The sequence below is a fragment of the Piliocolobus tephrosceles genome, chromosome 20 (genome assembly GCF_002776525.5).
Source record: "Piliocolobus tephrosceles isolate RC106 chromosome 20, ASM277652v3, whole genome shotgun sequence".
Lineage (NCBI taxonomy): Eukaryota > Metazoa > Chordata > Mammalia > Primates > Cercopithecidae > Piliocolobus > Piliocolobus tephrosceles.
Window position 1 is genome coordinate 28,715,419 of NC_045453.1, and position 72,089 is coordinate 28,787,507.

Sequence of the window (72,089 nt, forward strand, 5' to 3'; positions counted from 1 at the left end):
CACTTCTCACAAGATAGATGACAGCTGCTGGCAGGCTTTTTCTTCCCTCCTTTTTGCTTTTTTTTTTTTTCCTCCTCTCTTTTGCTATGACTGCACAACTTCACCCATCACAATTGAATTACCAAACTGAGCCAAAGAAAGATTGTCCCCATGAGAGTGCTATGTAGGTTTCAGGCTTTATTTTCTTTTAAAGACAGCTTTAAAGAATTAGAAATAAATGTTATCAACCGTGGTTTTAAATGATGCTGACTTACTGCTTTTGGGGAGCTGTAACACTGCTCCTCCCAACACACACACACACACACACACACACACACACACACACTCCTCTCTCGCTCAGCGGAACTCACTGGGGACAGGAGGTGGGAAAGGAGCTGGTGGGGAAACTAAGTTCTCCACGCCTTCCCAGCCTAGATTCACCAGGGAAAAACAAAGGCTAAGTCAGTAAATTGCTGTCCCTTGGCTTAAAAGGAGTTAAGGAGCCAGCACTTTAAATAGAGTCGGCCTGTGGAGGAGAGAAAACAGCTGGGAGAGGAAGAAAAGTGGTTTGTTTTCATTTGCTGCCAGCGCGACAGAAGGTGAGGGTTTCTCTCTCGACATCTTCACCCATAAGTTGGGCAGCAAGCCAGCCTGCTGTTTGGCTGAAAAACTCCAATTAAAAATGTATGACTTCGGTCTTCCAGAGAGGAGGGGCGAAAAGTCAACTCCGGGTTGTACAAACACTTGAGGCAGCAGAAGTGAATTGAGGAATCTCATTCCCTCCCTTGCCAACCTGCTGTCTGGGAAATAATGCCCACTGATTCTGGGCAGAGAGTGAGAAAGCTCCAAAGTCACATTCCAGAGCCCTTACCAATGCATGTGGTTTCATCTTGAGCCCCCAAACTGTGATTTCAGAATAGGTTGCTTCAAGTGCATAATAAACCATTTTCCAATTGGAATAACCCCTCTGGTTACTTGTATGCACACTCATGCACAAGCGTGAAAACACACACGTGAACACACACATGCTCACACACACAGCTCGATATTTTTCAGCAGTAGTCCTCTTCTTGCCATTGGTCATGACTTGTCAGAGTAGCTGTAGGGGTTTCCTTCATCTCCTTAGGTCTGCTTGCACTTTAGGTGACTCTGGGCATAGGTGACTGTATCAGTCTTGTTCATCTCTGTATCGTCAGCACTCAGTGGACTGTGATGACTATTACATTTGTTGAATGAAAGGGTAGATGAATGCATGGGGGTAAAACATTCAATTGTCTATTCCTTTTGCTCTGACGAATGTTTAACATTATTCAGAAGCTTCCCTCTCATCCTGAAGTTTCCTTTTCCCATAACATTCCTTTTCCACAAAGCATTAGTGACGAGTGGAGAATTTTCCTAGTGATTTTATAAAGGGAAGAGGTATTTGAAATAGATGTTATTCCCCATCTCCCTTTGCCACAACAGAGCCTCTCTTCAGATATTCTTGCCTCCAGCAAGGGGCCATGCTTCCTACCCTCTACTCCGTTATACTGAGCAATTTCACTCTGCACCCAAAGTTGCATTTTAGCTTCCATCAAAAAAGAAGAAACTGCAGTAGCAAGGACCTTAAAGTAGTTTATGGACCATTGACTACCTTTTGAGTCTAACTCCTCATGCTGGCGGCTTACTCAAACTATTTCTTTCAAACATCCAGAGTTTTGTCCTTAAGTGAGGTTCTTTTAGATGAAATCTTATCAGTTGGTTAGCTCTAAGTTTTAATGTTCCAACTCAGCATCACTCAAGTATGAGTGTCTTTGATTACTTTTGTTGACCTAGAGTCTTGAAACTGACTAACCCTCTTTTTTAAAACATTTAAATTTAATTATTTTTTATTAAGACAGGGTTTCTTCTCTTGCTCAGCCTGGAGTACAGTGGTACAATCATAGCTGACTGTGACCCCGAACTCTTAGGCTCAAGGAATTGTCCCTCCTCAATCTCCTAAGTAGCTGGGACCACAGAAATGCATAACTATACCTGGCTAATATTTTTTTGTAGAAATGGGATCTCACTATGTTGCTCAGGCTGGTCTTGAACTCCTAGTCTCAAGCAATCCTCCCACTTTGGCCTCCCAAAGTGCTGGGATTACAGGTACAAGCCACTGCACCTGGCCTATGACCAACTTTTTATGCCAGTTACCATTAACTTTGAATTAATCAGAATTCTCTTTTGATGGTTTACCTTTGATGTAGACAGTTTTCTAAAATGTCTGCTTTTTAGTTTGTCCTTATTAATCAATAAATCTTTATTAATAGCCCCCAGGGATCTCTACCTACTGGTATTCTCTTGTGTAACCTCATCCTTACAATGAGGGCTGGTACTAGTGACTTGTTTCCAATGGAGAAGTGTGGCAACAATGATGGGCTGTCACTTCTGACACCAGGCTGCAAAGACTGATTTCCATCTTGTGTGACATTCTATTGCTATTTTGGCATGCACATTTTTTACTTCAACAATGCTTAAATTACAGATGGTTTTTGGTTATGTGGATAAGTTCTCTAGTGGCGATTTCTGAGATTTTAGTGCACCTGTCACCTGAGCAGTGTACACTGTACCCAATACAGTCTTTTATCCCTCACCCTCCCCAACCTTCCTGAGTCTCCAAAATTCATTATATCACTCTTATGCCTTTGTGTCCTCATAGCTTAGCTTCCACTAATAAGTGAGATCATATCATATTTGGTTTTCCCTTCCTGGGTTACTTAGCATAATGGCCTCCAGCTCCATCCAAGTTGCTGCAAAAAACATTATTTCAATCCTTTTTATGGCTGACTAGTATTCCATGGTGTTTAGATACCACATTTTCTTTATCTACTCATTGACCAGTGGGCACTTAGTCTGGTTCTACATCTTTGCAGCTTTCAGCACACACATTTCGATGAGGTCAACTGCCCTGTTGAAGAGGTGGTAAAGAAGCATAGGCAGCTCATAGTCAGCCATCAGGAAAGAACTGAGGCTCTCAGTCCATAAACCCTCAAGGCAATGAATCCTGCCAGTCACCACTCAAGTGAGCATGGAGGTTAATTCTTCCCCAGTGGAGCCTTCAGATGAGACCATGGCCTTAGCTGACACCTTAATTACAGCCTTGTGAGAGACCTTGAGCCTGAGATACCCAGCTAAACTATCCTCAGATTGCTGGCTCAGAGAAACTGTCAGATTTGTTTATAAGTGTGTTGTTTTAAGCCCCTAAGTTTTATGGTAATTTGTTTTGTGGCAATAGGTAACTAATTCATCACCCCCATATCTGGCTCACCAGTAGCCTAACTAGAAATGCTTGACTTCTACTCTGTTGATAGCTTTATCACTCATAATTAAAAGTCAAAAGGAAGTATCTTTCTCCTTATATCACTTATTCTGAACAACACACATGTAGAAGTTGAATGCCACAAAATGAATCACTGGTAACTTCCATAAAGCCTACAGTATTTTACTGAAGTTCTGAGAAGCTCAAAACTAAAAAGATTAATGATTTCTGAAATCTTTCTGTGAAGACTTTATGTACACCCTTATTTTTCCAGATTTTATTTAAGCTGCTACTCTTTCCTAAGCAAGTTGCTGAGGTCCTTATGGACCTGCCTCTCCTTCAAGATTATACTCATAGGTGGAGATCCCTTTCTGCAAGTGGTCTGCCGCCTGAATCACTCTTTCACTTCTTACAAATAAATGGAAACCTTCATCCCCCAAGAAATCTGCATGATTAAGGTTTTGAGGAGCCATGCCTTATGGAAAGAACCTACTTTGGGAATCCATTTATCAATTGCTATATTGATCAGCTCCAAAGCAATACAAAGCTGGCCCCTTGATATTTCAGTTTCTAAACTTAGGAAAGGAGTTCTGCCTGAACTGTTCACACAACACCATAGTGGATACTAAAGTGAACCACCAGACCTCCCACCCTCTTCAGGGAAGGGCTTGTTTCTCAACTGCAGAGAACTCATGAACATCAGACTCCAGCTGTCAGCTCCTTCAGGGTCTTCCTCTTCCCAAGGCCATGCTCTTCCTGGGGCAACTTGCATTTGGTAGCTGAACAAGGTGGAGGAGAAAATATAGAAGGCCTGGCCATTTGGCTCAAATGCAAAATATTCTGAGGGGCCATATTTACTCCAGAGTCCACCACTGGAATAAAAGAAGCTTTGCTGACCTGCATCTCAGTTTGGCTTTTCTTTCTGCCCATTCCTGCTTCCTCTCCCTTCCTTTACACATGTTTATCTCTCAAATTTTTTATACCCCCAACTCTGTCTCAGCATCCACTTCCTGAGATCCAAGTTGTGACATCACTGTGAGAGAACCTCTATTTAAAATTTTATTCTTTAGGATAAAATGTGAAAATGCCTAGCAGTGTTTGCTTCTATTTCTGTTTCTACCTATGTGGTTCTGTCTCCAATTTTCTGACCTTACTTTACCTCTTCCTCAAGATGATGACGTCATCAGAGCAGGGACTATTCCTTCTAGCTTCTTGCTATTCAGTTATGGTCTAAGAATTAGCAACATTGGTGTCAGCTGATGGATTTTGTTGATGATGGTGAATCTCAGGCCTCACTACAGAACAACTGAGCCAGAATCTGAATTTTAGCTGGGACACATCTGATATGGTTTGGTTCTGTGTCCCCACTCACATCTCATCTCCTATTGCAAATCTCGTGTGTTGAGGGAGGGATCTGGTGGAAGGTGATTGGATCATGGGGGCATTTTCCCCCATGCTGTTCTTGTGGTAGTGAGGGAGTTCTCAGGAGATCTGATGGTTTGTAAGTGTGGTACTTCCCACTTTGCACTCTCTGTCTCTATCTGTCTGTCTGTCTCTCTCTCTCTCTCTCCTATTGCCTTGTGAAGAAGGTGCCTGCTTCCCCTTCGCCTTCCACCATGATTATAAGTTTCCTGAGGCCTCTCCAGCCATGCAGAACCATGAGCCAATTAAATCTCTTTTGTTTATAAATTACCCAGTCCCAGGTAGTATCTTTATAGCAGTGTGAGAACAGACTAATACAACATCCAAGTTAATAAGCACTGTTCTAGTAATCAGTAGCTCCCCACAACTGTATCACCTAAGCATATGAGAAGGGCTAGACCCATCCCTGTTGACTGAGTGAACATAGCTTATACATGGGATAAGAAAGCTTAAGGAAAAGAACAAAGCCTCCCAGTTCCAATCTTATTGATTAGAAAATGTAAATATTTGATTTTGGAGAAACGGTGTGATACACAAAGAAAGGTGACCAGCACAGCCCAACTAGTGATCGAGGCAGAAGTCCTGGAGCAGTTTCTCATTCAAGCACAACTTCCCTGTCCTACCCACCAGCCTGGGCTTTCCTACTATCAGACAGGTCTTGTCATGTTCATCTAGTTGCCACGGCTCCTTCAAATGTTGGTTGCACAAATAAGTGAATATGTGAAAGAACCCTGAGATGATGAGACTTCAAGCTAAAGAGGTTGGCCAAATAAGCCAGCAGCATGAGGTGTGATTGTTTGACCTTTGAGCCAAGTCACGTTAATGATGATTTTGGCATTTATCACTCAGGCACAGCAAGGAGACGGAGACGTGCAAAGCACCGCAGGTCAGCCTTCAAAGCAAGATTTTAATGAACTGGCAGTACTTCATCATTTTGATAATCACAGAAATTAGAGGAGGAAATGAGAGGCTTGGCAGGTCATCTGGTCCATCATGTGCCTATATTGAACAGGTCTCTAGTGTATCTTTTGTAAGGTTTTATGGCACTCCCCAGTCGAAATTATCTTTGTGCCTCGAGATAAGTGGGTGTCAGTTCACCCTTGTTCCTTTGCTCCTCTCTCCTGCAAAGGTCATAGTTCAAATTCTGCTCTTCTCATCTGTGAAATTTCTTACAGGCAGAAGTCAAGTGTAACACTAAAATAAGATTCCTTATTTGTTTTTGTTTCAAGAAATAGTCATTGGGATTGGATAGGACATGCAGCAGCAGCAACAAAATCTAAATCTCAGCGTTGGACAGATCAGATGTTTCTTTCTTTCTCACACTTCCTGCCCAACACAAGTCAGCAGTGAAGACTGTGTTTACCATCACTCAGATTCCCAGACTGATGAAGGATATTGTAGTATGTCCTATGGTCACAAGAAAGGGACGGGAACAAGGCAAATTGCACACATGTCTTCCTGGAAGCAGCACACCATGCCTCTGCTCTCATTTTATTGGCAGGTCATTTGGTCATAATTTATCATATGACCTATCTGTGTTCCTGGGAGGTAGAGAACCAGAAGTATTTGGTGAATAGCATGAACGATTGCCATGAGAAAGAAATCTACTGCAAATGGCAGATGTCAATCTCATTCTCAAAGGCCACCTAATAAGAACATGACTCTGTGAAAGTGGCCAAATGGCTTCAACATACCATCCCTTCAAATCATAGGTATTTATTGACTTCTGTGATGACTAATTTGATGTGTCAACTTGGATGCCCAGTTATCTGGTTAAACATTATTTCTGCGTGTCTGTGAGGGTGTTTCTAGAAGAGATTAACACCTGGATTGGTGGACAGAGTAGACCAGATGGCCCTTTGCCATGTGGATGAGCCTCATCTAATCCATTCAGTGCCTGAATAGAACAAAAAGGTATAGGAAGGTTGAATTCACTCATTGATCTTCCCCTGCCCTCCATGCTCCTGTTCTCACGTTTTTACACTCAGACTGGAATTGACATCAGCTCTCCAGCTCTCAGGGCCTTCTAACTACACCACCAGCTTCCCAGGTCTCCAGCTTGCAGATGGCTAATCATGAGACTTTTCAGCCTCCATAATCATATGTGCCAGTATCTTACAATAAGTAAATCTCTTGATCTGTTTCTCTGGAGAATCCTGACAGCTATAACTCCCTATTATATCAAGACATGCAGTGACAAGAAAAACAAGGTCACTTGATGGTGGAGGTTATATTTAAAAGGGGGAGACAGATAAAAGAAAGTCAATCAATAGATAAATAAGCCAGATAATAGAAGCATTATGAGGTGTTATGAGACTTAAATCTAAAGAGATTGGTCAAATAAGCCAGCAGCATGAGTTGTGACCATTTGGCCTCTGAACCAAGTCACATGAACGATGATTTAGGCATTTATCCCTCAGACACAGCAAGGAGACTGAGACAAGCAAGGTAGGTGTGGAGGGGTTGTGAGCGTGGGTGTGTGCGATGGGCCACTGTATTGTTGGTGCCCAAGCAGGGTAAGGAAGGCATCCACATGGACAAGAAGCCTAAGAAGACCAAGGGTGGGGAGAGAGTTCACACGGGGGAAGCAACCGCATGCCAGGTGTGGAGTCCGAGTGGGGTAGCAAAGACTTCCACACTGGTATGGGGAGTTGCGGGGACAGCCCAGCATGAGACGTCAAATTCTGAGTGAAGTAAGGAAGCCATCCACACAGGGAAATAGGCAGTAGAAGCAGCAGGAGACTGGTTAGATCCAGGAATAATCAATAAGTAAATTAAGAACCATGATAGCCAGGTTGTTCATTCTCAGTGAAGTGAGATACAGCATGGAAAAGGAGAAAATAAAATAAAACCTTTGTTGTTTGACTGGAATTGAAGGTTATCACAATTAATTCATACTTTTTGATAGATATATCGATATGTTATAAATGTTTATATTCTGCATATGCTTGTCTTCTGAGAATGCTTAGCAACATCAATACCGGTAGCAGTAAGCACACCTAGCTCCCAGATCTTGGCTTCTAAATACCGATACCTACTAAAAAACAAAAACAAAAAACAAACAATAACAAAACAACAACAAAAAAAAAAACAGAGCCTTGGAGATGGCTCTTTCTCATGCTGGGGAAGAAAAGGTACAAGGTGAACCTAGAACATTGTTTCATGCAAAAAAGCAACAAAATGCTCAAAAAGTGATGGAAACATGTTTTAAAAAACATGACCGAACAGGAGACAATTTGAGCATTTCAGTAAATAATGACAGCAATGCATTAAAACCCAATGAATAAAACTCAAAAACCAGAAGTCCATACAGGCATAAAAAAAAAAAAGATCTGTGAGAGTATTTCATGGGATAGTCACATAATCACAAATCATCTTCCCACGAAATACCTCTTAATTCTGAAAGGATCAAGAGTTAAGTATCGTGAACCAGCCTGGTAGGCATCACTTTAATCGAATGATCACAGGGAACATTATCAGTAACGCAGACACATTTAAATTGTGTGCCACCTGCTAGGATGCAAGCCAGCATCACTTCTGCTACATCCCTGGCAAAGACAAATAACCTGAATTCAATCATAAGAAAACATCCAAAGTGAGGGATGTAGTACAAAATAAAACCCTGGCCTGAAGCCCTCAAAAGTGTCAAGGTCACAAGTGTCAGTCGAAGACAGAGAAAATGTCCTGGACTGAAGGAAGCTGAGAGGCATGACAACAGAATGCAGCACATGATTGAACCTGGAGCCTTTGGCTATAAAGGACATTATTAGGACAATCAGTAAAATTGGAAGCAAGTCTGAGGACTAGACGGTAGTAATGCATCAATGTAAATTTCCTGATATTTGTGGTTGCATCGTAGCTCTGTAGATGAACCTTCTTGTTTGTAAGAAATACATACTAAAGTTGGAGAACAAGGGGCCACACCTTTAAATGGTTCAGGGAAAAAATACAGCACGATAAGTGAAATCTTTATAGTTTTTTTTATGGCTTCAAAATAACAAAAGAAATAAAAGTTGTATTGCATTAAAAAAGATACAAAATATATTAATGTATTAACAGAAGAAAAGTTACACAGCTGAAAGTATGACAATTTTGTTTCTGTCTTATTATCTAAAATTCACTATCATGACCAGGTATTCCAATTGTGTTGAGAAAGTGTTGCAAAAGGAGTTAATTGGCTTGTTTGTTTTCAATGAATTTTTGGGTTCTCCCAGCATCTTGATTCTTCAGCCACAGCCTTGAAGAGCTTCACACAGCTAGCAAGATTAGGACAGGGTAATCCATGGGAAAGAGTGTGACTCTGCACATCTTAGGGCATTGGGTTTGCCTAATTTTGCCTGTTACCCAGAAGGCATCTTGAGAATCCCCCAAGAAGAAGCTCTGGCACGCTTAACCTCACAATGAGCAGGCTGCTGCATATATTGCCAGCATTAATCACTGGCAGCCCAGACCGACTTTCCTGGCCATCCTCGGGGCAATTTAAGGCTTGTATGTGTTCAGCAAGAACTTCTAGTGGGTCGGAAGCCAGGAGGTTGGGTACCCTTTCAGGGCCTCCAGTCTGTTCTCCAGGGCTGAGGACTAGGAACTGTTAACAAGCCTCTCTTGTCCCAACACTCATAATCAGACAGGTGGGCTGGGGAAAAACATTTGGCTGAGATTCCAAATGTGCAGCAGGTGCTCTCTGGTGCTCACCCATCAGTAAACCCGTCAGCACCAAAAGGCTTTTATTGACAACACTGTGGCAAGCGTTTCATCATTCCTATGTGGAATTTGAAGCAGATTTTTAAAATGAATTTTAAATGAAAGATAAAGTCAAATTCTTGTTTGGGACTGAATAATGGCAATATTTGAAAATGCACTCTAGAACACTTCTAGCATCTTTCTAGCTGGTCTCTGAAGTTATCTGGATAAACCGAAAACTAGAACAGATTTGAGGGCCCAGACCCCCACCCTACGGACGCAGTAAGTCAGCAAGCCCACAGGAATCAGCAGGAAGAGCGAGAATAACCTTTCTGCTTTTGACCCACACGTGGCAGTATGGTTTGCAATTTTTTAAGCAAACATACATTAATTTGTTAATTCAGAAAACATAAGGAGGAAAAAATAAACGATCAGGAAAATTGTTCCAACAGAAGTGACTTTTTAGGTTAGAAATGTAAAGAGCAACCTCATGCTCAGACTAATCTGTTTGGTTCAAACTTGGTGGCTGTATTAAAAAGACAATGAGCAAGGAAAAGCCAATCATTCCCAATTATAATATTAAAAACAGCCTTCTTCACATAAGGGTGGTGCTTTAGAGTTTGCAAAGCCCCAGTATGCATTTTGACTTAAATAGTAACTCTCAAAGAGTAGTATAGAAACCACTAATGTGAGAATCCTCCATGGTGCTGGGAAAAAAATGCAGATTTCCTGGGACCCATCTTAGGCTTATAGAAGCAGAAATTCTGGAGATAGCAAGAGACAATTCTTATGCACAGTCAAGTTTAAAAACAACTAAAGTACATTGTTTAAAAAATTTATTTTGTAGAGATGGGGTTCTATGTTGCCCAGGCTGGTCTCAAACTCCTGGCCTCAAGCAATCCTCCTTCCTTTGCCTCCCAAAGTATTGAGATTACAGGCTTGGGCCATCACAGTGGCCTAAAGAGCATGCTAATCCTGTTAGATAGACAAAGCAGATACCACCATCCAGCAGTTTACTTGCCAAGGTCACTTAGGAGTGAACTGGAAGAACCTTCACTACTCCTCCCTACTTTCCAAGAACCTGCAAAGCCACAACAGCAGCACGATTCCTTGTGAACATTCTAGAAGCAGGTCCTAGAAAATCTGCCTATCCCTCCCTGCAGCTTCATTCAAGTGATCGAAGACCAGCATGAGTCCAATTCTTCCAGAAGCCGTGTTCCTCCTTGGGATTAGAAGGAAAGTCCTTTCAGTTGCACTGAGCACTGTTTTCTGAAACAAGGGCTCTGCAAGGCAACTTAACCCCTCATCACCTCACTTCAGTGAGCCCAGATGCTAGCAGTAAAGAGATATGGATGTGCACAAAGCAGGAAGCACAACAGCAAGTCCCAAGGCTTGGAAATGGGCTGGGAAGTTGGAAAATGGGTGCACAGGTGTGTGACATATGGCCAGGACTGTCCACACCCACCAAAACAGCCCCATGGGCTGGCAACAAGCCGATGTGATGAGAGAATACTGTAATATGATAAAGTAAACATGCTCCTTCTCCCCTTTTCCTCCCCAATGTTTCAAGCAGGCAGCTTACTTTGTCCTCAGCTCCTCAAGAGAAATGTGTGGCAGAAAGCAAACAGACGATAAGACTTCTGGCCCCCTCAGCCATAATCTACTTAAACCCATAACCAAGTGTGCCTCTCCGCGACTCACAATCCCTACAATCCCAGAACTGTTATCCAAATCTGTGGGGGAATGGACTGGAAGCAATAATAACTGAGGAGAAATTTTCTATCAGCCAGTCTAAATTTGGGTGCAGGGTTTGGGGGGCTTAGAGGCAGAAATAAAATTGAGTTATACATAATTTTTTAAACTTTATTTTCCTTGCAAACCTAAATTTATGAATTAATACTTAACCTGCTGAACTTTTAAGGAAGCTGTGTTTCTTGGCTCACAAGGGGTGGGTTGATTCACAAGGAGAAATATTAAATAGCTCTCTTCACTTTGTAGCCCCTGGTATCAAGGTGGGGCAGGGGGGCTTTCTGTGGATTGGATTGGACCAGAGACCTGAGCCCCAAACTGGCTTAGGTGAACTTTGATGGGAACATAGACCCAGTGGTCTACAGGTCTGATGTCCCAACTTCCCATAAATAAAGGCACTATTTAGAAATCAGACACAACGAACTGGACTAGCAAAGCAGAACTCTACCTTCACACCACACTACCACTAATTCTTGAGGCACTTGTGCAAATGAGGAAAGGGAGCTCCTTACTAAAGATAATTTCATCCGTCAGAAGATGGTCATAATATGCTTACTAGAATATGACAATTTGATGGATTCTTCTAGAAAATTATGATAGCAAATATACAAAGTCTCTAGTGTCTATGAAAGAAATAACACACCCCTGGAATAATGCACTGTACAACACCCACAACTGTACGTGGCAGCTCTGTATCATTCTTCACTGTTTTAGCAAAGCTTGATGCTAAAAGGACACTGGTGAAAGCAGTGAGGAGGTCACTTACAGCAAGCAGGTTGTTGTTTCAAAACGCTGAGATCACTGGGTTCCGTGAACACTAATACCATGCTCTGTTTTCTAAATTTTTCATAACTTCCACCCACAAAGTGAAGAGGCACTTATAAAGAGGTTGGGAATAATGAAAAAGCAGACTCAAACTTCAAACTTTCCAGAGGATGGGGCATATAGTAGGTGCACAGTATGTGTGTAAGTTTCTTTAGTTTAAAAAAAATGCACCCAAATGCCAGGAGACGGTTCTTGACTTATTTCATTCCTAAAAGTCTTGGACTCTAACTCTTAGAAAATCATTGACGACTTTGTGATTCTTGTTCAACTTTAACTCATGGCATTGTGCCAAGTTGTAGTAATAAAAAAGAACTTCTTCCTTTTAATGACCAATTCAATCAAAGAAAAGGAAATCTTGCAAAACAGGACTGTTTTCATGGCTCTTATGGACTCCGTATTTCTGTCTGATCTTCTCCTGAGAAGGAAAAAGGGCAAATGAAGTCCTGTCTCCTCTGAGACCAGCCCCAGGTGCTTCTGATATTGCTCCTAAATCTTGAAGCCTCTAGAGGCTTCCATTCTGAGGATCTCTCCTCGGGCAGAGAGCGCTAGATGTGGCCTCGTTCCAAGCTCAGAAACAGCTTCCTTGAGTTAAAGCAATGTGGGGCGTTCCTCTCCCTGGAGAGAAGTTACCAGACTATTTCAGCAGCATTTTTCCTTCCAGTCAGGCTAGCCACAAAATGGAAAGGCAGAATCTAATACGCTTTCTGATGCCACCCGTGGTTCATAAAGTCACCCTAATGAAGAACAGCTGAAATCTTTGCTTGTGCTACAGCATCCTTTTACCTGCAGAGAACTGACCTTAACACTCAGAGAGAATGAAGGAAAAAAAATCACACAGAACCAGAATCAATTTCACTCCTTTCCATTGAATTTTCATGTCAGATATCAGTGAAGTTTTATCATTACTATTTTTCTGGGTTTTTTTGTGGCATTTCTTTTGTATCTTTGTACGTGACTTTTCTGATTAAATGCTTCTTATGTTAGTATTTACTCCGTTTTTTTTTTTTTTTTTTTTTTTTACATTGGATGAAAAAATCATGAGGTTTTCACTGTGGTGTTAAAAATGCTAACAACACTCAAAGTAAAAGCTGTTTTATAAGAATCACTCGTGACTGTTTCTGTAATTTGAATAGCTAAGGCAAAGGAATGTAGAAGAAAATAGCCTCACATGACACAGAAAAAGGAAGGTGGATCCCACTGTGGAAATACAGAAAATAATCAAAGTCCCCCGACTCCATCCTGAGAGTGGAATCATTCAAACTGGCCCTCATTATTGATTAAACAGGGTAACTATCTAGTCAAAACGGTGGACTACAGAATATAAGAAGAGGTTTTTGTATGACTAAGGGCCTAAAGATTTTTCTGATCTGAAGATACATTTCTTAGACTGCTTGGCCAGTGGTAAGCAATCCTCTTTCCTGTGTGGTGACACTGTGACCAGGACAATACAGCCTTGTTATTGGATGGCCACCTTCACACACACCACAGTCTGTTTCCAAGTTAACCACATTTAGCCCCACTGGGTGCACACCCCTCACCATATTCCCACCCCAAAGGGGGTTCTATATCTGCTTCTTGCTTTTTTTTCTTGAGACAGAGTTTCACTCTTGTTGCCCAGGCTGGAGTGCAATGGCGCCATCTCGGCTCATGGCATCCTCTGCCTCCTGGGTTCAAGTGATTCTCCTGCCTCAGTCTCCCAAGTAGCTGGGATTACGGGCATGTGCCACCATGCCCAGCTAATTCTGTATTTTTACTAGAGACGGGGTTTCTCCATGTTGTCCAGGCTGGTCTCAAACTCCCGAACTCAGGTGATCCACCCGCCTCGGTCTCCCAAAGTGCTGGGATTACAGGCGTGAGCCACCGTGCCCAGCCGCTTCTTGCTTTTTCATTTTCCCTCTCTCTGGAATGCTATGAAAGAAAACCATAAAATGATTGCACTGGGTGGACAGGTCATTTTAAGCCATTTTTTTTTCCACTCGTCCTAAAGATTTTCTTTGAGGGATTGTGAAAAACGTCACCCAATCTGCATTAATTTCCCTACATTTTCCTCTACTTATTGATTACATCTTGACATCAGAGCTGAAACATGACAAAAATAGAAAAACAGCAGAAAGAGAAGAGAGAGACATGAAACTTGCTTCCCTTACTCCGAACTATGAGCGTAAAGCATTTATTGGCAGGAGTCCCTCAACCTCCCTGGGAATGACCAGACCAGTGTCCGCCAGGGTTTCCTCAAAACTCCCAGTTCTTGGAAAGTCAAAGTGAATGTTCTAAAGGTAACCTCATCAGAAATAAAAACCGTCTTAGTTCAGAACCTATGACAATGTATTTTCTTATTGTAAATTATCACCAATTGTCCTAAAAAATATCAAGAAAGGCTTCTGCCCTTGGATGAATTTTAAACATACAGACTGGCTGCCGAGAAATTGCTGGTGTCATCAATCCTTCTAAATATAATCTCTCCCTCTCTCACACACACATACACACAACACACACGCACACACCCTTTTGTCAACTGAGCAATGTCTTCTGAAGCCAAATGCCAAGTGTACTAAGATAAAGGTATTGCAGTCCCTGGAGGAGGGGCATTTTAATTACAAAGAAAAGCAAAATATGCCTGAATCTTTATTTCAGAACAAATGCTGACAAAATGAGGAATGTCACTAAGGATTTTCTTTCTTCACAAGATGGTCACTTTCTGTGAGTGACTTACCTGTGTTTCCATGTGAGGGTTTCCCAAATCTTTTGTGTAGTTAGCGTCTTCCTGCAGTCTGTCCTCTGCACACACTAGCAAGATTCCCTAGAGCCTTTTCTCATCCCAGAACAACAGCAACAAAAAGTCTCATGCTTACCAGCATTAAAGCCTCCAGCTAATTGCCTTTGGCTGGGTGAGTTTAAAATAGGAGAGAAAATAGAAGCACTTGTATTCCTGGGTCACCGCAAAGAAAACAACATGCATCTGCTTAGATTTAGGTTATGAGAATCACCTGGAGACTTTGCTTAGCAGCAGCTGCCTGACTGAAGCCCAGCGTGGGTGATTCTGAGGCAGGTGGTCATCTTCCAGTTTTACTTAAAGACAGAACTTTGTGAACTTCACAATGCCTAAGAATCACAGGGAGAGCAGAGGATCCTGTTAAATGCAGATTCCAACTCAGTAGGTCTCAGTGAGTCTACACTCTACCTGGGGTTTCTAACAGGCCCCCAGGTGATGTGGACGCTACCTTCCACAGATTACACTTTGAGTAACAAGGTTAAAGGAACAGGGACGGAAGTCCTTGCTATTGAACTTGTGTGACCCGGGTCAGCGGCACAGCAGCACCTGAGAACTCGTTAGAAATGCAGGCTGTCAGGTTTCCCCCTAGGCTTACTGCATGGGCGTCCGCATTTTATCAAGATTCTCAGATGATTCTTAAGCATATTCATTTAAGAAGCTGACATAGAACTTCAGGGTAAAATTCACAAAGAAATTGTTTTCTATCAGAAAGGTCAGAGGTGGCAAAATAAATAAATAAATAAATAAATAAAAGATACATTTTTATTCTCAGATATTTGAAATCCCTGTTAAAGGCAGGGCTATATTAGAAGAGAGAGTAACCTATTGAGAAGCCAGCTTCTTAAATCTCAGCCTCCTCTCTACCAAAGGAAACCATTTAGGACAAGAGTTCAATGTTTTTAGTGCCACAACTCTGAATGTGAGCAGCTATTACATGCTTTCATCCTTCTCTGTTTTCATTACTTCTCACGTCATTAGATCAAGCAATTTGGGGACTTTGCTATACCCAAAGGACAGGTGGCTTAAGTAGTAAAGATGAATTGCTAAAGCCTAGTGCCTTCCATCAGACGGGGAGGTGAAACCATACATTTGAACGTCTGTTGCTCCTTGTGAAGATTCAAGCTTTCTTTGACATTTAGGGAGATCTGGAAAGCAGAGATGTCGCCACTTCCGTAAACTCTGTACCTTGCAAAGTGCATGACACATTAATAAGGATAATTTAATTGACGTTAGCTAAGATGTTTATATCAAGATTTAAATAGTAACTTGCTAAAAAGTAGAGGCTAAAAGAAAATATGCATATAATCCCAGCACTTTGGGAGGCCAACATGGGAGGATCACTTGAGCTCAGGACTTCAAGGCTGGCCTGGACAACATACCAAAACCCTGATCTTAAAAAAAAAAAAAATTAGCTGGGTGTAGCGGTGTGCCCCTGTGGTCCCAGCTACATGTGAGGCTGAGGCAAGAGGATCTCTTGAGCCCAGGAGGTCAAGGCAGCAGTGAGCCATATTCACTCCAGCCTAGGCAACACAGAAAGAATCTGCCTCAAAAAAAAAAGTAATAAAAATAAGCAAAGAAGCAAAATGAAGACATGCAGGATCCAACTATCCAGAAAGGAAGCGGAAACAACCTTAAGTCAAAAAAAAAAAAAAAAGATAAAAACTAAAACACAAATCTAATTAGATAATCAGGGTCTAATAGAATCTGGGATCACAGAAAATGTCTGGAAAGCTATTAGAATCAGTGATATCCTTGTACAAGCTCTTTATTCCCTTCAGTTTTGTTTTCATGAGCTTCTGTCACGAAGAAACTGCTTGCTACAGACAATTGCTTGCATTTGTTGATCAATAGATCAAGGAAGAGTCAAAGGAGGTAGGGACCATCTAAGGAAGGGATGGTACTGGCATTGACAAAAGCAGATAGGGCCAATGCAAATACTGTGTTCAATTAGCATTTTTGTGGACCCAGCAATTTCTGAAAACTATTTTCGAGTCATAGAATAGCAGGGAGCATCTGGCTCCATTTCTGGAAATACTTCTGACACCACTGCCTCCTTCTCTTTAATGTATCCTACTCAAATTTAATTTTCTTCCCTTCCTCACGCCAATCTTAATGCCTTCCTGCAGGTCTATTTCTTGCTTGGCCCGTATGAGACCTCTAAATTTTAGTAATCACGGTAGGCCCTTAGTTGAGCTCCTACTGTGTGCCCTTCAGATGTCTTACTTCATGGTAACAACCAACTACCTGCTGTTTACAAATGAAGTAACTAAAGCTCAGAGAGATGAAGGAACCTGCCCAAGGTCACAGAGCTGGCAAATAAATAATGTAGGATTCCATCCTATGTCTGTCCAAAATCCATGCATCCTGACCAAATCCTTCTGTGCCTTGTGGCTTTTTTTTTTTTGAGACGGAGTCTTGCTCCGTCGCCTAGGCTGGAGTGTGGAGTGCAGTGGCGAGATCTCGGCTCACTGCAAGCTCCGCCTCCCGGGTTCACGCCATTCGCCTGCCTCAGCCTCCCAAGTAGCCGGGACTACAGGCGCCCGCCGCCACGCCCGGCTAATTTTTTGTGTCTTTAGTAGAGATGGGGTTGCACTGTGATCTGGATCTCCTGACCTCGTGTTCCGCCCGCCTCGGCCTCCCAAAGTGCTGGGATTACAGGGTGAGCCACCGCGCGCGGCCCTTGTAGCTTTTATTCTCTTCCTCAGTCTTATCTTTTCCAGCCACTATGTTCAGTGGTGGCTCTCACTTTCTAGAACCAGCTTAGAGTGTGTATCTCAGGATCTCATTCTCACTTCATCTCTCCACCTGGGACACACTAAGGCAGGTTTCTTTCCACATTTTATAGCCACGGCCCCAGTGCCTTTTCAAATGGAGTTCTCTTGAAAGTTTCAAATGGATTTTGTGTTTACAAATATGTACACTAAAGCTTAGGAATTAGAGACAAGCCCTTTGCCAGTTTTCTTTTATGTCCAGAAAAAAAATCAATTAAAAAAGGGCAAACCCCAAAGGATGGCCACAATCATGTTTATAAAAAACAATTCTGTATTGATCTGTTTTGATAATCACCAAACTTTATCTCTCTCATCATAGGTTTCTGTTGGTAAATACTTTGGGGCCATTTTGCCAAAACAATGACTGATAGTCTACAGCCATCCTTTGGTACCTGGGGGAATTAGTTCCAGAACCCCCTGAGGTCACCAAAATCTGCAGATGCTCAAATCCCTTATAGAAAATAGCATAGTACTATGTGCACATAGTCTATGTAAATTATACTTTAAATCATCTCTAGATTACTTATAATGCCTAATACAATGTACTGCTGTGTAAATAGTTGTTATACTATGTTGGTTTTTATTTGTACTATTTTTACTGTTACATTGTTTTTATTTTTTTCCCCAAATATTTTTGATATTCAGTTGGTTGAATCTCAGATGCAGAACCTGCGGACCTGGAGGGCCAACTGTATTTATTCAAGCAGGATTCACCCGTTGCGATGCATACATACAAATTCTGCACACAGAGAACCTGGTACAAGTCTACATTAGAGCAGGTCCATTTAAAGAGAATTCCACTCACATTTAGAAAATGCCCCTTTTATTTAGTTTCTCTGCACAATACTTTTTTTTTTTTTTTTTTTTTTTTACATTATAAAATCACACAGGAGGAAAGGTTTTTGACAAGAAGCCAGCAGAAGACAACTTGCCAAGCAAAACATTGAGGATCCATTGCCAGCATCTGCAGATAATTTTTTTCAGAGAAAGAGGAGTCTTCCTGGTGATGAATGAATATTTTGACTTGGCAATTAACACCATTATACTGGAAGACATGCCTGCATGTGTCTCCCTGTAACACCTTGCTTGTTGCCACTAAGTACAAAAGCCTCCTGCCCCACCCCCCAAAATTGTTTTAATGGACTAAAGACCAGGAAATTGAGCCAAATCTCCAAACAAGGCAGGTGTAATAATAATTCCTCCTAAGAAGAGGCCTGTGATCCTCTGTTTGTCTTTTAGTGTTACAAAAAAGGGCAGAACTTTTCCTCAAATCTTCAGTATGAAAATATTGGTCTTTAAACTCATCACTACTCATTCATACCTTGAGCATCCTCCTAGTATTTTAGGGGATCTTTTTCAACGTTTTAACAATCAGCCCTTCTGAAAGAAGAGTTTACTAAGTTCATTGATTCTCTTTTGGCAAGCTTGCAATTCCTACATTTGAACAAATAAAACACAGTAAAGATTTCCTATATCAGCTCAGAGGACATTACCTGAAAATTCAGAAAGCTTTTCTTAAACTTCAGGAAAAAAGAAATGAGAAGATGAAAGGATGAAAGGATGAAAGGAAGGAAGTAAGAAAGAAAAAGGAGCAAAGAAGGAAGGGTTAGGAAGAGACAAAGTAAGAGGAAATAAATCATGTAGAATACATACTTCCAAAACAGAAAGAAAAAAACAATTCAACTAACATATATTAATCTTTATTCTATAACAGACATAAATAATTTTATGAATTCATATGACCTATACAAAAGACAAAATAAGATATTGCACTAAATTTAGATATGGGGTATTTGAATTTAATATTAGCTAAACAGATAAATATATACAATTTAAAGAGTTAAGGCAAAACCAGATGATACTCCAAATACAACAGAAGGCTTGAGAAATAGGTATAATTAGAAACAACAGCATCCCACCACCAGTTAATAAAGTGGTCATGTCTAAGGAAAAAAAACCTTAGGTTTTTAATAAAGTGGTTATTATCAATCATTTTAATTAAAGTTGAGCAATAAAGTATAAGATTTCCCTCGGAGGGGAGCTATTTTGCCGAGGCTCGGGGATTGAGCACTTAGATTTCAGATAAGCAACTTTTTCCTTGTCAGGTTTATGATCTGTTCTTCCTCTTAGAAAATATAATTTGGAAAATATGACTCTTTCACATATACAATTAAAATACAACTATGAAGCATTCTTTTTTTTTTGAGATAAGTCATGTTGATGATATCATTGTCAAGGTAAATTTGTGGGCAAGCCATTCATTACCTTATTTTAAGAGAACACATAATGCCAGTTACTGAAAAAAAAAAATTCCCAGTTTTTTACAAGAACCAAACAAACTAATTCCAAAGGAATAAAAACAAATATAATCAATACACAGTATACAGTTCTTTGGCAGTATCACACTAACCGTTGATTGAAGTCAGAACTTTAGAGTTTTCTAATGCTTAGACCCAGTTGCCAGTCTTTTAAAACTAAACAAATAAAATTCCACATCTGTAACAAATTCAGTAATCCCGGGAAATGAAATTCAGAGTAAATCTTGCAGACAGCTTTTGACTGTTACATTTAAGCATAGGTATTATCTGCTTAAAGTCCCAATCCAAATATACTGAAACAGACACACACAAATAATCTGTGAAATTTTGTATTGGTTCAGACAGGCCTAGAATCCTTAGAATCCATATCCACCCATGAGAAACCAATAAAAGACATCAATCCAATGATGAAAAAATGATCTTCCAGTAACTCAGGAGTGGGTCATCCCTCACCTGGATAAACATCACGGAGAAATTGAATCCTATAGGGGGAACACCAGAAAGCCAGAAAATGTGGAATACTGCCAGCCTCCAACCAAATTACCTTTCTCCAGTTTTAGGTAAACCTTATCCTCTTTATCTAAGTAGAGTAGGACACCATTAGTGGCAGCTTCACGAGTAACATCTTTGTCCCCCGCAAAGGCAGATATTACTGGTTTTCCATTTAACATCAAGTTAACCTAGAAGAAGAAAAATAATAATAATTGAAAAGTTCTCTTTAAAGTCAAAACATCTACTGGGGAGAATAAATAATGTCTAAGATGACAGTCCCAGTAAAATACCTGATGTTCAGGAAATATATTCCCTTCCTTTCAAATTAGCCAATTGTGGGGGCCATACTTTGTATGTCTGCTGAACTGATTTAAAATTTGTTTTTCTCATTGGAATTTCCTTAAGTTCCTACAAAAGAATAACATCTATGGAGAGCAACCTAGTGAAAACTAGCTTCCCTTCAGCACATAAATTAAGCTTACTGCTTTACTTACCTCTTCCACCCAACAACAATCTTTTGGAAATAAAGCAGGCTTGTGGCTTCCCAGTACATTTGTAAAAGAGACCTTGTGCCCACTGACCTAAGAAACCCAGATACAACCCAATCCTACCAACATCCTTGTGAGTTTTTGTGCAGCTGTAACATGCATACTACTGAAAATCATTTGAAATAATGAAGTGTGTGTATATGTGTGTGTGTGTGTGTTGATTTCTTTTTCTGTTTTCCCTGATAGGAAACAAGCATTAAAAATAATCATCAGGCCAGGCATAGTGACTCATGCTTGTAATTACAACACTTTGGGAGACCAAGGCAGGAGGATCACTTGAAGCTAGGAGTTCAAGACCAGTCTGGGCAACATAGCAGGACCCCATCTCTAAAACAAACAAAACAACAAATTTAAAAATTAGCCTGGTTGGTCACATGCACCTGTAGTCCTAGCTTCTCAAAAGGCTGAGGCAGAAGGATCGCTTGAACTCAGGGGTTTGAGGTTGCAGTGAACAATGGTTGTGCCACTGCATTCCAGCCTGGGTGAAAGAATGAGACCCTATCTCAGAGGAAAACCAAAAAATAAAAAATAATAATCACCACTATCACTAGAGATTTTAGTGATAATTAGAATCAACTCAAAACTGTATTAACTATTTTCTATTCTACAATTTTGATTACACTGTGTCAAGCGTTGCATACATTTCTAAATACTGGAGGTTGGGAAAAGCTTTTCCATGGAAGTAAGTTTATTTTCGAGATTTCTTTTAGGTTAAAAGTCATATGGAATAACTTAAATCTGAGGCTGATCCATTCATCCATTTACTAGGACATGTAAAAGTATTAATAGATAAGTGAGTAATCTATCATTCACATTGACATAATGTATAACATAAATACTGAGCATAAGATAAAAGGTTATCCTAGAATTCCATACACATGTATTTGTGTCATTTGGTATTAGCATATTGGAATATTGTCGGAACTAGCTCCACTGTTGCTTTTGAGTGTAAGGTCAAGCCCATTGTCTTAGAAAGCAGAATACAAAATATATTTTTAACTGTGGAACTGCAATTGGTAAGAATTCACTAGCATCAGAGTAACTGAGGATAAACTCAAGCATATGCATAGAACACCCTTTCTTTAAAAAGTATTTTGAATAGTTGCTCCTTCATAGACTTATTCTTACTCATTAGCTGTATCTCATAATTTCATAATTTTAAAACATAGCAAATGTTTTCTTTATTTAGTATGTACTTGAAAAGCTCTACCCGTCTTACAAGTTTTTTTCCTTACAAATTCAAATAATTTTTGTACGTGCATTAAATGAAAGCATGATCTTACAAAGAGATTTGTGTCACTGAATTTTTACTAAACCATGGATTTTCAAAAAATGATTGTTATTAAGGTAATAACTTCAATTGTTTATTTTTCTGTATGCTTTTTGTCACATCTTAATGGATGTTACAACGAAAAAAATTAGAAATTAAGGTTTTAAAATAAATGATAAAGATGGCTGTTTATGTCTATTGTGGAAAGACAACTTTGGATAAATACTTAAATACATAACCCACTAAAGATAAGCACAGCTGGTTGGGAGTATGGATGGAAGGGGTCAAAACACACACCTGGATAGTTTGGCTCTGGTAGACTTTAATCACGTGAAAACTGAAACTGTAAATTCCTTTTCTTGGTGCTACAAAGACAGACTCCAATGTGAAAAAATTACCCACATTCACCAGGATCTACAAATAAAAATAATAAATAACAATAAGTTATTGTATTTTCTTCTGTAACTAAAATGAATTTTCTTCCTCTCGCTCTCTTCCTCTCCTCTTCCTTCTTTCCCTCCTTCCTTCATTCCTTCCTTCCTCTTTCTTTCCTTTTTTTCTTTTGTTCATTCATTCATTCTTGGCAACTAGCTTAAGAAATCATAGAAAATAAAACATCTAGTTCTATTTCTTTCCTCTTAACTGATTTGGAAAATTGACTTGAATATTGGAAGGTTCTTCTGTCTTTTAAATGATATAAGAATAAATAAAGTAACTACTTTCTATTCATGTCTCAATTTTCAGCAAGGCCCAATGGCTCTGGAAACATCGAGCTAACATTTGAGGGCTTATAAATATTAGCTTTACCTTGAGAAATGGATAAAAGGCATCTGCCATGTGTTTACATTCCCACCTTCTACAAGCCTTTGCAATGTCCAGAGGTGACGTTTCCAAGCCAGCCAATCAGCATCTGTGAGCTCTCCGCAGCATCCCTGGACACACCTCAGAGGCATGGGTACCCCCTCCACCATGTAACATAATCCTTGACACTGAATAGCTGGTACAAAAAGTGATCTGAATGCCTGGCCCTTCTCTGAGCCGCTCCTCTCCTAAGATCTGTGGCCATTTTTTTTTCATTCCTATGCCAGCTAGGCCTTAATTACAATAATGTGGCAATGAGTCAGCCCTTGGGGGCTGCCAAAGAGGAGAGCATAAAGAAGGATAAATTATGAAATAGGTGGCTTTCCCTGTTCCTGCCAGGGCTGTCCATTAACCTGCTATCAATCATCTGCTCTTTATTTGAAGTTCAAGATTCAAAAGTGAAAATAGAAACTATTTCCAAGAAAGCAACAATGCATTTTGTATTCCAAAACATTCAGCCTAGTTCTATTGGTTATACAATTAACTGTAAATTTTAATAAGTGACCTCTTAAGCTAAATTTGCAATGTCACATGGGTAAATCTCTTTCTATGAGAAAGAGGGATTGGGATGGAGGATGGATGTTAAAATAACTAGGGTTTCTTCCATTTCTCTCCAAGAAATACTCCTGTAAGTGGCATTCGGAAATAATAAGATGTCCCTAAAAAGATATACTTCTCATATATCAATGGCAATCTGCTACTATCTCTTTTAAACACTGCATTCTTGACAATATTAACACACTTGCAAGCCTCTTGCATAATTCCCTAAAAATGTCCTATTACCTCTGGGCAACATACCAGAAGATAGCGACAGTCAAGCAGATGTATCCGCATCAACACCTAACTTAAAATACATGTACGTGTGTAATTTCATTCTGAGATTTTGCCTTCTTCCAACTAAGCATCAGATTTTTTTGTGACCTGATGATAGATGGTCTTTCAACAAGTCACCAGCTGTGCAATAATCCCTAACAGAGGCTTTGCAAGGAAATTTTTTTCAAGCACAATTAAAATAATTTGAGGTGCTTAGTGGTAACTTCCTGATTCAGATACAAGTAGCATAATTCACTAGCAATAATGGAAATAGCTAATGAGTGTTGGCTACCTGTAAAACTGGATGTTGACTCTATATTTGTAATTGGAGCATCCAGGTACATCAAGATTTATAACCAAATGTGTCTTCTTGTCTCTAAGATGCAGGGCTCACTGAACAGAAGAACAAACCCTTTTCCTCTTCTAATTGATGGAAAGGTCATTGAAAAAAAGACCCTGTACAGAGGATAGTGCAATGCCCATAGTATTCCAACATTTAATTAAAGTGTTGAAATACAAACTAGGGGTGGTGCTAGACTTTATTTCCATCAAGATGGAAAATACTGCACCGAAACCCCACGTGGGGCTACTTAATTCTTTAAAAATTATGGCTATCAAATACTAAGCCCCTAGAGAGGCATTCTCTGTCTTTGGCCAGCTGGAGAGTGCATTAGTTAAGAAAAATTAAGCAAGGAATACAGATGTCACCTCGTGCTTTCCCTGGCACATCCTGCAGCACCACTTAACCTGTGCCCCCTGCACATTGTAGCTTTGCATACAACTGTGAACTGCGAATCTGGAATTTAAAAAGACTCTAGATACTGTTGGGGCTGAAATTAAAACTCCCAGGACAGTTTTTTTTTCCTTAAGACCCCTTGCTAAATGTAAGCTGATATCCTGGGGTTTCTCATCATGCCAAACACAGAGCACTAGGTCGCTAAACAGCAGCTACAGCTTCCGTCAGTTCTTCCCCTACTCTCATCAACCTCAAAGTCCGTCTTTCCCCAGTTATTTGCAATTCTCTGAAAGGACAGGAGCCCGGGAAGGGAGAACCGGCTCCCAAGGGCTTTCCTACGGGAGTTCAGCGCAGTTGCCAAATTCCTTTTTCCTTCCCTCCTCCGCAACTTTTCTCTAAGTACCAGAGAAGGGCTTGCTGCCTACTCCGAGGCAGCGGCAGTGGCAGCGGCGCCTGGCACACGAACAGTGGAACCTGCAAGCGAGATCTGACCCCCGGCCCTGCCCTCCCGGCCTCCGCGGCCACCAGCCCGATCTCTGCATAGTGCAGAAGCCTGGGGCTCTCTTTGCAGAGAAGCTTCTCTACCTGGGAGAAACAAATCAAACATTTATCCTGTCCCGCAAAGGTACCCAGGGAGCAGCCTCAGCGGCACCCGTAGAGGAGTCTGAGCCAGGGGACCAAGATCTGGTCAAGAGATCACGACGTCCAGGGACCAGGTGCCCTTCGGCTCCCGCCGACCTGTTGCTCGAAACTTGCCCTGAGCTCTCGCTGCCCGGCTCTGGGCTCCCAAGCCTCTCCCCTCGGGTCGTAGCAGCCTCTTTTAGGGGCCCGGAAGGAATAGGAGCTGGGGCTGGTGAGAGGGGTAGGAAGAGAGACCGTAGAGTTTCAGACCCAGGCATGTTTGGGAAGGTGAGTGCTTCACATGATTCCCCATTTCCCAACCGGTCCAGCTTAGCCTGGGCAGGCAGCCTCGGGCTGAGGTGCCTGGAGACCGCCCGCCCCCTAGGTGCCCGCGTCCCCCCAGGTCTGACCTGATCGAAGTAAATGATGCGCGTCTTGTTGCTCATCTCGGATGGCTCGTGGTTGGTGCTCCGCACCGCCGAGAAGGCGACCTTGGAGTTGGCCGCCCGGACCGATATCCCCAGCGGGGAGGAAGAGGAGCCTTTGGAGTCCGTGGCCGGGTTCGAGTCGCACACCACCAGACACTTGCCCTCCAGCACGATGGGCTCCGTGTCGTTCTGTGCCCAGACGGGCAGCCCCGGCAGCGTGAGGACCAGCAGCACGGCCGGCACCGCGGACAGCGCCCGGCGCCGGGAGCCCATGGTGAGCCGCGTGGGCAGCCGCAGCCGGCTGGCGCTGGTGCTTGCCCGCGTCGCCTCCTACCCCGGGATCCCGGTGCTCGGGAAGATGCTAGCGGCTAGGTCGACAGCGCTGCAGGAGCGACGGCACCTGCGGCGGCGCGCGCACTTCCACCAATTCTGTGGCTTGAAGTCAAAGTCTCCCCTCGAGCTCTCTCGCTGGCTCTGTTACCTTTGTCCTTTAAGGAGCTCATGCAGAACCCCTTACCCTACCCTCCTCCGCCCAAGAATCAGCCCTGCCTGGGGCCCCTGCACCCAATCTTGTTGCTAGACATCTAAAAGTCATCAAACCCTCACATTCACACCTCAAAGCAAAAATAATAATAATAAATCCTCACCCCAAACTCAAGCACCACCAGGTAAACCACGGAGCAGGAACAAAAAGAGAGGACTCAAAGAGAAGCCACAAGGGTGGCGGTTGCCCAGCGGCGCGGGTGCCAGTCCTGTCTGGCTTGCGGCAGGGACGAGTTACAGAGGCAGAAGGTGTTTCCCAGGCTGAGAAGAACGAGAGGCTGTGTTCATGGCCAGGACGCCAGCGACTCCCACTTTCGCTTGGTCAAAAATTCCCCCAAACCTGGTGTCACCCAGAGGTAGGGAGGGAGGCAGCGGCTAGCCAGGTCCCTCGCACAGAAAGCGCAGATTCACAGGATCAAGTCCAGGGCGCCGGGCGTAGCGTGCAGGGCGGCTGGTCCGGCGAGGTCCTCTCCTGCCTGGCCTCCCGCCCCCAGTCCCTGCGCACAACTTTCTCGTTCCTCGCGCGCAGCTCGGAGAGCGCGAAGCGGGCACACGCGCTCTATTTATAGGAGCACAGCGTCCGGCTGGGGTTGGCTTATCGCGCAACCCTCGGGCTCCGGGAAAAGGGGGAGAAAGCGTCTGGTGACCCCATCTGTGCAGCTCTCTCCTGACGTTTAACGCACCCCAGAGCAAGCGGGGTGCCCAGCACTGCTGATTGGCAAGGTTCGAGGCCACTCAGCCCCTGAGAGCGCGTGGCGTAAAGGATGTGTGCCCAGAGAGGAGCTCACGACCCTGCGCGGACCCCAGCTCGGCGCCCGCTCTCTCCTGCTCGATCTGGGTCCTCGGAGGGGGCGGCGGGTCCCCTCGCCCCTCCCTATCGCGGGACTCTGCCGCCGAGTGCCCTCCGAGCGGAGCGCGACGCTGCCAGGCCGGGTCGCGAAGATGGATGAGCCGCCGCGGACCCGCGCTGCGCGCTGCCCCAAACCTGGGGAACGGCAGGCGTCCCGACCGCGCCTGGCCGGGAGCCCGCCCCACACAGCCCTGGGGCCTGGTGAGCTTAGGGAAGCCTCGGGGCGGACTAGAGTCGGTGGGGGCGGCTGGGAGGAGGTGCCTGATTCCTTCCTTCCGCTCCGGGAAGATGAGCCTGAGAAGCCGCAGGGGCGCGCCTTCCCCCAACACCGCGAATCCTCCCCAGGCATGGCCAAAAAAAGAGTGAGAGAAGGAGTTAACTCAGCAAGAATAAGTCCTCCGAAACCGTGCCAACAACAATTTAAAAAAAAATAAAATAAAGCCAAACCCACTCCTAAGAATACAGCATTTTTCTCCCCTTTGGATGCGCCTCCCGCCCCCGTGCCACTCCACTGCCATCTTGGCCTCTGATTTGCAAGAGTTCCCTTCCTCTTCTGCAGCTACCACGGGGAAGGAAGGTTTGTCTCTGTCTAGACCCGGCTGCGTGAACTTAGCCCAGTCACTAACCCTCTCTGAGAGGGCTGCGCGGCGTTAACTAAGGTCCTCCCTACCCCTACCCCGCCAGCTTTCCACTTCTGTGATGCTTTGGGATCATGGCGCCCCCTCCTCAATTTCTTCTAGACTTCCAGCTGCCAGAGGGCAGGCACTGTATGGTGTCTTTAATCAAAACAGTATCCCCTCCAGGCATTCGGAGCTCCTAAAATTGCATTGGCTAGTTATAAATGGACGGGATGTTTGTTGAGGGAGGTCCTTGGGATGGACGGGACGGCTCCCATTCCTTCCTGAGTGAAGGATGCTCTCCTGAGCGTGGCATTCCAGCCTTCCACAACATAAGGTGAACCTCGTCTCCAGCCTTTTTCCCTTCCTTCAGAAGGGCCCGGCATTGAGGTATAAGCACTAGCTCCAACTGTTAAAATTGAAGACACTACGAGGAATACCCTGACCCTCACCTCCCTATAATCTCTCAACTAAAGTGTTAATACTTGGTGCCACAGGGGCCTTCGGATTCTGCTCCAGTGGGGACAGTATCAGGTGTTTTGACTTTATGATTTTATTTTATTTGTGGTGGGGGGTGGTCTCGCTATATTGCCCAGGCTGGATTCAAAATTACTAGACTCAAGCGATTCTACTACCTCAGCCTCCCCAGTAGCTGAGACTACAGGCCAGTATCAGTTCTGACTGGCAGGTGCTCGTGCCATGCTATTTGTTAAAACGTTGAATGTTACCAATCTAAACTACAACCAAACAAGGTGAACTAGTGCCTTCTGAAGATGGTCACCATTTGCCCAGCTTTGATGCCCCACCCTAAGCCCAGCACAATCTTCACCTGATCCCGCTCTGCACTTTGTAACTCTCTTCTAGCTTTCAGGGATGTCTGCCTGGGTAACAGTGCAATTTCTTCACATTTGATGCAGTCTTTTGAGGGTGGGTGCTGAGTTTAATCTAGTTCCTTTTATTTCCTGTAGGGGTAAGCACCCTGCCTTCCTTGTCTGGGACAGTTGTTGAATAACTAGAACTTTGGTTGTTCAATTTCAGGCTGGGAGAAGTGTGACAAAAAAAAAAAAAAAAGACTAAAAGACTCTGTAGAATTGTTAAATAGAAAATAAGCTATCTTCCTCACCAATTCCAATATATTCTCTCTACATCCTTTTCTTATCCGGGCACTTCCTGCCAGCAAGAACTGAGATTTGAAGAAACTTGTTCCTTCTCTCACCAAAAATACTCATTTTTAGTCCCAAAATCTGCATAGTGACCATAGTAAAGACTCAATAACTGATTGAGAAATGACTGAATGCTTCCTGATAGAAGGTAATTATCATTCATATTATAGTATAAACTGCTTTAAATGAGTCTCTCTCAGTAAAATTTAAAATCAAAACCTCCTCAGTAATTGGGGATAAGGGTCTTGGTTCCTTACTAAAGGATGTTCTGCTATTCAAAGTGTTCTGAAGATGAGGAACACAGAGTTTTCTGTGGGCCCCTGCTAAGAGAAATTATCTGGTGTTCAGAGGGTCCTGACTCTTATTCGCACAACAGTTGATTAAACACGAATAACCCCTGGGTTCTAGGACTGTCAATGCATTTGATACCAGAAGTCCAAGACTTGTATGGCCCAACTTGGCCAGATGACTTGGAGCTGCCAGATTTTCTCTCTACAATCTTAATGAGACATCGAGATAGCTTCCAGTAAGCACTACATGTTGCAGAGAAAAGGTCTGTAGTCTCCCAAACTGATGTGGCCATGTAGGAGTCACCTGCAAGCTGAAGCAGAAGAGGTATTGGAATAAACCAGAGGACTGGCCACACTTGTAGAAAGAAGCCAATTCTGGAGCATGAGCACTTCTGAGAAGTAGAGGGAGTGAATAGCGAATCGCCATTTCTGAACTCTTACTTACAAGAGTTCCAGAAACATTTTCTCCTAACCTTGGGTTCCTTGGTATCCTCCTATGTCTTTGAAATAAAAACCCAATTCCCTTGAGCTAGTTTTAGTAACATGCTGCTCCCTGTCATCCAGAATCCTCGTTAGAACATTGTCCCAGAAACCATACCACAAAAGGCTTACTAAAAGACTAACAAATCCAATCTCCTCCTGTAGGAAATTCTTTTCCAACATTTTGGGAAAGGAGGCATCACCTGCTCCTCACCCCCTACTCCAGCCCCAGCATCCCCAGGAGAAAAGAAACAAGATCGAGTTTAAGTTTCTCTCCAATCACAGCATAGATCTGTTTCTTTTTTCTTTTTCTTTTTCTCATATTTTTCCAGTTGAAAATATGCTATTAGAAGACCTAGCTGTGACCCAAATATTTTCCCTTTCTGAGATTCCCATATTGTATTTGATGCCTAGGATTTATTTATTTTTTTATTTATTTATTTATTTTTTTGCTAGACCTTTAGAAATGAGGCAGAAATGCATTTCAGTTCTCTGCAGCTGGGCTTAACTTTAAAGTAAATTAGAATCTAAACTATCCTTGCATAGGAAAGCAATACTTCTGAGGTCAGTAAATTCAATGACTGCTTGTCCAGTTATCCTTTAGCGAAACCAAGTTTTAAGCAAGCCCAAGACAGTAAGGATCTATGAGCTATTTTCTGATTGTGAAGAAAACGTTTCTAAGAAGGCAAAGACAGACACACACAAGGTATTCAGCTCTAAGGGCCTCACTGTGGTTGAATGAAAGCAGAATCCATGCATCATGTAGCAGAGACAGCCGCAGGTCAGTCGTGCAGAAGATGGAAAATCGAGAGAGAGAGAGAGCAGTGAGGCTTGCATCATACCCAGACAAAGGTCCACTGAGTTGCTTAGTTACCCTTTGCTCTATATAATGATAGTTATCAGCCCAAGCAAATGATCTTTTTTGAGGGAGAGTAAGTAGCTTAAGAAGAAAAAGTCTCCATGAACAACCAATATGTGAGAACTTATGTAATCTGGAAAGTTCCAGAGTCGTGTTGAGTAAATCTTCATAGCTCCTTCTGGAGACAGCCAAATGACAGACTTGCTTCGTATGAGGATGGTATTGTGGGAAAAAATAGACGGATGCTGTAAAAAACACTTTTCAATTGGTTTTAGAATTTCAAAATTGTTTGGGATAGTTTCTCTAGACAGTTTATTCCACTCACCCCATTGGCAAATAAGGTACGTGTCTAAGACATTAGTGAGCAGTGAGACTTCTTGGTCATGGCTGCAGACAGATTTTGATGCCCCTTTTTGGCTTCGCATGATACCCTGAGCATGTTCTAGTCATTATATTTATTATAATGATTTTAGTCGATTTATTTGTTGTGTTTTCCCTGGACTATTAACTCTTTGGGAGCACAGAATTTAGCAGAGAGTAGGTATGCATAAATAAAGTTTACTGAATAAAGTAACATCATTGCTTTTATTTCTCATAAGGGAAACAATATAACATTTAATCACTATGATCTAAGTATGATAGGAAAAGTAAAATTATTTCAGAAATGTTGGGGGCTTAAAACATCAAGTCTACTTTAGTTACTAAGAATAGAAGCCCAGTGAGAAAAGGCTTTGTGGAAAGGGCCACATCTTGAAATGTGTTGAGTTGAACCTTGAGATTGTAGTAAAACCTTAGAAAGAACCTAAAAAATTCCCTCTCTCTCTCTCTCTCTGTGTGTGTGTGTGTCTCTCTCTCCCCGCCCCCCCATCTGTGTGTGTGTGTGTGTGTGTGTGTGTGTGTGTCCCTCTCTCTCTTTCCCTCTCCTGGGCACATCTTCATTATTCTTTGGCTCACTGCAATCTACCATTCTCTGAGGCCCACATGAGGGAAAATGGCAGCTGATACTTCCAGATTTCACACATAACAAAGCCATCCACTCAGAGATGCCCCAAATCCCGGAGAAGAGATGCACTGCGGCCATCTGGGTTCAGATGCCCAATCCCAAACCAATGAACTTGGCTGTAGAAGCAGAATTATGCTGCACACACGAATGATTTCCCAGCAATGAAGTGGGTAGAAAATTGCGGTGGGGCATGGGAAAAGGAAAAATCCTAGAAAGGTTGTATCAGCAATATGTGGCAAAGGGAAGAAGAGCAAGAGGCAGACTAATTTGTGTTGTGCGATTCCAAGTTAGTTCCCTGCAAGTGTGTACAGGTATATGTGTGTTTCAATACACAGAGGAAAAATATGAAAAGTTGGCAATAACTTGTCAAATTCAAAGGAACGGAATCGATGGAAACACTATTAATTGTATTACAGATGTTTCCTTATTATATATGTGCTCACAGCCATTGTATATTACATTGTTATTGATATTTAAAATATTTTTTAAAAAAGAAAGGGATTCTGAGTAGATCATCCAGTAGTGATCTATCACGTTCACATTTTTTCTCCATAATTTACTCGTAATTAAAGTTTAAAAGTGGCATTGATTGAACAGCAATCTGCCTTCTTTTGTTATATTGATCCAACTCTAAAAATCACTTACTCTAAGTTTAGAAAGATGCTCTGATATAGAAAGCCTCACAGTATACGTTTAAGAAAACAAAAATTATATTGCAACGGGTAACACTGATGCATACTATCAAAATCTCTGGCTACATTTTATTCAACTTGACTTTCTCTATATAGTATGTTAGCATCAGGAAAGCCATAGCTCAGTGCTGGGTGCATGATATGTGCCTGGCCACTTGTATTTATGTTGCATAGATAAGAATGGTCTAAATGTGGGGTCCAAACCAATGGCTCCTATTTGTAAGAATCAGTTGGGAGGCTTCTTTCCAACATAGACGCTCTGGCCTTATTCTGAGGTAATGGCTCTGCCCATGAACTGGGAAGGTTTACTTAACCAGCACCCAGGTAAATCTGAAGCAGATAGTGCTTTGACTTTGTAGACGCCGTTGGTGTGATGCCACAAGAGTCCATTTGCATTCGGGTTTTTTAGCTCTATGGTTAAAAACAGGGTGTTTAGAGTCAGCTCTACCTTCTACTAGTTTTATGACCATACAGCAAGTTACAAACCTTCCTTCATCCAATAAAATTGCAATCATGAAAATCGTATTCAGTCCATAGCTTCTTCTGAGAACTGAGTGGGGGAAATGTGGGCAGAGCATTTAGCTCTGCACCTAGCACACAGGAAAGGCTCAATTAAGGGTAGCAATTGTTATCATTAATCTGTAGACTCTACTAATGACTAAAGGTGTCAAACCACCGCATGCTAAGCCAAGGCCTATTAACTATTGGTAAACAACAGCCCCACTTAACCTCACATATATTAGAATAGGGGAAAATGAAGTGTGCCCAAGTGTGAGAGCCGATCCAGGTTCAGATGCCCAGAAAATAATCAAACCTGAGTTTGCAGGGCCAGCCATTGCCGATAGATCAATGCTTCTCATTATGCAGAGCTAAAGCTCTTGAATGAAGCTAAGACACTGGGCATGTTTGTGAGCTCCCTACAGGGGATGGACAACAGGTTTAATTTTATTTTTATTTCTTTCTTCCCATACTCTCAATCATTATGTCTCATCTGAAAGAAGCATTGAGTGGAAATAGATGGATTCTTCAAAGTGGAAATTATACAGAAAGTCAAGAACAGCTGGTCAGAAACAGTCACCACAGAAACAGAAATCCAGAAAGCCAGGTGGATACCAGAGAATAATGCAGCAGTTGTTAAATATCTAGGAGCCAACACGGACATCTTAGGAGCTAGTATGCCAACTGTGGAGAGTCCCAGACAGTTTTAACTTTCCTGACTTTAGCAGCATGTGGTTTGCGGGAAGAGAGAAAAACAGCTTCAGTCCAATAGGCAACTCTGCTCGCCAGGACATTCAGTGAACATCTGTCCTTGGTAAGCGTGAGATGGGAAGTGTGGATCTGCTGTTGCTGCTGTGATAGGCTCCATTCCTGCTGCCTCTCAGATATGAGCATCTTGCACCGTTGAGTGTGATTTTAGTGTTTAAAGGGAAATATTTTCCTACAACATGGCCACTAAAACAAGCCAACCACTTAATCTGGTGTTCAGCTGAAGAAACAGCAATCTGTTTTGACACTGAAAGGAAAACTGGCTGTGGGGACCTCTCTGAGAGCTGGTGTACCAGACACCATGGTAAGAACTTCAAAAGGATTTTCAAGGTAAGTTTGACTCTAGGAAATTTTTTCCTTGTGTATTAATTTTAGAATCTAACCCTGGAATGCAATGCAACTACATTTTGTTTTGTTTGGGGTAACCTCAATTGCTGATAATCTCTCCCACTGAATTCCCACCACTCATGTGAGAGGTAGATCTTGTTGCCACCATTTTACAGATAAGGAAATACAGCATCTGAAAAGCTACTGCCAACAAACAGGGTTAGATTTCATGACTGGACATCTGTCTTATATCCAGAAGTCTTTCCCTAGACCGCATGAGAAAAGTTGAAACAAAAATACAAGGAGCTCCTAGAATGCTCAGAACTCATTATTTTGTAGTGGATGACACCAAATTCACAGGAGAAACTGAGTGTATTCCAAGAATAATTAATGTCAATAATGTGCAACTCACTAAGTTCAGAGGAAGAAGACAGGCTTCATATCACAAAATTTTTAATAAAGGCTACTGAGTATAAACCAAGGTGGAGGAATATATGTTTTTATTACAAACATATGTATACATATTAAAATATTTAATATACTAAATGCAATTCAATTATAATTAGATTTGATATATTAAATGTAATGAGATTATTATTAGATGATAAGTGGTTAAATTCTCCTATGATCTTCTCGTGGTTTTACGTACCTTTCATTCCTAGTGGTTACCAGTGTTGAGATGTTACATTTATTTGTCTTCTTTGACTAAAAGAATCTTCCTAGCCAATAATAAGCTCCATGAGGGCAGAAGTTGCCCAGGCTAGTCCCTGACACATGGTACGGGTATACTAAGTGTTTGTTGAAGTAATGAATAAAATGATGCTGCATAGATTCTAACTTTGGCTACCTTTTTCAAGTGTATTTCCAATTATAACTAGATAGTCTCAAAAATTCGTTTATGTTTTCTCTAATTCTCACCAATTATTTATGATGCATAATAACCCATCCTTCTTCACTTGGAAATTGAATGTGCTTCTGGAAAAAGTGTTGTAAGCAGCCCTTCCTTTCCCTGGATGCCCATTATCACAGCTGTTCCTTGTTTTCACATTCCTCACACTGGATTATGAGTATCCAGCTACCAGCTCAGCCACTTTCTTATCTATCACTGGGGTTAGCGGTGTAGCTCCTATTTGCTAGGTTGTAGGCTCCATGAAGCAAAAGCTGCCCTGCTTTGTCCTTTGCTGCTAATTGGGACTGGGGGGATTCCAGAAGCAAGTCTAATAGGGTGGGCCATGGCTTCGGAATCCACTGGCTTCCAGCTATTTCAGCTGGCCAAGCGCCTCCTGAATGACACACAATGCACCAAGTAACTTGACTTTCTTGGCCATCTGTCTGTTGGCTAAATAACTACCTCTTGGATAGATCAAATCATCACTTACGCAGCTGGTGTTTGGCAACTGACTGAGCTGAAGCCCTTCTGGGCTGGACCCAATATACCCTTACCACACACACACAGAATGAATTTTATGGGGTTTTGTATGGGTTTGTAGTCTTCATAAGGCCAAATAGAGAAATCAAAATAATTGAGGAAAGAGACGGACTATGTTCCAGAGCTAATGGTTTTTAAGACCAGAGAAATTCTGAATTGTTCCCCTTTATTGCTTTTATTTTACTTTATTTTATTCTTTTTCTTTTTCACCTTTCCATGACTCCTCTGCTTTTCTTCTTCTTTTCTACCTCCTTCCTATTTTTTTCCCTAAAGTTCCCAGTTTTACACTCCAACCAATATTCAATTAGGACTTAGTATGTACTGGGTAAGCATAGTAAACTCCAATGCCTTTGGGGACTGTGGTGGGCATCTCCTATCCTTTTGGTCACCCTTTTGATATCCTTCCTACGTCTGCAGGTTCTTCCTTCTCATTAAGCAGAGCCCCTCTCTCACTAAAGAAACATCAAGTACCAGATACTCATTTTCCAGCTTCTCTTGCCATAAGAGGACAAGCACGTGACCCATGCTCTGCAAACATACCCACCCCAGAGGTTGAATTAGAGGCCTGAGAGGGAGCAGGAACCTCACAGAAAGCTTACCATGGAAGATGGCAGCAGGTTTCGTGGTCTGGGACAGGCACCAGCATCAAGCATCCAGGGTGAGTGATGCGGGTGCAGCAGGCTATGAGGTCTGTGCTATGCAGCTGAACCATCTGTCCTGGTGATCCTGGTGCTGCAGCAGGAGCTGGGATGTCATTCCTGTCTGCTTCACTGCAACCCAGTTCTCCAGTCCTCTAAGATACTCTTAAACCACAGAATACACTTAAATAAATTCCCTTTCTACTGAAATTTGTCAGTCGACTTTTGCTGCTTGCAAATAAGAGTCCAGATGGATAATGAGGCCAAACAGGAGACACTAGTAGAAGACAACTGTGAAAGAGGGAGCAAGCATCTCTGCCTCACCTCCAGCAGGCGGCTGCTGTTACACCGTGAAGAGTGTGCATCCGGTAATGCCAGATACTTGGCTTTTCAATAGGAAAATAAATTCAGATTGTTTACCAACTTTTAGATGTTAGCAAGTAATTCAAAAATGTTTGTGGGCTACCTTAAACATTATTTTGGGTTATATATAGCTCTAGGACTGCCAATTTGCCACCTCTTTAGGACTTGGTTTTACTTTTAAAGAGCATTTCAGGAGACCTGTAACAGAGAGATTTCTTTGTAGTAACTTTTGTGGGTCTCATTTACGCTCTCCATTTTTTTTTTTTTTTTTTTTTGAGACAGAATCTCACTCTGTCACCCAGGTTGGAGTGCAGTAACATGATCTCAGCTCACTGCAACCTCTCCCTCCCAGGTTCAAGCCATCCTCCTGCCTCAACCTCCCAAGTAGCTGGGACTACAGGCATGCAACACCATGCCCAGCTAATTTTTGTACTTTTAGTAGAGACAGGGTTTCACCATGTTGGCCAGGCTGGTCTCAAACTCTTGACCTCAAGTGATCCATCTGCCTTGGCCTCCCAGAGTGCTGTGATTACAGGTATAAGCCACCGTGCCTGATCTGAGCTCTACATTTTACAATCAAATCAGATACTGTATTAATCCATTTTCATACTGCTATGAAGAAATACCCAAGACTGAGCAATTTACAAAGAAAAAGAGGTTTAATGGACTAACTGTTCTGCATGACTGGGAAGGCTTCACAATCAGGTGGAAGGCAAAAGAGGAGCAAAGGCACATCTTACATGGTGGCAGGCAAGAGAGTGTTTGCAGGGGAACTGCCCTTTATAAAACCATCAGATCTCATGAGACTTATTCACTATCATGAGAACAGCAAGGGAAAGACCCAGCCCCACAATTCAATTACCTCCCACTAGGTCCCTCCCACAACATGTGGGAATGATGAGCACTACCATTCAAGATGAGATTTGGGTGGGGACACAGCCAAACCACATCAGACACCTTAAAGCTTTAATAGAAAATTGTTGGGTACTAGGATGGTCTGAATAGGAAACATCATATGTTAATAGCAAACTGCCACAGTTGCCCATGCCCTCCTGGTCAAACCCACCCAGCCAATCAAATTATTTTGAATCATGCCAAATCTCCAGCCTCAGATAGTGCCTCTGTCTCAGGGAAGCACCCAAATCATCTCCTGGTTTTCCTGCTTCAATTTATGATGCCTTGCCTTCTCCTAACCACAGGCCTTGCTTCATGTCACAACCTCACAAGTCAAAGTCTTAGGATGGTGCATCCCATCAGTGAGACCTATATCTAAGTGATAGCTGCAAGACAGGGTTTGAAAAGTATGTTCCTGACATTTTCAGCTTACAAAGTGGAAGGTCATTCTTCCTCTCACCAAGACTCATAAGATGCATAATTCCCTGAACATAGAAAGGGCTTCTGATGCTGGTGGCCAAAAAGTAATGTCCATCTTCACTGCATATCTTTATTTGTGCTTCTGTGGTACCCTGTTCAGACAGGGCTCTGTTTTTTTTTTTTTTTTTTTTTTTTCTTTTCTTTTTTTATTCTCAAGCCTGATTCCCCTTCTATCTCCCCATTAACATAGGGAGAATCTGACAATATCTATCAAAAATAGACTATGATTTCTGTAGAACTAGATTGCAACTAAATATTGCATAATGAAAGGCCGGGCATGGTGGCTCATGCCTGTAATCCCAGTACTTTGGGAGGCCAAGGCGGGCGGCTCACCTGAGGTCAGGAGTTCAAGACCAGCCTAGCCAACACGGCGAAACCCCATCTCTACTAAAGATACAAAAATTAGCCGGGCGTGGTGGTGGGTGCGTGTAATCCCAGCTACTTGGGAGGCTGAGGCAGGAGAATCGCTTGAACCTGGGAGGTGGAGGTTGCAGTGAGCCAACATCGTGCCATTGCACTCCAGCCTGGGTGATAGAGCCAGACTCTGTCAAAAAAAAAAAAAAAAAAAAAGGAACATGTATAATGAAAGTACACTTAGTTCAATTTAATCTTTCCATTAAGACTCTACATTATTCTCATACTATTACATCCATCTTCTTTTACTAGTACATCCTACTACAACCAGTGGTTCCCAAAGTAGGTTCTTTATTAGGACAACCAAGGAAGCATTTAAAAAGTTATAAGCCCAGACCTACTGGATTAAATATTCTAAGGAGGAGGTCCTGGTATCTGTATTTTAAAGCTTTTTTGGTAATTTTAATGCTCATCCTGGTGTAGAAATCTTTCCATTTTGAAGATGGGGATGGCTCCATGGATAAAATCAAGGTTTCTTAGTACAATGGACATCTTGTTTCTGCATGCAAGCACATGCCTTTCCATTGAAAAGCTTCTCCCACTTCACTCAAATCTCATGACTGACAGGGACAATGTTGATCATAGCACCCTCTTCCTGGTCCCAGGAATGAGCATGTGATGCTGGCCTAGCCAAGTCATATTGCCCCATCCTGTGGTCATTGTGGTTGCTCTAGAGGCGAGCACATCACCCAAGCAAAACCAGTTAAAGTTATTCTAGTAGGATTTTATATTTAGAGGCAGAAGAGAACAGATCCTGCCTTTGCCTTCAGGGCAGAAATTGAGGCCAGCAGATATAATTTTCTTTGTCAGCAGTATTAGAGAATGATGCCAAGATAAAGAAGGATGGATAAGAAACAGAGAGAGAAAGGTGATATTTTTCTTACAATGTCTTTGCCCACTCATACACAAAGCCCCCTCCATATCTGGACTTTGCCAAAAGGGAGCCCATACATCCTTTTTATATTTGAAGTGGTTCAAGTTGGACTTCTTCCCCTTGCAATCAAAACCTCTAGCCTAAAGGGGTGTATTTTGTTTTGAATAGAAAACAGTGAAAAAATACAGGGACAAATGAATTTTCTGATTTTCGGTAAGGTTAATCAGCATAAAATGGGCATTTGCCTAATCACTTTTTTAATATTCTCAGCTCTAACCAAAAGTACGACTTGATTTAGCTCACAAGAAAGCATGAATAAAGAAGCCAGTCTGATTTGATGTAGTGACACGAAAGGACTGTGAAGGTTCAAAGTGACTTTTTCAGACAACCAAATGGGGACTTTGGACCAAATGAGCTGGGAACAAATGCCCTTCGTGAAGACAGTTTAAATAGTAAAATGTAAACAACAGCAAGCCCAGCAAGTAATTTTGTTACCCACACTGTTGACCAAAAAAATTAAATATATGCTACCAGTACCTCCAGCTGTTCTGTAGTCAGGATTGGGCAGGCACAGAGAGGCAGCTAAGCTACAAATACTGAAAGGAAGGCAGGATGTGTTTCATCACAGATGCGTGATGTAGGTGAGACTTAAAGGTTTTACCCAAAGCCCACCAATCCAGTGTCCCTAGAATTTCCTTTATAACAAACTAGTGCCAACGAAGCCAGATTCATGTGCAAGTAATGATTGTACGTGGCTTGCCAAAGGCCCATTAAAATAGCCTCTCAAAAACACAAGTCCACATTGCTATGGAAACACTGTCATTCCAAACAAAAAAATAACAGAAGTTATTCTCAAATTCTGTACAAACTGTTGGATCTGCACGTGTGTGAGCATGTGTGTGTTTGTACACACACATATACACACACATACACACACACATACCACACACACACACACATACACACGTGCGGGAAAAAGCCAGCATATGCTCATCCTCTTGACTGCAGATTTGCATGAGAAGGCTTTTTCCAAAGGAAATATTTGGAAACATCTTCATAAAAAGTACCTACAGAAGTCATTTTGCTTTGGTCCTAGGGTAAGGAGCTCTTGTTTGATAGATGAAACATGGAAAAGAGAAGTGTCATAAAGCTTTATTGCTCTTTTAGTTTCCCCTCCTGATTCCCTTTCCTGGGTTTTCAATACTCGCTTCATCGCCTTGAACATCCCCTTCCTCTCAAGTGCTTGAAGCTCCCTTTCCTTTATTTCCCTTTGGTCAGAAAGTTCGGAAATTGTAACTTTCTTGGCAACAAATAAGGCATCAGTATAATATTTTTGCAACACAGTCTATATTGAGAAGTTGGCAGAAACACAGAAGATTTGCCTTATCTAGAAGTCGGAGTTCTTCGCTAATGACCTCCCAGAATTTCTTTTAGAAATCTGACAGCTTCCACTTCCACAGCATCTTCACCACCATCACTCTGGTCTGACCACCATCGTCTCCCACCGCGGTCCTGGAGCATTTTCTAACTGCTCACTCTGAATCCAGGGACCCTCTTCTTTTCCAGTCTCTCACTGATGCCAGAATGATTTTTAAACTTCAAAGATGACCATATCATTCCCCTGATGGAAATGACTCATTAGTTTCCCATTTCCATCAAACCCAAAGTCCTTACTGTTCTATGATGTCCCCCTCGCCTTCCTCCCCAGTCTCAGCACAGTCCAGCCTCCTCTTTGTTTTCTGCTAGCCTCGCTCTAGCGGTGGAAGTCCAGTGTAGCCCTTCACATTTAGCCTTGACTGTTTCCATCTCAGGCCTGTGCGCACAGATCCCTCTGCCTAAAATGACTCCTCCCCACCCTTATCCCCACCTTAGCTCCCTCCTACATTTCTTCAGGGCTGCTTGAACACCACTCCCTCATCAAGTCCTCACCTAGAATGTCCTAGCAAGCCCTCACCTCCCAGACACACCGTTGTTGTTTGTTGTTGTTGTTAGTTATCACAATTACCATTAACCAATATGTTGTCTTTTCTGATAGTTTATAAACTCCATGAGACCTATGATCGTAACAGTCTTGTTCAGAAGTATAATTCATATTCCCAGCATGGTGCCTAGTACATAAGAAAAATTCAATATGTTTTGTGGAATGAATGGATGAATTAATTAATAGATCCTAGAAATTGGCACCCCAGACTGTAAATCACTTAAGGAAGAATCTCTTGGCTTGTCTGCCTGTTGTGTTGTAGATTGTAACACAATCTACAACTGCACAAATATAAATTTGCATGATGGTAAGTGTCCTAAACCAGATCTCTGCTAAAATGTAAATGTCTTTTAACTCCCAAATTAAATACGGTCCAAGCCTCTACCCTCAAGGTGGTGGCAGGAAAAGGTAGGCAGGGAGAATAAGCAAGGAGGAGAAATTATCTTGGGAAATGAACTTTAGAACTGAGAACGAAAGATTCCAGGAGCCACTCAGGAGTTGTTGACCAAGAAAGTCTGAAGAATCCTGCTGGAGTTAGAAAGCAAACTTGACCTTAACAAGGGAAGCTAAGGTCATGGAAGAAGGATCACAGGGCACAACTTCGATACAAGATCGGGGATTCAAAGGGAGAATGGGGCAACGAATGTAGTCCATTCATAAGGGCAGAAGATCTTTGTGACAGGCAGGTGAGAACTGACTCCAGGAATGGAGAGTATTCAAACTGGAGCATGGTATTCACTCAGATCCCAGAACATGCTTTGGGGACTTAAGTGTTAGCTCAGAGGAGCCACATTAGGCTGGACTTAACTTGCTGTGGTTTTCTGTGGCCCAGGCAGTGGTGCAATCTCAGCTCACTGCAACCTCCGCCTCCCGGGTTCAAGCGAGTCTCCTGCCTCAATCTCCTGAGTAGCTGGGACTACAGGAGCCCACCACCACACCCAACTAATTTTTATATTTTTAGTAGAGACGGGGTTTCGCCATGTTTGCCAGGTTGGTCTCGAACTCCTAACCTCAGGTGATCTACCCACCTCAGCCTCCCAAAGTGCTGGGATTACAGGCATGAGGTAATGTGCCTGGCCTTGCTGTGGTTTTCTTGATTCCTTCAGCCATAATTCATCTCTCCTCCTCCAATGGCTGACAGCAACTACAAGCACCTCTTCTACTGCACTCAGCACATTCTGCCCCAGGTTTGAGTTATCTCTCGGGTCTTCCTGGCTAGCCCAGGAGCACTGTTGAGGCCCTCTCCATCACATCTGTATCTCCTCCCTATCACAAGAAGCTCAGTGTTTGACACACGGAAAATTGAACCTGAATCTCTCACATGGAATTCATTGAGTGGTTGTGTAAGAAACTTGTACCAATAATTTATGAATTGCAACATGCTCTACAAATATCACCTGTATAACCCAAGGCTGTATGTTATTTAATATCAAACTCCCACACAGTTAGATGAGCAGCAAGTCTAGTCTTTCTCTCTTTCCCTTGGAGAGCCCTCTATGGTATGTTTAGGAATTCTAGGAGGATTTGTCCAGTTTGAAGGGTCCTTTCTGCGGACAAGCTTGTTGTGGAAAACACTTCCACAGTTGGACAGTCCAGACAGGCTATGGCAACAGTCCAGGGCTATGGCAACTGTTACCCAAAAGAACAGTGCTGTTGATGGAACCTTGCTCTTCTCCTTCTGCTACTGCCATTGTGGTTGATCCTCATGCTGGTTCCTCGGGGTGCAGAGGAGCAGGCACCTTTTTGTAGTTCTTAATATAGCCATGAATAAACCTTACCAAAAACAGCTGGACCCTCAAACTCAATTCATTCATCTGTTCTTTCTGCTTAGATACATAGAGCTATTTCCTCCTAAGACACAGGGTCAAAAAGAGTTTCACTATTATCCACATAACACCCCCAAAATAGCCCTCCTTTCCAATAACTTAGGTTTGAGTTAGGTCAAGGTCATCATTTCAAATTCCATCTTTTCTAATGTGATTTTTATCTATGGGGCCTTTTGTCCTATCTGCCACCCAGTCTTGATCAAGACCACGCAACATTATGGCAAATGTTTTAATAATTTTAAACTACAAGTAAAGGAGTCAAATCCTCTTAGAATGCCACCATGGTCTTATGCATATTGCTCTAACACCTCCCCACAAACCTCAAAGTTGCAGTGAAAATATAGTCCATATATTCCATGAAACCTTCATTCCAGAACAATGGTTCAGTGTTTGTTTTTCATTTGTGTAATGAAAGAGCTCGATTTACTATTTTTCAAGATATAAAGAAGGAGTCTTCCAAAGGAGTAATAAAGGCTTCTGCCACTAGAAAAAAAAGTATACCTCACTTTTTAATCATTGGTTCCCCAACTTTATGAATAAGTAAAGTCCAACCTCTACCAAGTACTTTACTGTATATGTTGCTAACATTCTGGAGGTATTTTCATTATGATAGACACATAATGTACATTGAATTAATGAAAATGAAATGACAATGTTGATCAAAACAGAGATGTGATTGGCTTGGGGCCCACATAATTCACTTTAGAGCATCCATTCATTCAAGCTACATAGTCAACATTTGCTCTTTATTTGTTTAGCAACCATCAGGTATTACAGCATGCCCTGTACTCTTGCCTCCTGAAGTCTGTTCTTCTCATTGTCAACAAAGAGTGTGTTTTAAAAACCAAATACTATCGTGCTCTTCCCCTATGCAGAACCATGCCACAGTTCCCGTTTCTTTTAGAAGAAAGTCCTGGCCCCACCTCTCCAAGGCTTTGCAGAGCTGGCTCCTGTTCTCCTCTCCACTCTTGTGCTGAACCACATGGCCCTTCAGTCACATGTGGCCTCCCGTGAGGTCCCCACGTGAGCCATGTCCCTTGTTGCCACGGGAACTTCACATGAAATAATCCCTCATTCTAGCCATCTCCCGCCTCATGTAGTTAAATCACCTTCATTCTTCAGAGGGCTGCTTTCCACCAGAACTTTCTGTGATGATGGGAATGCCCTAGATCTGCCTCACCCAATACAGCAGCCAGAAGCCAACAGTGGCCACTGAGGACTTGAGATGTGTCCAGTGTGACGAAGGACAGAATTTAAAAGCTTATTTTACTATAATAAATGTAAATACCCATAAGCATGTAAAAAAAAAGCTCAACATCACTGATCATTAGAGAAATGCATATCAAAACCACAATGAGACACCATCTCACACCAGTCAGAATGGCTATTACTAAAAAGTCAGAAAACAGCAGATATTGGTGAGGTTGCACAGAAAAGGGAATGCTTATGCATGGTTGGTAGGAATATAAATTAGTTCAACTATTGTAGAGAGCAGTATGGCAATTCCTCAAAGACCTGAAAATAGAACTACCACTCGGCCCAGCAATCCCATTATTGGGTATATACCCAGGAATATAAATAATTCTACCGTAAAGACACGTGCACATGAATGTTCATTGTAGCACTCTTCACAATAGCAAAGACATGGAATCAACCTAAATGCCCATCAATGGAAGACTAGATAAAGAAAATGTGGCACATATATGCCATGGAATATCATGTAGCCATAAAAAAGAATAAAATCATATCTTTTGCAAGAACATGGGTGGAGCTGGAGGCCATTATCCTTAGAAAACTAATGCAGGCACCAAATACCACGTGTTCTCACTTATAAGTGGGAGCTAACGGATGAGAACACACAGACACACAGTTGGGAACAACAGACACTGGGGCCTATTGGAGGGTGAAGGGGCTGAGGAGGGAGAGGATCAGGGAAAATAACTAATAGGTACTAGGCTTAATACCTCAGTGACAAAATAATCTGTAAAACAAACCCCCATGACATGAGTTTACCTATATAACAAACCTGTACAAGTACCCCTGAGCTTAAAATAAAATTAAACAAACAAAGGCCAGGTGCAGTGGCTCATGCCTGTAATCACAGCACTTTGGGAGGCCGAGATGGGCGGATCACCTGAGGTCAGGAGTTTGAGGCCATCCTGGCCAACATGGTGAAACCCGGTTTCCACTAAAAATATAAAAGTTAGCTGGGTGTGGTGGCGCACGCCTGTAATCCCAGCTACTCAGGAGGCTGAGGCAGGAGAATCGCTTGAACCTGGGAGGCGGAGGTTACAGTGAGCTGAGATAGGGCCAATGTACTCCAGTCTGGGTGACAGAGTGAGACTCCATCTCAAAAAAAATAAAAATAATAAAAATAAATAAACACCCACATCTGGTTGCCTTATTGGATAGCGCAGCTCTAGAATTCAGTTTAAATGTCTTTCCTCACCCTCTAAGTTGAGGTAAATATTATATGTTAGTCCTGTGTGTTTCAGAAATGGAATGATGTATACATATTGATTTGTAACCTGATTTTTTATTTGTTTTTTGTTTTTGAGACGGAGTCTCGCTCTGTCGCCCAGGCTTGGAGTGTGGTGGTGCGATCTCGGCTCACTGCAAGCTCCACCTCCCGAGTTCATGCCATGCTCCTGCCTCAGTCTCCCAAGTAGTTGAGACTACAGGCACCCACCCATCCTATGCTTTTTAATCATAGGACTTACTATATAAATTCCATTTGTTCATCATATGATTGTTTATCTTTAGTTTCCCCAATTAGTCAACAATTTCCCTAAAGTCAGGGGTCAGGTCTGTTTTGTTCCATATTAATCCGTAGGGCATAGCACAAGTGCTAACATGTAGTAGACAAGAATGTTTCTGAATGAGTGAATGAATCAATGAAATGAGACTGTGGCTGTGTGACCAGAAAATCACTGCACATCTCTAAACCTCGATTTCTTTATCAATAAAGGTCTATGATTCCCTTCAAGCTTAAACATTTTGTAGATTTCACCACTAAATAAGAAATTACAGAAATGTGAAGCGAGGTGGAAAGTTCTAGACGTTACTTGAGACTATTTTGTTCCCGTAATGACTTTTTCTAAAGCATCTAAGAAAATGGCAGTAATTTATGGTTGGAAGGTCAAATATGCCATGAAATTTTATCAGAGCACAGTCCTGCCACTTCATTAAGACACACAGAATCTGTACAATCCATATTTGACTATTGAAACAATTTATTGAGGTGACCATTTACATTGTTTTCAGGAATGAAAAGCTTTTCCGACTCAAAGTTAAAATCTGAGGTCTCAAAATGTGAGAGACACTCCTGGTAATCACTCTGTCCCTGATTTATGCAATCTAGCAACTAATAAAATATGGATCAGAGAGATTTAATATAAATTTGTAATTATCTTTTTACTTCTTATTACTTTGGGTAATAACTTTTGTGGCTTTCTCATCACATACTCTCCTTTCAGAACAAAGTAAACCATACCAAAAGCACAGAAGGGTTCATCTGGCCGAGTTGTCAAATGAATTGTATAAAAAATAGAATGATGGAAGGTTTACATTGAAATTGAAAAGTTTATAGCCAATTTAAACTTGGCAAGAGTCTTGTGTACAATACTGGCTTAATCATCTATTGTTAAGATTCAGAATTTAGAAAAGTTATAGTCATCTTCTGGACCGAGCCTAAGAGTTATCCTTCTTCCCATATTGCCCCAGCCATGCTAAGGTTCTTCCCTCCTCTTTGCCCAAGGCCAATGCTTCATAAACAATCCACGGCAATGAACTCATCATGCAGACAGCAAAGACAGCATAGCACAGTGGTTAAATGCACAGGCACTGGAGGAGCTGTTTATGTTTTTTTTTTATTTTTTTTTCTGTTTATGTTTAAACTTAACCTCTTTCTACCTTAGCTTCCTCAACTGTAAAATAAGAATAATAGTAGTATCTGCTTTGCCATTGGTGTCACAATGAAATGAGGTAATACCATAGAGTGAGTACTCAATACAAAGTCCTCAAAGAACACTGACTATTGTGACAATGGTAACAGTGGGTCAAAGAAGAAATGCTACAAATCTGTGTATGAAGGTCCAGTAAGCACTGGACCTACAGTTTTTCAACACTGTAAAACAGACAATGTTGCCAGTAAGTTTAAGGAGCTACCTTTTATAATAACATTTGTGTTGAATTTAATAACTACCAACTATCAAGAACCTACTAAGTGCCAGGTGTACATAATCCTACTCTATTCTTCCGGTAACCTAAAGATGTGGATGTGGTAGTAGTAGTTGTGGTAATTGATGTAGTGGCAATAACAATAAAAATAAAATACAGCAATTTCTGAGTACATATTGGGCCCAGCACTGTGATAAGCTTGTTATATGAATTACCTCATTTAACACCTCTCAGCAAACCTACACTACAAGAATGATAATTACTTTCATTTTAGAGAAGATTATTGGCTGAAGAACTAAGAAGCAAGTCCAAGAGCCAACAATTCATGTGGAAAGCTGAGAGTGGAACCAGGTTTTTCTAGCTCCTGATAGATACTACCCCACCTCAATCTTATGGTCTTGGGAATTTAGGACAGGAAAACAGAGTATGGGTTAGTTAACAGTAAAAATATGAGCTGTGTGAATATGTAGACCAGGGCTGGGGCCAGGATGTGGTAAGTGAGGTTCCCAGGATAAAATATACGTTGATACATATATGTATATATACATATACATTTATACAGATATGCATATATACATATACATTTATACAGATATGTATGTATATGTATATATTATACATATATTTATATATATATGTATTAGGAGGCCCTTAACTCTCAGGAGGAACTCAAAGTAGGTGATATGAAACCAGAATTTTTTTGTGCAGATCATTGGAAGTGACAGCAAATAGGCCCACTTATCCTTCTACCACAGGGTTCCAAAAATTCACGTTTTCTACCTACCGGAGACACAGAATCATATAACCAACTTGACTGGGGCTGTGTGTTAGAACCTAGAGGATGGCACTGCATCCTCTAAGGAAAGCATCTCCAAGCTTTGCCTCTGCTGCACCTCCAAAAAGCCATTCTGTTGCTCAGGCTGGCTGCTTCAGAGTCTCCACAAAGTGGTAGGACCCATGTGCCCACGGCCACATTTCCTTTACTATAAAGTGATTAAACACAATTTTATGCCAGATTCTGTGCAGATAGATCAAATACTGTAGAATCTTGGAACATGGTACTGGCAGAGGCCCTGCAAGAAGGACAGGAAAACTCAGCTGGCATAGTTATTGACACAACTCAAGATGAAGTGTTGTGCCTTGCGAGTGGAAAGGAGATTGATGTAATCAATTTGCCACCAAGTGACTGACTGGACTCCTTAGGGAACAGTGTTCTATCACATGCTTGGCACACATTCTGTAGCTGGCAGGTTGGATAACCAGCACTAGCAGTAGCTAGACAAGACTTGGTGATTGAAAACTCCTTGCTACTGGGCCATGCACATCTTCCATCCCTGCTGCCATAGCTACTGCATCATCCACTTGCTGTGCCAGCATTGACTGGCCAATGACAAATACGGGCCACAATCAGCTAGTCACGTTATTCTGTCTCCTTGATTATTTAGTGCTTCTTCTCTGGTGGTTGCTCTCTGGTGGGCATTGAAATTCAATACAAAGAGGTTCACACCTTGTGCCTACTCACATGGTTCATCCACATGCTATTTCCTCAAACCATCTTGATCCCATTCTTCCAAAGCCCTTTCTTTTCTTAGGTCCCCAACCAATCATCTGAGCAATCCCCACAGCCTGTGAGTCTCTATTCTATTCTTAGGGCTCATCTCTTCTCACACACAGTATATGGCTGGGAGCACTGCCTAAAGTTCTGCCATTGGGAGGATTTCTCTTCTCTGTTCTTTTCTGGGACATCCCTGAGTGTGCAATAGCTTGATCTCACATACCAAGCCAACCCATCCATGCAACAAATGTGGTCCCTTTCATTCTTTTTCAGGTGGTCATAAGGGAACCCTCATGTGGCCTCATGTGTGTACCAATAGATAAGCAATCATATGGCCCTGGGGAATGACATGGGGCTCTGGATCACCTGTTCGTGGAGCTGACTTGTGCTCTCCAGCCTGGCTTCTTCCCAATACCAGATGCGCCATGTACATCTCTCCATGCATCGCCGCTGGGCCTGATAGATCCTACATCATTCTGGGTCACATGGTCACTTGATATTCCATGGTCAGGGACTCCACCTCTACCAAGGCGACTGGAATGCCAGGAGCTGCTTTTAAAATGGCATACAATTATCTGCTACAGATGGCATGGCTGCATTCGAGAAACCTAGGGCTGTACATTATTTTCCTATGGGAGTTTGCCATAAACTGCATTCCGCATCTTTCCCATCAGATACTTCCAATGCCATTTGAGCTTTCAGGTCATATGTCCAAGCAGCAGGACCAATTGCATTTCAGTCTGGACTTCTGCAGAGCCCTTTTCTGCTATCAACCCTACTCAATGCTGAAAGCTCTGGTGTTTATTCAGTTTCCTGCCTTGATAAAAGGGAGTCAAGTCTTTATACCTCCTTGATAAGTCATTGAATGCAGGCTACTTCCAGGACAAGGAGGCTCTCTTTAGCCAAAGGAAATTTCCAGAGAGCAATCCAACTAGGAGCCATCAATCAGTAACACTCTCAGGAACTGAAAAAAAGAATGCTTCAGTCCTAAAAGAAGGATCTGGGTGATATACCACAGAATCCACTATAGGATCTGCTTAAAAGACCTGAAAGAAACTTGCATAGAGAGAACTAAGCAGATGCATGGCAACTGCAGGAACCCATGTATCTCAAGTGAGAGAAGGAAACAGAGACAGACAGACTGCCTAATGTTTTGCTAACTCTTCCCTAAAATTGGATTTTTAAGTATCTACTGAATCTTTAAGGTAGCTCAGCTTCCCATAAGCTAATCTAATTGAGTTTCTGTTCCTTGCAACTAAATATTCCCTGTGTCTGTAAGATTTTCTACCTAATGGCTGTAAGTAATTTGAAATAAATAGTAGGAATTCAAACTTCCAGGGTTCGGGAATGTAGTTCAAAGGTTAGTACAGTATATTCATTGAAAACTTAAAGAGTTCTTTTAGGTTTGGGGGGGTTTTGTTTGTTTTTGAGATAGAGTCTCACTCTGTCACACCCAGGCTGGAGTGTGGTGGCACCATCTTGGCTTACTGCAACTTCTGCCTCCTGAATTCAAGCAGTTCTCCTGCTTCAGCCTCCCAAGTAGCTGGATTACGGCACCTGCCACCACACCCAGCTAATTTTTATATTTTTAGTAGAGACGGGGTTTTACCATGTTGGCCAGGCTAGTCTTGAACTCCTGACCTCAGGTGATCCACCCACCTTGGCCTCCTAAAGCCTCGGTTTACAGGCATGAGCCACTGCACCCAGCCGTTCTTTTAGTTTTAAATGTAACATGAAGTAGAAATTTAAAAAAGCATATGAAACCTAAGGGTCTGATTAAATATTATGACAATCCTCAAAATTAAGTCAAGCAACTTAAAGGCTTTATTTTATCCAAGTATGGCTCTAATAACATACACACAATTTAATTCCTAAAGACTATACAATTCAGATTTGTGGATGGTTACAAAAAATGCAAAGCCGGAGAGATGTTTACTCTGGAGCTGTCTATCTGTGATGATTTATGAGATTATCTTGAGAAATAAAATGTTTCACCTATACTCACCCTTAAGTAATAACACTATCTTAAAAAGTCTGTTGCATCAGTTAGCTATTGCTGGGTAACAAACCTCCCCATATATCAGTGGCTTTGAATAAGCATTTACTATTGCTTATGTATCTAACGGTCAGCTTAGAAGTTTGGTCTGTAATGTGCTTCATGACGCTTCTGAGATCAGTTGAACTTTACATGGGCGGTACTATTTGACTGAGATCTTATAATATATATGGTTTAGGATGACTTTAAACAGAACAACTGAACTTGCTTTTATATGGACATTTACCTTCTCGTAGGCGAACCTTGGCTTGTTCTGATGGCAGAGGTAGGGTCCCAAAAGCCTGAGTTGAAAATGTGCAATACCTCTTGCAGCCCAAGCTTGAAGTGACATATAGTCACACTCATCACATCCTATTAGCCAAAGCAAGCCACATAGCAAGCCTTGATTCACAGTGGAAAAACACACTCCACCCCATGATGAACCAAGCTTCAAAGTCACAATGGAGGGGTGTGAATACAGAGAAAAGACGGGTTAGAGTCATTTTTGCAATCAAGCACAACTATAAGAGATTAATATTCATCCTAGTCAACCATTTTCTAGCTGTGTGACTCTGAATAATTTAACTACTTCATCTGTTATTTATTTTCACAATTTATAAAATAGATAATAATATACAACCTGCCTAAATGTTGTTGTGAATATCAAATGAGATAACACATAAAGTACATGTCACAAAGCCTGGTACATACTCAACAAATACTAGCTATTATTTCTTGTTGATAATATTTATAAATGTCTTCATTCATTTTTTAGACTTGTTTTATAGATCCAGGAGTGGGGGTAAGGCAGGTATGAAGGGAAGGTAACAGTATACTCAGAAGTGAGGAATAAATGCCTTTACCTTATATTCCACCAAATCAAATTCTCTCTGGCCTAAGTTATTTCTTGATGAGTAGTTTCCTAAGTTACTTTATGCCAAATAAAAACTTCACAAATGGTTTCTGAGGATAAGACAGAGTTCACAGAGCAGCCACAGAGATGTCAAAAACAAAAGCTGAATGAATATGACAGTAAGTGCATTGCTTGTGCATTTAGGTTTATTTACATTTTTCATTGATATTCTGTATGAGTTCAGAACAGTAGCTAATCCAAGCTAAATCTACAGCTTGTAAAACAACTAGGTTATTAACAGGACACTCTTCTTATGCCCTGTGCTTTCAAAAATATTATAAATAAAGGGAATTTTAAAAATATTTTTAACAGAGAACAAAAGAGACAGAGAAGATTATGGGAAAAAACTTGCTAATTTCCAAATGTAGGGTTTTATCCTAATAAGAATTTCCTTTTCCAAACTCACACCACTTTGGACCTTCAATATCTTTGCTGAATAGTTTCTTTGTCTTCTACCACTGTATCAGCATTTTCTCAAATCCTATTCTTTTTTATGATGACTAGTTGAATAAAAAAAAAGTAAAATTTTAAAAAACAAAAGGTATGCATTTAGACTAGAAAATAGTTAAACATCAACTCAAAATTAACTGTGGAAAAAATGTGACTTCCTATTTGAACAACTAGATACTCAAAAATTTCATAACTTATGTAAAATAAGCCCTTTTTTTGAGATGGAGTTGTGCTTTGTCAGGCTGGAGTGCAGTGGCGTGATCTTGGCTGACTGCAACCTTTGCCACCTGGGTTCAAGTGATTCTCCTACCTCAGCCTCCTGAGTAGCCTGGGACCATGGGTGCATGACACCACACCCAACTAATTTTTTTTTTTTTTTTTTTTAGTGGAGATAGGGTTTTGCCATGTTGGCCAGGCTGGTCTTGAACTCCTGACAAGTGATGTGCCAGTCTCCACATCCCAAAGTGCTGGAATTACAGGTGTGAGCCACCATGCCTGGCCTGAGCAAATTTCTTGAAAGACACAAACTACCACCTCATACAATGAGAAAGAGATAAATTAAATAGGCATATATCTACTAACTGAATCAACAACTAATAACCTTCTAAAAAAGAAAACACCAAGGCTCAGATGGTTCACTGGTGAATTCTAATACTTAAGGAAGAAATGATACCAAATCTATTCAAGAAAATAGAAGCAGAGGGAATACTTCCTAACTCATCATATGAGTACAGCATTGCCCTTGTACCAAAACTAGATAAAGAAATTCTAAGAAAGAAAAACTACATATCAATATCACTTCTGAGCATACATACAGAAATCCTCAACAAATATTAGCAAATTAAATTTCACAATGTATAAAAATAATACCATGACTGAGTATGATTTACTAATGGTACATAAGGCTGATTTAACACTTGGAAATCAATGTAAGACAGCACACCAACAGGCTAAAAATGAAAATTCATATAATTATATCAACTGAAGAGAAAAGTATTGAAAAATCCAACACTCATTCATTATCATTATTTTCAGTAAATTAGAGATAGTGGGGGAATCTTCCCAACTTGATAAAGAAAACCTACAGAAAATCTACAGCTGACACCATGCTTAGTGGTGACAAAGTGGATGCTTTTACCCTAAAGGTTGAGAACAAAGCAGGATTGTCCTCTCTTATTATTCTCTTTCAACATCATACTGCAAGTCTTAGCTAGTGCAATAAGGCAAGAAAAAGAAGCAAAAGTCATATGGATTGAAAAAGAAAAAATAAAAACTGTCTTATTCACAAAAAAACATGACTGTCTATGTAAAAGTCAAAACTTTGACAGAAAAGAGACCCCTCCTGGAACTAAGAAGCAAGTATAGAGACGTTACAGTATAGAGAGTGGTCAATATACAAAAAGTCGAATTCCTTTTTTAAAGAACAGCAAATACCAATTAAAAGTTGAAATTAAAAGACAACACCATTTATAATTGTGCCCCCAAATAAATAAAATACTTAGAGATTAATGTTATAAAATAAAGAAAATATAAATAAATGAAGAAATATTCCATGTTCATGAGTTATGTCTTAGTTCAGTTTGGGCTGCTATAACAAATTGCCATAGGCAGAGTACCTTAAACAGCAAACATTTATTTATTACCGTTCTGAAGGCTGGAAAGTCCTGTTGCAGGAATCAGAGGGACCAGAGAGACCTCAGGGTAAAGCAGGAAGATTTTATTGAGTGCACTCAGACTCAGTGGATTAACATCCTGAGACTGGGACCAGAACAAAGACAACACTTGACTTTTATATGCACTTCTAAAAGGGGGTGGGCTAGCCTGAAACAAGCTTACAGTGGCACGAAGCATAGTGGTGTGAAGACAAGGATACTATGGGAGAACAAAGGCAGTTAATCAAATTGTGACTGGTGCATAACTCAGGATTACATATGACCATTGCCAAGCAACCCAGATGGCTGTTATCTAGGCTTGCTCAGGCTTCTCCTGACCTTCACTGTATTTCTTAGATAAAACAGAGTACTTGAAGTTACTAGTTACAGAGAACAGGAATCTATAAACTCATAAAACTTGCAAAGGTACAGTCACATGGAGAGGGGTGGGATTCGAGAGGGAACTTTACTTTTTATTATCCTTATGTTGAGGGAGTGCTGGGAGTCTCCAGAGCACATTCCTTTTTGTCCTAGTTTCTTAGATAGTGTTTATCAAGGCTTTTCCTGGGTCTGGGCTGTGCCTGTTGCTGCCTCTGAGATAAGTCAGCCTAATACAGGAAAATTTATTTCTTTTTCCTTTTAAATTTTATTTCCCTTTATTTCTTTAATTTCTGCCTCAGTCCAAGATTAAGGTGCTATCAGATGGAGTGTCTCTGAGGACTGACATTCTGATTTGCAGACGGCCATCTTCTTGCTGTGCCTTCACATGGTAGAGAACAGGGAGGGGAATCAAGCTCTGTTTGGTCTTGTCTTATAATGGAACTAATCCCATTCATGAGGGCTCCACCTTTATAACTAATTACCTCCCAAAGATTCCACTTCCTAATACCATCATAATGGAGGTTAGAACTTCAACACAGGAATTTGGGGGTGACACAAACATTCAGTTTATATTATTGGAATATTCAATGGTGTTAAGATATCATTTTCAACAAGTTGATCTGTAGATTTAATACCATTCCAATCAAAATCCCAGCAAGCTATTGTATAGATACTGACGGACTGATTCTAAAGTTTACATGGAAAAACAAAATCCTGCAATACTAAAGAGAAAGAAAAAATTTAGAAGCATCCTATTACTTGATTTCGAGACTTACTACAAAACGACAGTAATTGAGACAGTGTGGTATTGGTGAGAGAATAGGCACATAGGTCAATAAAACAGAAGGGATTGCCTAGAAATAGACACAAATAAATATGATCAACCAATCTTTGAAAAAGGAGCAAAGGCAATTCACGGGGCAAACAATAGCCTTTTAGCAAATGACACAATTGGATATGTATATGCAAAAAAGTTTAGAAATAAAAAGCCCTAGACACAGACTTTATACTTTTCACAAGAGTTAGCTCAAGATGGATTATAGACCTAAATATAAAAAATAAAACTTATAAAACTTTTTGAAAAGATAGAATAAAATCTAGGTGATACAATACCAAATGATCCAGTGATTCATGATCCATAAAAAAATTATAAGATATACTTTATTAAAATTAAAATATTCTGTGCTGTGAAAGACACCATTTAAAAATTAAATATCAAGATAAGACTGGGAGAAAATATTTCCAAAATAATCTGATAAAGGACTTTTATCCAAAATATACAAATAATTACTTTATTTCAAAATCAGCTGTTAAGTATATGGGATCAGTGATATCTAGTTTGAGTGTCTACAATGATAGATTATCCAGACTTCAAAAACATTTTTTGGTACAGCCTAGACAGAACCTACAGTATCATTAGAAGAAAAAAGACAAAAAGAATCCAATTCCACAGGCCAAGTAAGGAGGGAGATTGCATGATGCTTAAGAGCACATGCATTGAAATCAGAGGCTTGGAGTAGAACCCACATATTACTTATGAAAACTTGGATCTATTAGCCAATCTAACCATCCATTTTCTTTATTTTTAAGTGAAAATAATAAGTGTACCTACTTCATGGGATTAACGGAACAAATGACCGAGAGCACATATTAAGCACTGAAACAGGCACAAAGAAAATGTTTGAAAAATAGTGACTTTAACATTCTAGTATATGAAAGCCATTTCTAATCAAAATAGTACACCCTAGAGCCTAAAATGTAAAAACGGACAGATTTGACTACATAATAATGTTTAAACTTCTGAATGATAAAACATATCATAAATAGAGTCAAAAGCCAAATTGTATATTGGGAGAAAATACTTAGATATCAAAGTTTAAAGTCTATAATATACAATAAGCATCTACAAATTAATAAGAAAAAGACAAGTCAGCTAAAATTGGCAAATAATGGGAACAGATAATTCATAGAGTAAGTATTGCAAATGTTCCATAAATATACAAAAAGATATTCTACTTTAATAAGTCAAGGAAATGCCAATCAATACAGTAATTGAGACAGTGTTGTCCTGGTGAAAGAATAGACACATAGGTCAATAAAACAGAAGGGAGTGCCTAGAAATAGACACAAATAAATGTGTTCAACCAATCTTTGAAAAAATAAACAATGAGACAATACATTTTAGTGATCTGACTGGTAAATATATTAAATATAGATGCTACCCAGGGTCAGTAAAGTTTTATGACAAAAGACATCCTCTTACATACTATTGGTCGAAGTGTAAAGTTATAATCTTTGGGGGAGGGTGATTTGCCAACAAACACTATAATTTTAACTACATAGCAATGTCTCCTTTCATTATTTACACTTGGAAAACATTAATTAATAGAAAACTTATACTTACAAGTGGAATGTAGTAGGTCATGGTAGGCCAGTTATCCCACTAAGATAACTATTTAAAAATTGTATAAATTATAAAATTATGTTTTTATTTCTAGGAAGCAAGAAGGAGCTGATGAATTCAAATTTCAGGCTAGAAGGAAGCTCTTCAACTCTTTCAGGGTTGAGGAGACAAAGACCTGCCAAAATTGCAATAAAGTTGTGCCCAATGATCTAAGAAAAGCCAGAAGTTGAGACTTACATTTTCCTAACTGGTTTCATATATTGTAATTATCAAGAGAAAAACGAAGAATAGAAACAGATCCATAGATGACCTTGATATTGATATTAGCAAACACTGACTTTAAAATAACTATGATTAATATGTTTAAAATAACAGAAGGAAATATGAACAATATGGATGAATTGATGAAGAATTTTGGCAGAGATTCAGAAGCTATCAAAAGAATCCAATAAGAATAAGAGAAATAAAAAATATAATACCTAAAATTAACTCATTGGATGGACTTAATACTATAATGGAAATTAAAGAAGACAGTATTTTAAAAGCCTGATTAACATGTTGATTGAAGTTTATAACTAAATTATGTATTTAGTGCAAACTTCTTTGTACAGGGCATAGAAACCCTCAAATTTGGGTGGAGCATATTACTACTACAATTGCTGCTCTGATTTTAAACTTATATATAAACTTTTATATATCGCTTATTGTGGATGCCTGTAATCTCAGCTACTAGGGAGGCTGAGGCATGAGAATCACTTGAACCTGGGAGGAGGAGGTTGCAGCGAGCCGAGATCACACCATTGCACTCCAGCCTGGGTGACAGAGTAAGACTCTATCTCAAAAATTATAATAATAATAATATTTAATTTCAAAAAAGAAAGAGGATGATATTATTAAATTGAAAGACAAGTCAGCAGAAAATATTGAAACTAAAGCACAGAAAGAAAAAAATAGAAAAGATCAGAGCATAAGAGAAATGTTGGATTAGTCAAAAAGCAGATGAGAGAACCAGACAAAAAATTAATAGAAGCAATAGCAATATGTGAAAAGATATGACATTATTCCAAAACTACTGAAAGATGTCAACCCAATCAGAATAAATACAAAGAAAATCACACTTAGGTACATCATAGTTCAACAACTAAAAACCAAAGATAAAGAGAAAATCTTAATAGTTGACAAACAAAAATACATAGTCACATTTCCAAAGAGGAACGTTAAGGATTTTCACTTCAGTGTTGTTTGTAACAGTAAAAAGAAAGAAAAGAAAAGAAAACAATCATAAAGTCCATTTACAGGGAATATTTAAATGTCTTACAGAATCTCCATTCTTTGGAACAGAATTTTGAAAGAATGAAATGGACTTTTGTGCATTTATATAAAAATATCTTTAAGACATATAGTTTATTTTTACAATATGTAAATGAAAGAATACTATACATCTTATTTAACTTGTTTTTCCCCTTAACTATATAATTATAAGCAAATACTTATGCTTTAAATTTTCAGAAAGGAGAAATTTATAGAAGGATATGTATAGATACATATAAAACAATAAATGTACGCAAAGATAACAGCAAATTAATGATAGCAGTTTTTTATTAGTTTTCTCTTATAGTTGTTATAAATTACCACAAACTTAGTGAATTTAAACAATACAAATTTAGTATCTTACAGCTCTGGAAGTCAGAAGTCCAAAATGGTTCAATACAGCTGTGTTTTCTCTGTAGGATCTGGGGGAGAATCTGTTTTCTTACCTTTTCCCAGCTTCTAGAGGCCACCCACATCCCGTGACTGTGGCCCCTTCCCTCTGCTTTGATTGTCCAGTCACTTTTTCTGACTCTGACCCTCCTGCCTCCCTTCTCTAAGGACCCTGGAGATTATACCGCATCCACCTGGATAATTCAAGGTAATCTTTCTATCTCAAGATCCTTGACTTAATGACATCAACAAAACTGCAATTTAAGTAATACAGTCACAAGCTTCAGGGATTAGGATGCGAACATCTTTAGGGGTGAGGGGCCATTATTCTGTCTACCAACATGGAGTACAGGAGAATATTTCTCTAGGCACTTTAGAATTGTGTGAATCTTTTACAAGAAAAATATGTTTATTTTCTGTTGACGTAATTAGAAATAAAATGAAAATTAATAAAGTTCTTAAAGTGATTAAGAGTACCAATCAAAGGTAGGTTGAAGGTCAACTTTACTAAAAACATTATGGTGTGTATTTAGTACAAACCATTGTGGTCACCACCTTTGACACAGTCCTTAGCCTACAGCCCTCAGTAAAAAATAGAGCTAAGACCCTTGAGAGAACCTCTCAAGGTGCCAGTGGGCCTGACACTCCGTTCGTACTGGCCAAACTACTGTGTTGAGACTTCCTTGACTGTCATATCTACTAAAGTTGAACAAAAATAATGTGCCTATTCTCTCTTTTGATAAATAAACTCCAGAAACGGAAGTTCTGGAATAAAAAGGAAACTTTTATTTGTTTGTTTGCTTTCTTGTCTCTATTTGGGTCTTTTTAAAAATTCAGATAGCCAAATGAGAAATCAAGCTATATCCAACTCACAATGTGATCGCTCACATAAAGCAATCTTAAAAGAAACTTCAACTGCTTCAGAGACCAAGGGTTCCTTGGACCGATGGCATGAACAGAGATGTGGTCACTCGGAGTGTCTTGAGTTAAGATGACAAAGGTTATAAGGCCAGTGTAAACCTGGATATATCTGATTTTGTTTTAGCTGCATTTGTACTTTTTTAAAGGCAATGATACAATCTGCTTATGTCATAATTACCATCAGCATCAATGATGTGTCTGTCATTCCAAGACTGAAAGGAAGAATGTTTGAAAGAGAGAAAAATCAAAGGATGTTTATAATGAGAAAATTACATGTCGAAGGGGAAGGCAGTAATTCTTGACAATATTATAAGAAAATTCTTAAAATAGCACCAATTTTTCTTGTTAACAGCATTGGAAATGAGAGAGCAGCAGTATTTTGGTGAGCATGATATTTTTATGTAAATAACAAGTTGCCAAGAAGATAACTAGGAAATTGTAGACTTCAGAAATTAGGTTCATCAGCCATTTGTACCTATCCTGCCCCAGGGAGAAAGCCTTGTCTGAACTCTTCAAAAACTTGAATGGAGCCAAGATAAGTCATTCTTATTATGTGTTCATATTTTTTAACTGAACTCATGTAAATTTCTTTATAGGAAGTAAAAGTATTTGTAGGAGATTGCAGATCAAATTCTGGCTCCGTGTCTCACTACATATGTAACCTTAAACAAGGTCTTTGAGCTTTCTGAGCCTCAGCATCCTCATAAAATGGAGAAAATAATATTTACTTCCTAGGATTGGTGGAAAGATTAGACAAAGCACTTAATATAGTGCCTACCATGTAGTTGGCATTCAAACATACAACATTCTTATTGCAACTATGATTCATCACCCCTCACAAACCCTCTCCTACTCCCCCACACCTGCCCTGTCTTAGGTTTCCTGTTTCACACCCCTTTCAACACCCTTCAAAAGATGCATGGTGTGATTGCAAAAACATGAAACCAAATTTTTAACTACACCAAAACCTCTCTACCAACCAGCAGTGACTTGGATTATTTTTTTTCCTCCATGCAGTCACATGTGAAAGTGCACACTTACTCCAAATGGGAGGACCATTCATCAAATCACTCTTGAAACTTCAGTCTGGGGATTGCCTTCAGTTCAGTTCATTTCAACCATTCTTTCGGGAAAATCTCTCATTGTCTTGTGAGCATCTCTGGTTTTTACCAATAAGAGCACCCAAATCCCTTCTTTTTCCAACCAATATTCAATGAAACACGTTATGTATGAAGAACTATGCTTGCCTGTGTATGTATTCCAGTAAAATAGACAGGATCCTTGACATCTTGACACTTACAACGTAGTAAAAAGACAACCAATAAACAAATAAAGTAGATAAATATATCATCATACATTAGGACAAATGCTACAGAGGAAATGGACATGGTACAGTAATGGAGGATAACCGTAGGGATGCACCTATTTAGTCAGTGAAGAATGATAATCTCTTAAGTACACAGGGAAACCATTGAAGGGTTTTAGGCTGGAGAGTGACAAACCTGGAGTTACAATTTCAAACAGGCACTCAGGCTGCTCTGTAGGAAAAGGAATGAAGGGCAAAAGTGTATGTGAGGAAACCAGTAAAGAGTAGATATCCAGGAAAGAAACGGTTGCGCTTCAGATGAGAACCCTAGTAGTAGCTATAGAGAGAAGTATATGCAACTGAGAGGGATTTTTGAATTAGAAAAGGCAGAATTGGATGCTGAATGTGGGGAGTGGAAAAGGAGGATGCCAGGATAACTCCTAGGGAAGGTGGATCACTGATGAAGCCACGGAGCTTCAGCTTTGGGTTCTTCCTTACAGAGAAACCCCAACCAAGGCTTTAGTGAAGGTCTTACCAATAAGTTCTTGGGGTATCTGTGTACATATTTTAAATGGAAAGTCCTCAAATTACATAAACCTCAGGCCCCTCAAAGCCTGTATTTTCCTGCTCCCTGTTTTGTACTGTAACCACCAGGTAGACGGGGACCCATTTTATGGAGATGAGAAACAAGTGTTGTGGGAAGGATTGGAGTTCCATTTGGATATGTGGAGTTTGGGGTGGCATTCAGATTATCAAACAAGATTCTAAATGGCTTCTGAATCTCTCCAGATATCAAATTTACTTTCAAAGAAAACAATTCTATCATTGACAGTATTCAGCTTCCAAATTGGTAGCTCTTGATATTTTTACATTATCTTTGACCTAGCCGGGCACGGTGGCTCCCACCTGTAATCCCCACACTTTTAGAGCCCAAGGCAGGTGGATCACTTGAGGTCAGGAATTTGAGGCCAGCCTGGCCTACATGGTGAAACCCCATCTCTACTAAAAATACAAAAAAAAAAAAAAATTAGCTGAATCTGGTGGTACATGCCTGTAATCTCAGCTACTCGGGAGGCTGAGACAGGAGAATCACTTGAACCTAAGAGTTGGAGGTTGCAGTGAGCCCAGATCACAGCACTGCACTCCAGCCTGGGTGACAGAGTGAGAGTCTGTCCAAAGAAAGAAAGAAAGAAAGGAAAGGAAAGGAAAGGAAAGGAAAGGAAAGAAAGAAGGAAGGAAGAAAGGAAGGAAGGAAGGAAGGAAGGAAGGAAGGAAGGAAGGAAGGAAGGAAGGAAGGAAGGAAGGAAGAAAGAAAGAAAGAAAGAGGAAGGGAAAACACCTATAGGCATTTCCTCTGAGAAAATGCACTTTCCCTATGGTTTAATTCACCCTAACCCAAGAGCTCACTGGTCCCCTAAATGCAGTCACCACACCATGAGAGAGGTGATTAGCAGATGTTCTTCTCCCCAAAGATTATACTGATAGGCACAACACCTTTTTCATGTACGAATTTTGAAATATTTGTTAAAATCAGCACTATTGCTTCACCATCTCACCTTATTGCTATAATGGCAACACATTTGAAGACATTTGAAACAGCATGATTTCTCTGCTTAAACCTTTTGAGAATGTTTATTTTCAAAGCACATTCCCATCCTTTGCATGTTCCCAGGCAATGGTATTTTGAAGAACTGAATGTATTTCCTAGCCTCGATAACGTGCACATTTTTAAGAACATTTGTTGATCACTGGAGAAATTCATGAATACTAAATATTGCTCTGCAGAATGTTTTTTGCTGGTTCTCCTCTGGTGTCACTCAAACATCCTTTTGTTTATTCACCAAGTCATATTACAATGTCTCTGACTTTTCTACCTAATTCCATGATAAACTTGGAAATGGAAAGCATTAGTAGGTGCTCCTCCTCCCACTTTGCTGATAGGAAAAGAAAAAGGTTATTTGTCAGATCACTGAACCATCGACACAAAATCCACGTAGACCTAAATTCAGTTTCCTATGACGGTAGCAGCTTCTACATAATTTGGTTATCTGGAAATTAAAGGGAACCTCTGAAACAAAGAGAGGCTTCAGTGTCTTTGCAGTTCCCCCCTGTGGAACTCACATCCTATTTTTTAAAGATAAGCCTCTCATCCATTTATCACCTCCACTAGACAGGGAGCCCCTTGAGGATAAAGGCATCCATAAACCTACCTTTCTGACCACACACTTTGCACATTGTAAATATGAAATGAACAATAAACTTGTTTTGTCTACCTAGCTTCGTGAATTCAAAATCTGCGTGCTTTTGGTTTTGTGTTTCAGCTACAATATTTTAGCATCTGCTGTCCTGCAGGTACCTTATGAAGCATGTTCCACAAATCACCTCATTGATTCCTCATGGGAATCATGCTGGCATGATTGTCTCCATTTTGCTGATGAAGAAACAGAGGCTTTGAGGAATTTAGTGACTTGCCCAGATTACTCAACATTCAAGAAGCCTTGTCTGACTGCCACACTCCTGCTTTTTCCACTACCCTATACTGATTCCATTGGCCACTCTGCTAATGCTGACTTGGCCTCTTAAATTTCTATCAGGCACTCCAAGTATGGTCCTACCTCAGGGCCTCTGCACTTGATGTCTCAGCCATTTATACCACTCACTTCCTCATATCATCCACACCTTAATATCATTTCCTCAGAGAGGCTGTGGCAGACCACACTCTCCAAAATGGAACCCCTCCTTTCCCATGGCCACTGCTCTGTTTCATATTTTTTTGTCTGCTTGTAGCACAAAACCATAGCTCATCTATGGTTATCTTACATTATGTGATACAACTTGAGTTCAACTATTTCCTAAACTTTTAGAACTTAAAACATTTGGAGACTGGCTGCAGATGACTTACTTTTGTAGTTATTGGGTTTCCCTCCATTTATTTTATGTTTGTAAGTAGCAGTTTTACCATTTACCGATGCATGTGGTTTAAGCACATAATAGAAGGAGCCAAACTGAAGGCAGGTGAGCAGTATCACCACCCCTGTGGAACTTTTTATTGTATTCCCTTTGATTTGTGGGCATTTATCATTTCCTGTTTCTTCTTTTATTGCTATATGCACGACTTTCCATCCACAGAAAAAGTTAACTAAAAATTAATCCACAAAAAAGATTAAAATGTGATGTGTTTCCTAAGCCTTGTTTTCATTTATCATCTTTATGTTCTTGCTAGTAAAATCTTTTGGCACTTAAGTTTGTATTCAATGAGAATTGACAGAGTGTGGAGGCACGAGTTTAGCTGTGATGAAAATTTCACAAAGGATGTAATTAATAACAAAAACAGCAATCAGGATGATAGCTGGCACTTCGTGAACGCTCACTACAGTCAAGGTCACTTATAATACCCTGTCACATAAGCACTATTACCACCAGGGACGGATGAGGAGACTGAAGCCCAGCAGTTGGAAAACTAGTTGATAATTGAGTGGTAGAGGCAGGATTTAAACTCAGGCATTTCGATCTAAAGCATGCCCTCTTAGATGTTTTGTAGCTGACTATTGCAGGTGCATTTGGGAGCTGCTACCAGTTTTCCTTTCCCCTGATTCAGTATGATCATCCTCCAGGGACTGTTAATGGAGCTAGAGTCGAGCTGACAGAATCAGAAGTCTGATGCGCTGGGAGTCGATGTTAGATGCATCCTGAATTTGTCCTAATAATGAGGTTTAATATTTACTCAATGCTTCTCTAAGTGCTTACACATTTCATAACATCTTTTGATCTCCCCATCAACCCTAAGAGGCATGTTATGCTCATTTTACTTTTAGGGAGACAGAGGCAAAAAAAAAAAAAAAAAGTCCAGATCCTCTGCCCCAGTTTGCCCAGCTGCTAAAAAGGGAAGACAAGAGTCAGACCCTGGTAGCTTGCTTCAAAAGCCAAAAGCCATCCCCTCACCCACTGCCTTATCTTTAATAGACTGAAGCTTCTTGTTAAGACGCAAACTTCATGGTGACTTTTTATCTTTTTCCCTTTTTTTTCATCTAAATATCTCAAGGGACAGACTGTGCTAGGAGTCTCTAAGCCATGAATACTCTTTAGAACTTACAACAGTAAAAAATAATAAGGGAGTAGGAAAGAGAAACGGTTTCCATAAATCAAGATGGTTTTCTCTTCATATGGGCATTTCCAAATGGTGTGGAGTTTTCCAAACAACAAGATTTTTACATTTGTGGGGGATTTGGATTCAGTCAATAACCTCAGATTTCACATGATGAAAATAATTCTAAACCTGTCAAAAATTCTGACCCATAAACCACATCTATATGTTGGAACCAGATCAACCCCAGAATAGTCAAAAATCTTATGTTTCTAGATGTGTCACCAACTGGGCAGTAAGTAGTGAACACCCCCCAAGTAACACAACTCATTTGTGGAAACAATTAGAAGAAAAGCCCTTTAAGGATCAAGAAATGAACCATCAAACCCATGTCTTTTAAATATGTTTTCAAGCACAGTCTCACTACCATTTGAAAATAATCGGAAATTGTCAACAAACTCCCACATCATGGTGAAAAGCAATACTGTAATGGTCTACATTTTATAGGTATTTTGACACAGAGTTGAAAGGTTGAGTAGAAAACTACTTCAAAAACTTAGTGTGCACAGGAATCACCTAGAGGTTGGGATGGGGGACAGTTCTTGTTAAAATAAATACCTAATTCAGCAGGTTGGAGCCTAAGATTTTGCATTCCACACAAGTTTCCAGGTAATGCCAATGCTGCTGGTCCAGGGGTCACATTTTAAATATACAGCTTAGATCCTGAAAATGTCACAGGCTCTGAAGTCAGGAAGATCTGGATCTGAACCCCATTTCTGCCACTTCTTGGCTATATGACTTTGAGCAAACATTTATCCTGTCCAAACTTCTGTTTCCTCATCTGTGCAATGGTGCATGATAAGGCAGAGCCCCATAAGCCTGTTGTAAGAGTGGAATGTAATTACTTGTGCAGTGCATAAAAAAGTAGGAATTCAATTATCAGAAGCTATATTAGTACTAATTCATATTATTTACATTATTATATTAATTATTATTATTAGCTAAAGTGATTGAAACAAACTGGGAAGGGATGCTAGAGATGAAGTTGAAAATGTTAATGGAATCCCAAAAGCCATCAAATGAGTTTCTTGCATTCATTTATTGGGCATCTTTCTGTGCCAGCCATGGTTTGAGAATCTTGTATGTATAGTAGCCCCCCCAATACATAAGGGATATGTTCCAAGACCCCCAGTAGACACCTGAAACCATGGATAGCTCTAAACCTTATATACACTATGTTGTTTAATACATACATGCTTATAAGGTTTAACTTTGTCATATGATACATATGTATGTAAAAGATTAACAACAATTAGTAATAGAACTTTTATAACCATGTATTGTAATGAAAGTTACGTGACTCGTGGGCGTGCTCTCTCTCTCCCTTCCTCAAAATATCTTAATATTTTTGAACCTCTGTGGATCACAGTAACTGAAACCAAGGAAAGTGAAACCTCAGATGAGACTGGACTCCTGTATTCCCCCAAAACTGAAAGAGTAAATCGGCTCATTTAGCTATTACCATGAGCCATCAAGTAGATGGTAACACCACTTGCATTTCACAGAGAAGGGAGCAGGTTCAGGATTATTAAGTAACTTACCCTAAGTTTTACAGCCCACAAGTGACAAAATGAGGACTTGAACTTAGGTCTTACTGGCTTCCAAGCTGTTGTTCTTAAATAATGGCCTTGAGTGCACAGCTGGTAGACTAAGGTGAGTGAGGTGTGGTTCCTAACTTACTGGCGCTCTCAGTCCCCAGTAGAGGCTAGCTGAGGGTAATTTAAGATATGCTTCCAACAGACAAAGCCATTTCAATTATTCTAAAAGAATTGGAAAGCCTTATCAATGAAGCATCTTCTTACATGGATTTTCAATAAAAACCTCAGCATTGTTATGTTGTCAGGAAGAATCTTTACATATGCTGATCTCCCAGTTATTTCTTTAGTAGCCTAGTTGCTCTAGAAGTAAGCAATATGAATGTCTTCTGTTTGAATTTCCTTATCTATTAAATGGAGCCACCTTCACGGAGTTATTCCACTCCTTTTGTACTAAATTGCTTTTCACTTTTCCTCTAGTTCATGCCTATGTAATCCTGAGTATTTCATTTGCTGACTTATCGATGCTGGACACAGGTGAGAGACCTAGCAAATAAAGCTCTATTCTTTGATTGCTTGTATAACTCAGGGCTCTATTTGCCACAAATTACAGAAATCCAATTCAGACTAACTTAAGAAAAAGAAAAGTTATTTGGTGACTCACCTACCTAAGAAGTCTGGGGATAGGTCTGGCTTCAGGAACAGCAAGACCAGGGGTTCAAACAATGTAATCAGGACCTAGTATCTCCATCTCTCAGTTCTGCTTTCTTCGCGGTGACTTCTCAGATATTTTTGATGGTGGCAAAATGACCTATGGTAACTTAATGCTTACGTTTCTACCAGAATGTATATTTTCTTCCCATTGGTTTCAGGAGAAGTCCTGGGATTTCCTCTGATGCAGTGATTTGGGACACGGGTCTATCCTTAAACCAATCATCTTGGCTAAGGGAATGAAATATGCTGATTGGCCAGGCCTTGATCATGTGACCACATCTAAGCCATGGTGGGGCAGAGTTATCCAGTAACCAGGAGGACAGGGTGTGGGAAAAGGTGCTCTACAAAGATGCTGTTGCCCATATAACAGAAAGCAAATGTTAGGAGAGGAAAATATTAGAAAGCCACCATGGTGCTTACAGATAATCTCACAAGATACCAAGAAATCCCAAAAGGATTAGAGGAAGCTGCAGAGTTAAGGAGTTAGAGATGCAATTGTGAAAAGGTTTATTCCATCTTTCCCGATGATTATTTCCAATGCTATAATACGGTTCTTATGGTGAGCATAAAAGAGCTTTAAAATGGTGGAGGAATGCAGGCTGATGATGGGGAAAAGGGTTTCTTATGACTGCTCCTAGTCCAAAATGATACAGACTTTGAGGCAGAATGAAGGTGTGATTCTGCCTACCTTCCCTATTTCTCTGTGGATACTGGAAGATAATAAAATTTCCTAAGTTACTACAAAGGCGATTTATCTTTATCATGGATTTTTTAGGTTTCTCCGAGACCCCAAAGAGCAATTACTTCTGTGAATGAGGTATCCTCCCTAGCAACTGAGGGGAATATCAATGTTTTCTCTGGTACTGAAAAACTGTAGCAAAACACTTTTCTGATTGCCACTTGATGTATTAAAGAAATTTAGTCTATAAATGCAAAAAATATCTATGTGTTTGCATGCACATTCACACACAGATTTGTAGAAATCATTCAGTTAAATGCAGTAGACCACTCAATGCTAAAGAGTTAAGCAAAAGGTAGAAACAGAAAAATTATCATGACCAGCACAAATGCTCTCTGGGACCTCAGGGATCTGGAAACCATGGAAATAGCAATTGTATTCAAGGTTATTTTACATGATCCACATATCAATGAAGAAGTTTCATATTTGGGGAATTTAATGATCCACAGAAAATTTCCAGCAAGTTAAAAAACTATATAGTGTTGATTAGTGTATTGGATTTTCACATCTTTTTCAGTTTGATCTTGTCACGGGGGACACCAAAGAGCTGATGGACTTAATAAAATACCCTGGAAACTCAGTAAAGAGTGCAAATCTAAGATAAATGGTACTGAAAACATTTTCCAAGATCCTGTCTTATTTCCATGACTTTTACAAAGTTGGCCCTCCTTGCTTGGAGAATTCAGAATTGCTATAAGTGTAAGTAGCAAAAACGTCAGTTCCAACTGACTTAAGTACAAAAGAAATTAAGATAATTTTCTGGTTTTTGTAACTGAAGTATCCAAGCTAGGCTGCAGGTGTGCCTGTATCAAGAATTCAGTTGTCATCTGGACTTGGTTTTCCCTCTTCTTTTCAGCTCTGCTTCCATTGATTGGTTTTATCCTCAGGCCTCATACTGTGGCCTGCCATGCCTCCAGACTGGCATCATCCCAGGTTCAAGATAGTTGGAAATAGACTGCCTTGCTGGTACTATACAAGTGTTGAGATTCTCTCTAAATAGATCAAGCTGGATCATATGTCTCTCCTGAATCAGCCACCATGGCCAGAGGAGTTTGAGTCCCTGATTGGCTACCTTTGGAGAAAAGAGTTCATTTTAGTAGGGGAGAGGCTGGTTTCTCAAAAGAAATGCGAAATGCTACTAATAAGAAGATGAAAAACAGTGTTTCTTCATAGCCCATAAAAAGAGGCTATTGAGGGGTCTTGAAAGAGCTAAAAGTAGATCTACCATTCGATCCAGCAATCCCTCTACTTGGTATCTTTTCAAAGGAAAAGAAGTCATTATATGAAAAAGACACTTTTACACACATATGGTTATGCAGCATATTCACAATTGCAAGGGTGTGGAACCAATCTAAGTGCCCATTGACTAGTGAGTGGGTAAAAAAATATGGTATATACACCATGGAATACTACCTGGCCATTAAAAGGAACAAAGTGATGTCTTTTGCAGCAACTTGGATGGAGCTGGAGGCCATTATTCTAAGTGAAATCACACAGGAGTAGAAAACCAAAAACTGTATATTCTCACTTATAAGAGCTACGCGATGAGTAGGCAAAGGCATACAGAGTGATGTAACTGACTTTAGAGACTCAGAAGGAAGAGGGTGGGAGAAGGACTAGGGATAAAAAAAAGCTACACATTAGGTACAGTGTACACTATTTGGATAAGAGGTGCACTAAAATCTCAGAATTTACTGCTCTGTAATTCATCCATGTAACAAAAAAACCACTTGTACCCTAAAAGCTATTGAAATAACTAAAAAGAAAAAAGGTGGGGGGGGTGTCTGGGAAGCAATTAAAGCTTCTATCAAGGCCAAGAGCAAATGGTTACTCATAGATAGACAAAACAGAGCCACTTTATTAGTTGTCCTGACTCATCTGTTTTCAAGTCATTGTTCTGCTCCCCATCCAATTTATTTCTAGCCCATTTGCAAATCAAAACCACAGACCCCACAACCCACAGCTGTTAGGGTTTCGTAAAAAAAAAAGTGATTTTGGGCCCAGGCATGTGGCTCATACCCATAATCCCAGAACTTTGGAAGGTTGACGCAGAAGGATTGCTAGAGGTCAGAAATCTGAGACCAGCCTGGACAACATAGCAAGACTGTCTCTACAAAAAAAGATGTTTTAAATAGTTGGATGTGGTGGCACATACCCATAGTCCTAGTTACTCAGGAGGCTGAGGCAAGAGGATCATCTGGCCCCAGAAGTTCAGGGTTGCAGTAAGCTATGATTGCACTACTGTACTCCAGCCTGGGAGACAGAGCAAGATTGTGTCTCTGTAAGAAAATTTCTTTTAAAGATGTTGAATTCTGAACATGATTTTTTTTTTCTTTGCCCTAGGCACCTAAGCTCAACCTCTTTGGGGACTTTTCAGTTAACTAGAAATTATGCAGAGCAATGTTCAATCAAATAGTATGGCTTTTCAAAGGCACAATGAAGAAAGTATGAATGGAGAACCTCCAGCCAAAAGTTCACACAGAACTTTTGGCTTTATGGGGAGTACTTGAAAGAAACATTGAAAATGTGAAATCCAAATAAATAAGAATTGCCGCCCTTTACATATAAAATGGAGAAACTGATTTTTCTTCAGTATGACACATGCTTCCATATTTTTTTCAACAGATGTTTCTTTCCTTAATAAAATATGAGTAGATAAGTTGGCAATTAGCAGAACTCAACAAACAACTTCTAAGACTTCTAAAGACTCATAAAAATTAAGTCTTGTAAAACTTCTCATTTCTTTTAGAAGCCATAGCTCTGTAAATACTGACCTAAAGTTTCCCAACATCCTATGCCATGCTTGTTGCTAAGAATAAATTAAAGAAACAGTTAATTATTTCTAAATGAATGGCAGATATACTAAAGGAGTTCCCTTCTTGGGGATACAATCATTTCCTAAAAGAAAGAATCATTTTATCATAAGAATAATTACTCCCTAACCTAAGGATAAAACATAGATATGTGCCAACTCTTCTAGATTCAATAACCACCTAGAGTAGAGGTCAGCAAAATTTGTTCTGAAGGCCAGATGGCAAATATTTTAGGCTTTGTGAGATATGATCTCTATCACAACTACTCAACTCTGCCAGTGAAAAGCCAGAGCCCCATAAACAAATAAACCAGGGGCAGTGTTCCAATAAAACTTTATTTATGAAAACAGGGAGCGAGCACTATTTAGCCTGATGGGCCATAATCTACTGACCTCTGACCTAGAACGCAGCATTGAGAAGGATTCTGAGGTTTTGTCTGAGTTCAGTAGGAGAGACTGTCAAGATCAATTGGTGATACCTGCTAAATAGGAGGAAAGGAAGGGTCACAGCACTCAACCCTTTTGCCATTTAGGGGGAAAAAAAGTGCAGTTGGCTGCCAGCGCTCATTTAATTTTACATAAACACACTCTTTGAGGCTGAAGCAAATCCTACTGATTTTCAATGTGAAAATAAAATACAAAAACCATTCTTGCAGTTATTTCTAAACAGAACTAACATTAGGATCATCTGAATCATTAGAATCATCTATTTCAGAAAAATCTAATTCATCAAATGAATCTTTGGTCAACAAGTGGTCAAAAAAAATGTTAACATCACTCATAGCAATGCTACATTTTCAGCCGGGCACGGTGGCTCATGCGTGTAATCCTAGCACTTTGGGAGGCCAAGGCGGATGGATCGCGAGGTCAGGAGATGCATCTCCCAGTTCTCCTGGAGACCATCCTGGCCAACATGGTGAAACCCTGTCTCTACTAAAATAGAAAAACAAAATTAGCCAGGCATGGTGTTGCATGCCTATAGTCCCAGCTACTTGGAAGGCTGAGGCCAGGGAATCGCTTGAACCCAAGGAGCAGAGGTTGCAGTGAGCTGAGATCATGCCACTGCACTCCAGCCTGGCAACAGAGAGAGACTACATCTAAAAAAAGAAAAGAAAAGATAAACAAAGCTATGTTTTCTAGGATTTGACATTTTCAGCGGTCAGGAATTACTATATTTTATAAATGGAAATACCACTACTAAAAATAGAATGCTATAAATAGAATGGCTCTTTTGTTTCCAAAGTGAATACATAAAGCAATGCGAAAATAATAATGAAAGCGAGATACTTCATGGCAAAGTTATCTCGGGGTAAATGCTGCAGCTGTAAGCGCTGCCAGTGAGTATTCTTGGGGCAAATGGGAAAAGGGTTAAACTGAATATCTGATATTTCTGCAAACTGACAATGTGTTATTTTATCCACATGCCCCAAAATGTCCCATGTCAGGAATTGTGAACTGGCTGCATAGAATGGAAGGGGTAGTGTGGATTTTCTTTGGAAGTTAACTAATTGCCCTAGATAGGGATCAAGCTTATGACCTTGGGCCTCATTAGCATCGGCCTTAACCAGCTGAAATATCTCACTACAGATCAGGCTGTGGGAAGAGCAAGAAAACATAATGTCTCTGTTCTTTTGAAATAGTAGCAACTCACACTGAGAAAATGATCATTAGGAAAACGAAGAGTTAGTGTCTGTCCTAATTTAATCTCTTGTCATTAGATATCCTTAGCTCTTCTACTTCAGGGACTGTAGACTAATGGAACTTATATTAAACATTCTACACTATCAACAAGCACAGGCTGCTGCTATCTCCTTTACAAGGTAGCTAATACACCATTTAGTAAGAAAACTGGAAATTATTCCCAAACTATATAAGAAAATGAGAGAGTGACTGGCAAAATGGCTGAAGAGGAACACCTCCAGTCTGCAGCTCCCAGCGAGATCAATGCAGAAGGTGGGTGATTTCTGCATTTTCAACTGAGGTACCCAGTTCATCTCACTGTAACTGATTAGACAGTGGGTCAGCCCACGGAGGGTGAGCCAAAGCAGGGTGGGATGTTGCCTCATCTGGGAAGCACAAGGGGTCAGGGAACT

At 40.6% G+C, this 72,089-nt stretch overlaps 1 protein-coding gene across 1 annotated transcript; it reads right to left on the reverse strand.

Moving 5' to 3' along the window:
• Positions 1-19,163: 19,163 nt before the first annotated feature.
• CBLN4 (cerebellin 4 precursor) lies at positions 19,164-27,188 on the reverse strand. The gene is made up of 3 exons (XM_023189581.3): positions 25,549-27,188; positions 22,405-22,521; positions 19,164-20,477 (listed from the first exon to the last, which is right to left on the reverse strand). Exons 1-3 carry the CDS (start codon positions 25,837-25,839, stop codon positions 20,280-20,282), a joined length of 606 nt encoding a protein of 201 aa, XP_023045349.1. The 5' UTR covers positions 25,840-27,188; the 3' UTR covers positions 19,164-20,279.
• Positions 27,189-72,089: the final 44,901 nt, after the last annotated feature.

What these genes read in the sequence shown, in the direction of transcription:
- CBLN4 (XM_023189581.3), bottom strand. Translation starts at nt 25,839, where the DNA reads ATGGGCTCCCGGCGCCGGGCGCTGTCCGCGGTGCCGGCCGTGCTGCTG. An exon ending in GCATCATTTACTTCGATCAG is followed by an intron (nt 22,522 to 25,548) that starts GTCAGACCTGGG and finishes TTTTATTTGTAG; the next exon opens with ATCCTGGTGAATGTGGGTAA. An exon ending in ACCAGAGCCAAACTATCCAG is followed by an intron (nt 20,478 to 22,404) that starts GTGTGTGTTTTG and finishes TTCTTCTTCTAG; the next exon opens with GTTAACTTGATGTTAAATGG.